We start from the raw sequence: 72,089 nt of genomic DNA, 5'->3' as shown, positions 1-72,089 counted from the left end.
CTGGCTATAAAGAATCGGAGGCCTGCTCCAGATCAAATGGACACCTTGTCCTTTAACAATTACAGCGTACAACAGCAACCCATCATGCATGATGTTAACCTCGACATAGCTTAATTAAACTTAGAATTAAGAAGAGTGGGAGCTAAAAGCTTGCAATGTGGCACAGCGACTAATAGGCCGAATATTTCTTACGCAGCACAGAGTGTTTGTGTTTCCCTCACCTGCAGGATCCATGAAGGCGCGTATACCGAGGATGTTGCTGACGGTGTGTGCAGAAGGCCAGGCTCTGGAAATGCTCATATGTCCCGCTGTCACCGGTACTCCAGGAGGGCTGCCCATTTTAGTGCCAGTGGGTGACATGGTGTTGGGGTAGGAATACGGGTATATGTGGTTGTAGGAGAGCCCGGCCTGTGCAGAGGCCTGCTTGCTGTTCTCGTACTGGTTCGGCTGGGAGAGATTTCCAATCTTGTTGCGTAAAATCCTGCTGATGGAGCTAACCGACGGAACATTGTACTTGTCACAAACCCCATCTGCTAAAAGCCTGTCGCGGATCTCCCAGGCAAAGATCCCGGGGTCACTTTGTTTGTATTCCCTGATATTTTTCACCACGTTCGGCGTCGTGACCCGCGGTTTGCTTCCACCGATGGCACCGGGTAAGATGGAGCCCGTCTCGTTGTACCTCGCCAAAATCTTGCTCACGCAGCCGTGTGAGACTCGGAGCTGCCGGCTTATATCACAGGGTCTGATCCCGAGTTGAGCAAGCTCCACTATTCTCAAGCGTATGGCATTAGGCAGGGGTCTCCCATTGACGAACACACCACCTAACTGGTTCACCTCTCCATAGGTTTGCTCTGCAGGAGAATAGAGAGACATGTGAAATATTAGAACGTTATGCACATATTTACGTGTTTGACACATTAACTAAAACAACATCTCCTCTTTGCGGCGCTTTAAAGCTTTTCTGTACATAAATATCAAGAAACAACTATGTGTTAATTATAACAGACAACTTCATACGTTTCAGCTTCATCAGTTTGACACAGACCATGTAATTAACACCATAACTGAGGTTACAAAGTTATGTCAGTCTACACATGCTTTTTTGGTCGGCAATAGCTTTTTGCAACTTTACACAAGTGCGTAAACTATTTGGCTTGGTTTACAAGCAATCATATACAAAAATGTTAAAAATGGCGAGCATTAGTAATGGACACTCGAGTGCCCTTCAAAGACATACTGTGATAATTGCTAGGGCATTTCCATAAACGTTTTTAAATAGTTAACAGAAAATAAAGGCTTTAAGTAGAGCTGGATATAACCACTGTAAATATTTCAAGACACGTTTTTCTGCAACTTGGACTAAAACAAATGTCATAAAAAATGTGTCCTTATGCAAGCGTGCAGTCTGGATACATGTCTATTAGCTTTCTGTCAGTGAAGCATCCAGATGGCAACGCAGGCTTACCCATTTGCCTATATGTTCCGAGATGCTGGAAAATACAAGTGCCCGTTCAAATGGCCGAAAGCGTCCGAGTTAAAGCAGTGAAGGAAGGGGAAACTGAGGAACCCCAGAAGAGAAAAAAAGAAATCCCCTTAAAATCTCCGAATACAGCGCGCCCCCTTCCTCTTTGTTTTGTTGTTGAGCCGAGTCACTGAAAGGTAGAAGGGCACCAAAGTGGTCTTCATCCGATAAATGCCAATTGGAGTTATCCCGGGGAGTCCAGAGTTTGCTGGAATTAATTTGACGTCCTCCACGTCAATCTTCGCTGCTATACGCCGAGCCTCTGCTTCGGTTTCATTGGTTGCCCTGCGCTGGAAACGCTGTCAGCCAATGCAAACCCCATCCGGTTGGAGTCGTGCAGCCTCCTTCAATATGTTGAGAAGGGGAAGTGTCAGGAAGGGAAACGTTTCATCCAACATGCAGCCTTCTGGTGAGGACTTCTATTTACTTGATGACTGTAACGGGTAGTGAGACCTGCTTCAATAAGTTAGGCGTCCAATGTTTCAAGCACGTTTCGAAAATGTTTTGTTTTGTTTTTTTCATTTTCGGACCATCTTTTGTTTCATATTTGCCTATACTTTATTACACAGCAGAAATAAATGTGAAATAGATATATCACAGCGTGCAGCACATGGACATACATGACTTTTAATTACTTTGTAAATAGCATTAATCAATCATTAAACAAAAGATAATAACCATTCATACCCCTGAGACCTCATGAGGTTAATGTTTCTTAATATTCTAACTCAAGCTGCATTGCTGTATAAACAATATATTCCCATGAAATAAAATCATCACAACTGACTAATTTCAGCAGAAGACTTGACGTCATATTGGTTTATAATTACAATCCTACACCTTTGTCTTGTATTTCATTTTTTGTGACGATTTTAACATTATAGCATACACTTTTTTTTTTAAAGTATTCCCCCCTGGTTTTAAAACCGACCAAAGGCTATGAGCAAGCTATGTTGGACTAACTGGATGTTGTGTGTAGTTATATGACCCCAGACAGAGAAACGTGCGCACCAGCAGCCAAAGTCTTTTATAAGCCAGTGTTTGAGCATCAGACGTGGGAAGGGGCTCATGTAATCGATCCCTCTCTAGATTGCATCGCTCCCAGACTATGGGGATATCAACTGGATGCCGGAGACGAACATTATCACAGCATGTACTCGGAGTTTCCTGTGCAAGGTTAGAAGGTATATTGTTTATAAGCTTGCAAAACGTTACTTGTAAAACTTAACTGTCGACCCAATGGTAACAAGGTGCAGTGCCTTGAGCCACCCCACATCTCCCTCCTCTCTCCTGTCCACTTCACTCATCCCACCCTGGGGGAGCAGGATAGGGTAGGTGAGAGGAGCAGTCGCCTTAGATGAGAACGAGTGACGAAAACGTTATTTTATTATGGACGCTCAGTTTGCCTGGACTCTTGTAGTGTTGTGCATGTTGGATTTGCATACATGCAGCAGGATCGTGAAATACATGAAACACTAGAGGAAAAGTCACCTGTTGCTGCTGAGTATACGTTATAGTTCTCATACCTATTCCTCAACCTCATTCTGTCCATGTCACCTTCTTTCACTCCCTCTGAATATGTTTGTCTGTGTCGTTGATTGGCTGGGTGGACTCCCCTCATCTGGTCAACATAGGAATTGCACAAAATGTGCATGCAAGTGAACTGTTATTTACAGCGTAGGTAAGCCGTTTTCTGACTCATTCAATTGAATATTTAATATGTAGGCCCTTTGCTTTTAAACTGGAATAAACGATTGCATTATAAATACCGCGCTTACCTTATTCATACCCCAATATGCATGATCATAGTTTGTATAATATTTATATTCCAATATCTCCATATTATTGTTTTCCTTGGCAAGTCTGTTTTATTGACTCGATTTATTCTTCATATTGCGCATTTTTCCTCTATTATAACTCCATATATTTTAAATACCAATGTTTTATTTGACATTATTTTTGCCACGTCAGTGCATGACTTTCATGCATTACCCCTTTTTTCTGATTGTGTTAATCGAGTGAATCTGCTATAAACCAATACGTTTTCTTTTACCTTTTGAAAATTAAACATTTGTTTAAAACGTTCAAATGAACTGAAAGAGTAAGATTTGTTTCTGTTTTGTGTATACCTTTCTAAGGCTGTTGGACAAATGGAAGTAGTACTACACATTATCTAATTTGAGATCGAACAAGATGTATTTCTGTTTTCTTTGTTGTTTGTTTTTATCTCAAATGCTCTCTCGTATCATAAAAATGAACTGTGCGACAGTGGATTTTATTTTGAACATTATAGGTTAGGTTTGAGCTCTATGTGCAAGATATTTAACCAGACCAGGTCCGTCGTCTGGATTTATCACTATAATCATACGCTATGTGGCTCATATATTTGTTTAATTGTTTTCTAATTGATAAGCATTGCCAATGAAACTCAGGCCTGAATTTCTTTGCGTGGAGAAATGGAGGCCTTATAAAAACGAATGACCGAAGCTTAACACAGGGTATTTTTCACACCCTTCAGGTGTGCGCCTTTGTGCTGTTTGTGTTTGGGTTCCTCGTCTGTGTGTGTGTGCGTGCGCGCGCATGCGCGTGTTCGTGTGTGTGTTTGAGTGTGACCAAACAAAAACAATCTTCAACGGCTCCCCTCTATTTTCAGTCTAGGTCTTTTAAAGTGTTTTCATAAAATATGTCCTCGGATAAAGAGACTACTGTCGCCTGCGGTACTCAGTATTGTATTTTCATATAGGCCTGTATTTCCCTATCGCTCACTGACTGAGGTCGTCCCGTACTTTATTGATATAGTGTAACCATTTCATTTCATCTGAAGAATTAAAAGACAAACTTAAACTGTAGGCGTAAATGTGGAAGTTACTCAAGGACACTCTCACCAGAGCCTCAAGTAGATTCGTTTTTATAAATATGATAGTAACGTGAATTATTGGACACCTACTAAAGGTCATTCTAAACTTCATTCTTTAAGAAACAGATGCTAAACGACTGAAGCGTTAAAGAGGGGGTCATGGTAGTTTTTGAGGCATTTCATCTATGCACCATATATTTTTCACTGATTGTTGTTGGGGTATAGTTTAAGCCAGTCACAAATGAAGCCATCAATTTATTATCTTTTATTAGTATTTTTTTTAATGTAGAAATACGATAGGCTAATTAATTTCCAACGAATTCACACCGATCTTCAAAGAGTAGAATTTCCTCCTAAATCACTTTTAGATGAGACAAGTGAAGTCATCCGGTAGACACCTGACACCCACAGGTGCACCGACCCCCGTCGGCAAATATTGGTGTTGGTTTTAAGTGTCATCAAAGGATTCACTTCCTCAAGTGTGCTTTGTCTTTAAAGTCTTAAGACACATTTAAAGTTCTATTTTTCATTGTCTTTCACTCTGTGTGTGTGTGTGTGTGTGTGTGTGTGTGTGTGTGTGTGCGTGCTTGCATGCGTGTGTGCTATAATTATTTTAGTAATATTGAAGGATTAATTACACTGATGTGAGCAGGAATTAATACAGCTACTTACATGCATTTATGTGTGTTATTGTATGTCTGTTAGCATGCTTGTTTTGTGCGCAAACCTTATACAACTAGTAAGTATTACATAGTCCTGCCACTGACTTTTTTGGCATGAGAAAAAATAAACAAACAAGCAGTTGTAAGCATGCATTCAATTTCAGTAAGTGCCAACAGTGTTTTGGACTCTATTTGTCTCATCAAAGATAACCTTGTTGAGATAATGTGTCTTTCTAATTCAACAAAAGCAGAAAGAACATATTTCTATCAGACATGGTTTCAATTTTCTCTCCAGGACTAGATGAACCATGGTGTTTTATTGAAAATTTCTTGTGCCTAAGTTTTTGATTTAATGTTTGCGAGCTAAATGTTCTCAGGACTCAGTATGGAAATAATTATGCAGTGTCCAGGTTGGATGCATTTACACAAAAGATCAACATGAGGCAAAAGGTCTAAAACAAAAAAGTATGTCTTTGAAAACCTGTACTTCTTCCATAAGGACCCAAATCTAAACTGAGCTAAACTTTAGCTAAAATCAAACTAAGCTTTTTTAAAATAAAATGTTCTTTGCTTGCTTGAACCAGTACATTGAACCTGAAGTTTCACTTTCAGTCTAAAAATGTAATAAACCCTCATTGCTCTTAATTAGGAAAGAGGGCGAATCAATGCTTATCCTGATAAATGCAAACCAAGCCCAACCTGTAAAGAAACACTGATTCCTTGGTGTAAGCCACCTCCCCACTTCCCCACTACAAAAAAGGTTTGTCCTCTCCTATCTGATTCTGAGGTGGTGATGTGTAGTTTCTTTGTACTCCTGCTGGTGAGTTTCTGCTAAAAGGAGTTATGGAAGGCAGCATATTCAGTTCTTTTATAGCTACTAGACCCACTCCAAGCTGCAGAACACGCCTAATGAGGGCATGCAGCCGTGCCATGTGAGATATGCCAGCTTTTACCAGGCTGGGTAATTGCTTGTGACCTTCACTAAACACGTCTCATGTGTCTTTATGTTCTGAGCCCCATTCTAATTGTTACATTAAAAGAGATGCCTGAGGAATATGCATGTGCCCGGGAAAAACAGATGAATTTGTTTGTTTTGGCTTTGTTGTGGTTTATTAAGAAATTGAGTTTTGGAAATGTTCTCGATGTTTGTGATTACTCCTATTATCCCTTTAAGGGAAAAAAAAATACATAATTTTAAGGTTACATTATGTTTGGTTTTTTTTTTTTTTTTTTTAAGGAAAGAGCTTTTTAACTTTTTTCCGCCTTATGTTAATGCATTCTTCAACTACACACCAATAAGAAACACTGACTTGGCAAAAATGCTGACTCCATTTTGTTTTAGTTTCATTCCACTGGCCATCTGTGAGAATCCATGACAACTGTGTTTTGTGTTTAGGACAAGGTTTAAGTAGAAACATATTAGGAAAATACAAAGGATTTATTTTTCATCTGTTGCTTTAATTCAGAAAACATTTATTTCAAAAAATGTGAACAGACTTCTGTTGGTGTTTTCAGCCAGACCTCTGATCAGATGTCATGAATATGTTGTTAATAAATATGTGGCGTTTCCCTTTTTTTGGAAAACACTCAGGTGCATTCAAATGAACTTGCTCTTTAATACAAACTACCTCTGAGGATCAACAGGGTCCAACAGTGAAGCATCAGTCTTTCCTTCAGCCCACAACAAAAGAATAAAACAAGGACAGGCAATCAAAGTAGGGATGGTTGTAGTTATGTGCCCATAATAATTACTGCTGTTCCCACATATTATTCACATTGCGTATGTAATCAAAACATATTCAAACAATATCTAACATAATGTAATGCTGCTATAGGTTACTTAATTGTTGCACTGCTTTGATTCAGTCATATTTCAGTCAACACTGACACTTATCATAACAGTGCTAATATTTAGTGTAACTGCTATCTTGAGTGTGAAATTGATTAGATGTTCTGCTTATTTAGTACATAACTATTTTTTGTCAAATGGATAATTTCTCCAGCAGCTCTGAAACTTGACTCAAACAGGACTGTTGTCAAGCAACAGTAAATGTAAATGTAAATGTAATAAAAAAAAAAAAATAAAAAAAAAAACACAGGGTAAGATCATTATGTAACATTTCTGCTCCTGAAGTCTAGTACACTGTCACCATAGCTTATGCAACAGAGTAGTATGATACACTACAGCAATCTCATTGATTTAAATAAGACCAATGTGCTTATCATGATGCACTTTAAGATGAAAGTGTGACTTCTAAAGGAAGCAGTAACCATAAAGTCAGGAAGATGATGATCTGCTCTGGAAATGAAAATGAAAAAGATAAGTAATAGCGCACCATTAGTGATAAGTACACACGTTAACATCTTTTATCAGACAGCAGTCACTATGATGAAGAGTTATGGTGTGACCTCTGACTCAGAAAAGGCTTTAATACACCATCACAATATAGATAAGGATCAAGTGATAGTAATGTATTCTAAAATTGGAAGAAAGCATTGTACAGTATATGTACAGTATGAATGTATGAAAGTTTCCCATTGATATGTCACAATGATATTGTTATTGTTGATTCACTTTCACTGTTTTTCAACTGTTTTCCACTTGTATTGATTTTCGTTTTCGTCATATCATGTGCAGTACTGCTTTTGATTTCATGTGCAATGGATTCATAATTTTCATATAATGTTTGACTATCATTTGCAATATTCCTTTTCCGTATTCAGCTTTTTCATGTGCATTACCTGTGCAATGTGAAGAGTTCATTCACGTCACTATTATTTTCTTGTGCCATATCACTTTTCTGTATTATCATGTGGTAGTATCAGTGTGGTCACTACCCGGAGCTTGCATAGAACCTGTGTCTCTGTCTGAACTGTCAATACTACTGTCACTTCCCTAGCTAACTCTGTAACATAAATTATACCTCTATTTATCATTTTTAGGCATGGTTTATTTAAATGTCCCCCTTATCCTCTAAATAATTTACAATACACATTATGTTTTTTGTATTTCCACTGCCATAGCAGTGTCCATAGCAGCAACAGTTCCCAACAACGACCCTGAGGAACCTAGGAGAGCTCAGGAGCTTATCTAGTGACATAATGTGAATACACACAGAGAGAGAGGCAGATATAGGAGCTCAATTACCGCGGCAGTCTAAGACTACCTGTCAGCCTGCCTCCTGGACCCTGTCTGATATGATTTGAAAGGAGAGGGGCCTGATAACTGAAGGCTCTACCTTCTATGGTAGAGTTAGAGACCGTTAGTACCACAAGCAGGCCTGCAAGTGTAATGTTCTTGAAGGGTAATCCGGCATAATTAGCTATTTAAGATAAGACGGTGCTAATTTAACCATGAGTTAACTGTTTGATAGTGAGTGATGCCTCACTCAAGATGTTAAATAGTAAGTAAAGTAAAGTAAGGATTCAGTACTCAGTAACCCTTTAATAAGCCCCACCTCATTCTCTATGAATTATTCATATGTTTATCATAGTTTTATAGAATTTAATGAGAAGTACTGTAGCTCACTAGCTACCCATTAACTAACTTTTAACTAGTAGTTATGTTTTATTCCAAGTTACTATGAAACAGTACATTCTCTGTTAAGCAATCAGAAACCACTCTAAAAAATCTGAGAATTCTCACAAGCCGCATTAATTGCGGAACTCCTTTAAATTAGTGAAGCATTATAACTCATGTGAAGTGTATTTAATCCTAAAGCTTTTCTGGGCATTTGTGCATGCACCTTTTTATAATCACGTGCTTGGTTGTTGTTTTATGGTGAAGCTTTGCTGCGTCTGTTGTCAATTACGAAGAAGAGCCCTAATTACTTTTAGAGCACTTCAGACTCCATCGACTGCTGCTGCTGATTCATGCCTGCCTTACTTGGAACCCAGCCCAGGGAGTCCAGAACACTGGGTCACATGTGGAAATCAACATTAACCATGTGTGTTCATAATTTATTATTGTGCTGTAATGCATATGATGTTTTCTAACTCTCCTTTGCACTTTTTGATTTTTCTCATTGGGTTACCTCAGTTAGCCTTAAGTCTCGCCCTAACCCTTTCATTAAGGGTTGAGGTGCATGGTATCATAACAAGCATTGGTTCCTCAAATGACCCTTGAGCTGTAACTTTAGTTGTGTGTCATAAGTTGCAGTTTCAGTGTAATTCTTTGCCTCTAGGCTTAAGAATGCCAGACACATAATGGAAAAGCCTTGCGAAGGGACATTCAAGGTCTTCTATTGGAGGCAGTGTGATATCGTTTTCCGCCAAACCAAAAATCAAGGCCTTAGATGGGCCTTTTTTATGTCAGGGATAGGGGTACTGTATACTTTCTGACAGTTGCTCCTTTTATGATTAATGGGCTTATAAAAACCGTGTGTCTTCTCCCAAAAGCCAAGCTCAATATCAGTCAATGTTACCAGCATAATAGTGCCGTCCTGACAAAGAATTGTCAAAGATAGATTGAATATTGATGTCACAACACAGAAGCAGTGTCTTTGTTCATGACAGTGTGCATTCTTGAATTGATTTCTTACTTCTGGGACAAAAGCATGCCTGCTAACTATTCTGAAGCTGCTTTTTAACAATGACTTTTATATTTTAAAATGCAATTAAGTGTATTCAGTTTAGAAATGTTAAGATATGTGTTCTTTGATTTAACAATAAGACAGAAAAACCCATGAGCTACAGTACAAGCCATCTGAGCGGCTCTTCATCTGGAACCCAAGAGGTACAGCGACATATCCTTGTACTCTATCAGTGCACTGACCTCACTGAACCACAGCCAGATGCTCATAAATACACTCCCTTATTTCCATCCTTGTGAGGATGCCAGTTGGGCTGGGAAGTGGGTTTGTTTTGGGTGTTCTCAGTATATTCCAGCCAGAGCTGCACTTTCACGTTCCTCACTGGAGAGCTGCGCAGACTTCCTGAAATCCATAATGTATTCCTGCTTGGGGTCGTCTGTCATGGAGGAGATCTGCTGAAAGCTGCCTAACTTTACTCCAGTGTCTGCATAATGGGCACCTGTTTGTCCCAACACCCATAGATTAATCAACTGGACATCTTTGCTCCATGGATAATACCGCTGCACTGTACAAGTCCAGATTCAAAAATGTGAGCGTGAAAATGGACTCTGGTAAATGAGCAGTTAAGCCTGCATGAACCAATGTCGGAAAGTCAGCCCACATGATTACTTTTTAGCCACATCTGCACACATTGCCTGTCAGCTTTTGAAATATGCGTGTGTGTTTTACAGATTGCACATATTTCAGGAATCCAACTTATCTCTCATCAGCTTTCCATATTTAGAAAGAATAACTCAACATTTTAAACGCTAATTATGAAGCATTTATGAATGAACTGTGTTTGAGCACAATCAGGGCTCACAGTGTGAGCTGGGGTTCGGTTCAGCCTACAGCATAGGAATAGGGGACCTTAGCTTGCTCATACTGGTGGTGAAATGTCTGACATGTTTGCGCTGAGTAGGGACAGACAGGCCTGCAACCAAGCCTGGACTTGCTGGCCAAGAAAAAGCCCCTGATAGCTCTCCCATTTTCCTCAGCATGCCCCTTCCTGAATGAATGCCCCACCTTATCTTGCACTCAATCACTTGCTTTACGATAATGCATGTGTGTGAGAGTATGAAACACCTGTATGTAAATCCAATTTTACTTTCTGTTGTTTGATCTGATGCTGCTTTCCGTAAATGTACTGTACAGTATATTGAACATTTACCATAAAAAAGAAGTTTGTAGCATTATTTACACCTGAGATATTAAAGCAGTGGAGGTGAAGGAACAGGAAGGTCAAATGGGGTCAGCACATAACCACACACAGTACACATGGAGGTATTAGCCACTAACTGTACTTCAAATATCAAGGTAAAAATGCTTGTTTGACCCTTAAAAATACATATCAGCATATCCATAAATTAAAGCATATCCATTTAGATTACTTCATATACAGTATGTGGGAAAGACAGTAGTTGATATCTTTGGCCTTGTGATTTTTAAAACATGTTGGCTGGTTTACTTTTCTGATCAAAGACTTATTAAACCATGCAAGTGGGAAGTTCATAGGGAAAATAAATATCTTGTGAAACTGCTTCATCTTATACACATTTTGGGCACGCTTCTATTTCTTTCTTTTTTGAAGATTTTAAGCCTAACAAGATGAAACCACTGGTTTGACCTCAATACCTTGTATTTTCTGAAACCCAAGTTGGGTAGCACTTTAAATGAAGTTCATAATATTTACCATTAAGTTGTTATTATCATGCAAATTAGTAAAATGCTGGTTACTGGTTATTTTTAAGTGTTTATTAGTACAGTGTGCCCCAACACTCTCTTAATTACAGCTTGCTGATAATAAGTTAGCAAGTTGTTGACTTAAGATCTTGATAAGTAAGCAAAAACATATAAGATCATAATTCATGTTCAGCTTCCAAGCAGTGATTAGGAGTGTAATGATGGCAGAGATGAGTGAATTAGCTTTAGATTATGGTCATATAGACTAATGTACTAATAAATGGCTATTAATAACTAGTTAGCAGCTAGTAGGCTCCCAGCATGGTGACGGAGAAGCTTAAATTAGCCTCTCATCTGCTAATATGCTAGTTGGTATTAGGTTGTTACCTATACTTTACTAGATTTAATCTTGAAAATGTTAGATGCATTGCATTATTGTTAATAACGCCATGCTAATAAGCAATTACAAAATAGAGAATAATTTGACCTTAATTTAATGTGTGACCAAAATAATTAAATACACAAAATATCTGCTACTTTATCTTCTGTAGGATGAAGCTTGGGTGGTCCTTGAATGTGATTTCTTCTTAGGTTTTATTTTCTCTCCCGACTTCATGTAGTTTTTTTCTTTCTGTTACCATTTTAGATTTAATGTCATTAAATTACTAATAAATCATTCATGCAAAAAACGTGAGAATTGTTTTGTGGTATTTAATAGTAATCCAAGATATGTTCCTCCCAATTATTAGGATGTTACTTTTTTTTAAATCTCAGGGGAAAAAAGTCTAAAATATCAAAAGATTTGATTTATAAAACAGTGACAGTCTCTTAACCTTAATATGTAAGAACCTTTGAGAAGTGGCTTGGCTTTTTGTTTGATTACAGGATGCAAAAACTCCTCAATGATCAATTAGATTTTCTATTTAATGACTGCTTATTGACTATAGTAATGAGGTACTAGTGATAGGAGAATATACAATTAAAAAAGCACAGGTGAGTATTCTATGAACACCTGCATTTTATATATATTTTTTAGAATAATTAAAATGTTTTACACTGAAATAACTTGAAATAATCATAAAACTAATCATCAGTCATCAGAGAGAACTTTCCCTGCTCTGTGTTTACCAAGTTAGCAGCGTGTTGCTGCATCCGTCATTTCTATGGTTTCAGATAAAAGCAAGATCATGTTTAATGTGAAGTCTTGTTGACATCAGTAATTATAACAGCTGTGTATTTGGTGGGAACCACATGTGATGAAGATATTTGCTGGTGCAGCTTTGAAAATGTAAAATTATTACCATGGTTCCTCAGTGTCATTGTTGATGTAATTGTGTACACTAGTCAGGTTTCACAGTGCATAAACAGTTATTTAGGGGTTTGACAAAAGTTCTGGGTAGGGTTAGTGTTAGGGTAGAAACTATGATCATTTGTCTAAGATAATAAATTAAGTGCTATTTAGTTTAGTTTTGTGTTGACAGATTTTGGTTATTAAAAAAAATGTGTCAGTGGAAAGTCTGAAGGGGTGGCATTACATTGTCAACAACAGTGTTGATAAATCAAAGTAACCCTGCTCTAATTCCTGATATAATTATCTCAAAGGAAAAGCTTTTGTAGAGATTTTAAAGTGAGCCCAGATGCTGCAGACCACAACCTGTTGCCACATCTTCAAAACATCAGTGATGGAACTACAACGGCAACAGGAAAAAAAAAAAAGCATGCTCTAGACCTCTGAGACACAGAAACAATTATAACATCAAAAAGAGAGCGTGCAACATCTTTCAGGATCAGAGGGTTCAGTCTGAAATTGGCAGTGAGCAGAGATGCTGGCTGAGAGCCTCCTTTAGCAGGAGACAAGGCAAGGATTTCCCCATGACACCATCTGCAGGGTTCTCATCCAAGGACAGGAGGAGAAAGACAAAGAGAAAGTTATTTCTTCATTTCTGTTATTGATCACTACAATGAAAACAATTGCTGTAATTGTGGAGATAAAACATTAATTCTTTCCTTCTGTGTATTTTTGTGTTTTTAGTAATCCATGGTCTACTCCTAAAAACTTCAGACAACTTTAGAATCAGTTAATAGTGACACACACACACACACACACACACACACACACACACGCACACACACACACACACACACACACACACACATATAGTTTTCCTGTACTTTTGGTGCTTTCATGATAGCATGGAATAGTGCGGTGGAACATTTTTTGAAGTCCTTCAGCTCGAACAGGTTGAAAATATAATGTAGAATTCATGCGCATGATAATCAACCTATTTAGTTATTATGCATATAATATACACACACCAGCACCAGTATTTATTCATATGTTCCTCATTTTTCTAATTAAGCAAATACAACCCTGTCCAAATAATTACCATGCATGATAATAACAATACATTTTATTTGTAATGCCCTTCACATTTTTGGAAAAAATGTTAAAGTGATCTACAACATGAGAGCAGATGTGAATCACAGAAATAAGTCAACTCCTTTCCCAGAAACAAATCAAAAGTGTCTTACTCACATCTACACAGCAAATATGATTTATTTTGAAAGACCCAAACACATAAGCCACCTTCAGCTCCTGTATCATAATTTTACACCTCCGGATGAAGTGTTAATAGTTGGGGAGCTAAGCCGTGTCTGTTGTATTTCTTCAGCAGGGCTGTGACCTGTCAACATAGACGGAACCCTCTGAAAGTGATACTCACTCCTCAGAGAGCGTTTGACTTAACCAAGCGAGACGTCTTTAGCATTCTAGAGTTAAAATGTTTGAGTTAAAGCTAAAAATGGATTTGTCACTGTCTCCTTGTCTTTACATGACTCATTCTCAGCCATTCTCGGCCCTCTTTCTCTTTTTCCAAACTTGAGCTAAGACAAGTGCCAGCAAGTCGTGGAGGACAGGTTTGATGGGCCACTTTTAATAGTTTTCTTTTTCTCTGCATAGCTCCACATCAGGGAGAGAAAGATGACAAATTCTCAGGAAAGGAAACTTTTGAAAACCTTTTGAAAAATGAAAAGACTTCCTTTTTACACTAATGTACTTTATAAAGTAATTATTGATTACTTCAATTCAAAATATGGAAAATTACTGTCAGAAACTAAGTAAACAATGGAGCAGGTCCAATTGTACAAAGGTGAGCAAAAACAGCAGCTCATTACATTTCAAGGATGGCTGTACTAAGTAAAGCTAAAAATGTAGCGAAACACCTATTCCTTTTTAAGCATGCTCTTAATTCACTGAACTGGACAAACTTTAAGATGTTCCCTCTGCATGTGTATTTACTTCATAGCACTCTGGGTCATATCAAGTTCTCCAAGAGAATGCAGATAACTGCGATAGCATCAACAAGATGGTGCAAAGTGATGACATGTTTGCAGAATCAGCCTGTCTGAGGAGGCGTGGGTCACGGGTGACTGAGAACACGTAGTCAGTCGATCATGTCATCATTGTTCAAGCGTTGTCGAGACGAAGGCATAGTTTCTAGTTATTCTCTGGAGAAAGACAACGTTTTGGGGGTAGAAAAGGAGTCATGGTTTTAGAAGAATTTAAAATTTGTGGGATTGTCAGAAATATTTGACTGTTTGTCATATTTTGATGTATTTGAAGCTGTGCATAAAAGAACTGTTCAAACAGTAAGCAATAAGGAATAGTAGCTTAGGCCTAATTATGCAGTAAAAAGATGTAAAAGATACACTGACTATTTAGCTATCTAACTAGTCTTACAAGGTTAAGAATGACAACATTGAGATTTTTTTTTTTACAGTAAATTCTTGTATGGCTGTTTACTTATAACTGCCATAACCTCTCCCTGGCTCAACCATCTTTTTTATGCAAAAATGTTATTTACTATTTAACCTGTTTTTTTGTTTTTTTGTTTTTTTAGAGATCTTGCCTCAAAGAAATAACCTCGTAAAAACAAAAAGTCTTATTAATCAGTTTGATCTGTTTACAGAAAACAACATTCAACAGCTAGGATACCAAAACTCAGCCATTAAAGTTTAACTGTTTAACTGTTAACTAATTTGTGATTTCTTTGTGGCTAAAGAGTTACAGGTTCATATTTCAGTAAAAAAAAACAGTTTCCACAAATGTGTATGAGCTCATCATCCACTGTAAAGCACCTTGAGTCGTTTGGAGCATTCTGACTCCTTCACACAGCAACCTCAGATGGATGGTGAAGTATTATGAGCGACAGAGAGATACATCGGTGGGGGGCAAAGAGGGGGAATTAGAGCATGAGCAATCTTTATAAGCCGATTGACAGAGCAGAGACCTTTGACTGAACTACCTCCTCTTTTGGGGGGAGTTTATATATAAACACCTTCAACATGCAGGTGTAAATATGGGCCAGAACACGTAAATAACTATTCCCAGTGTGGAGTTTGGACATTTTACAAACAAAGGAAAGTTCACATAAACCTGGACTTGAATGCTTCATACATATAAAAAAAACATTTTTTCTCCCAATAACTTCATGAGGAAGTAAAACCTTGAAGCAATCAGACAATATAACAGCACTACTGACAATAGGCCTGTGTTTTGAAATGATTAAAACTACTGCAGTAATACACGTGATGAAGATCTATTGAGGCTGGTCTTTGTCATATCCTGTCAAGTCTGTTAGTTTGTTGTTATTTTCAGCATTTTAATACAAGCATCGCCTGCATGTCTGTCTTTCTTTGTCCAAACACGCCATCGTCTGGTATGAACTGGATGTTGCTCATGATATCTCCCTCTGTCAAGAATCAATGAAGTGGATAGTGACGCACTGGCACCCATGATTGTGCCTTAATCCTTCATCAATCTTTGAGTTGGATTAATTCCTGGTTCGTTTACTTTGTTGACTGTGTTTTAAATATGCATTCAAAACGTATTGTTTGTGTTGATGTCAGAATTGAGATCATGTTGTTTTACACAATTAAATGTTTACTTTTTTAAAGTGTGTCCTTAACTTAGGAGCCCAATTAATTTAATGATCATGGCTGCATTTTGCCAATGACATCCTGTTAGGAAAGCTCTCCCAATAACAAAGAAGAAGGCTCTTTTTCTGATTATGTCACAATATATTGATTTTTTAAACATCTTTATTTTAACTTTATTATTTTAAAGCTCCTGTGAGGAAGTTTAAAACTGGTCATGAAACCGACTGAAACAAATACTGCTGCATCTTTATGAACCATGAAAACAAACCAGACGATTAGTGACAATGCAGACTTTATCTTCTGTGTATTGTAATTTTTAAAGTCTATAACCACTGCAACAGGGTAGGTGGAAGAGGAGAGGATCTGCAGCACAGATTCACCTAACAATAGGTGAATCATAAATGCACTTGTGCTCTTTGTTTTTGACAAACTGTGACAATTTGCACATTAAGGACAAGAGAAAGAGAGATGAGGCACCACATTGTCCACTGTCCAAAGTCTGGGCTATCCAAAATGGCCTTCTTCTTTTATTTGTCTAACCCCACACCTATGTCATTAAAGCAGTCATTAAAGTGCGATGAATTCCAAAATCTATTGTCTATCTATGTCTGCTTAATGTTTTCCTTAATAAATTCATTAAATGGTGCACATTCTCTTGCACTTAACACTTGCACTGTCGCTCATAATGTTTGGGTGTTGATGAGGACATAATGGCCCAGTCCTCATAGTTCATACAAGTGCGAAAGTATTTTCTTATTGTAACAAGTATGGTTTTAAGAAATGTTGATATATTGCTTGAGTAAGCTGCAATGAAGACTGTTGCTGGCAGGACCGGCGAAAGGCAAAGGCCATAGTGTTCCCCTCAGGGTGCCGTGCCATGATGAGTGATAGCTTAAGCTTAAGAGTGTTCCAATGAATATAATGTTAAATAAAAGCTTTCTTTGTCAACCTCACTGCAAACCTCTGAGACATTTAATGTCACTCAGATGCTCTCTGTCACTCACTCGCGACTATACTCTCTTTAAAGGGGCTACACTGCTCTTATAACAAGGTGGTCTGACGGATGGCGCTGAGTGACACAGGTCACAGCAGGAAGAGTGAAGGAGAGTTGCAATGCCTTCAGGTTCAAGAGACAAAAGCACTCAGTCTTTTGAAAATGTCCACAAGGAAGGGGGAACACAGAAGTACGCCTCTTGGATAACTACAAAGTAACATTTTCTGATGAATTATAACAGTAAAAATATTTCTCTTATTCATTTGTGTTGATGGACAGACAGCAGGCCATATTGATCTGTTCCCACAGCAACGCTTTCTGAGCTAGCAACAGAAAGGGACCAGGAGATCATTAAAGGACCATTTTGTCACGTTATAATGAATAGCAAATAAAACGATAGTTTTAAATACACACATTTCAATATGTTAGTGGACAGACAAGCTCTTGTCTTTGAAGACTTGTGTATTGAATAGAATTTAAATTGAGCTTTTACAAAATGTATTATCATTCTGGGAGGGTATGGGCACCAGCGGATGGGGGTTTTAAATCCTAAAATGTCTGGAGGGGGTTTTGCTTAGAAATCAGATTTGGTTTTTCTGTCTTGCTGTTCTTATTTAGGGCTAAAGTTGAGAGCTACTAAGAAAGTGATACTTACACTAAACAAACACCAGGGTGTATCCTCCAGTAGATGGCAGCAAAGCATCACAGAACAGGATGTTCATAGGCTTGTAAATATCAAATCTTCAATAGGCCCCTTTTTAAAACACATTGTAATTACTATTCTTATTAATTCATTTCCTTTGAATATATATTTGTATTTGATTTACTCAACTTGGCCATAAACTGTGGTCAAATATCGTAAAAATAAAAACAACATAGTATTTTAATGTTACAGCATGGTCCGTGGTGTTGCCAGACGGGGGCAGTCTTTACCCATAAGTCTCAGAATGGAGTAAACACTTTGTATCACCATCGCTTATCAGAATAAAAAAGGTTTAAAATAATGACTCAGAAGAGACAGTTAATTGCCTAAAAGATACATTTTCACAGTCTATCCCTTTGTATATTGGTAATTGTACAATTTTCTGTTTTTTGTTCTTAAATGTTGTACAGATTGTGTTAGAATTACTAAACAAAATTATATTGGTAATGCACTGCAAATGTGTTTCTATCATAGAGAAAATAATATTGAAACAATCCATTTTATACAGTTGTTTGGATTAATTTATAAACAGTCTATATTCAACAATATTTAAGCTGAATTATTTTTCACAATTTGGTGTGAAGCAGTCACAGAGATGGTTCATTCTGCCAAGGTCCCCCTTACAATTAGAATATGATTCTAGTGATGAAAAATTTGACCCCACATAGTCATCACTAATCACTACACCTCCATGAAAACATCTTAGCCAGACAAAAGCATTCAGAGACCACACATTTAGTTGAATGTCTGTACAGGACTGCAGCAAGAAGTTGAAAAGACATCTCTGATTGATGTGACACTGTATGAAAAAAATATTGACAGCTAAGCCCACATTCCTCATCGGGTTCAGCGGTGTCAGCTTCCTTTTTTCTCCATCCTTCATCCGCTCAACCCCGTCCCCTCCACGATGAAAGTCGAACAAATCTGCTGACATTGATCCTGTCTCCTCGGCTGGCCTAATTTCATCTCAGCCGGAGAGACGGCTATCTCCACAGATCTTGACAGACAATTGTATTTACTATTTTCTTTTCACAAGCCAATAAAGTAGGAGCAGTTATTGCATCAGATTATATGAAAAACCGTTTAATGATTCCAATTTATAACTCTAGACTGAATAATGATACAGTTAAGAGCTGACAGGCCATGATAAATGAAGGCTCATATAAAACATATTTAGTGTGAAGAATGGCTGGAGATGAATTGCACAGTGATACAAACTCATGATAAAGAACAGTAAGAGCCACTAGAAGACTTAATAATGTGCTATTCATTTTGAAGTGATTTTGCTGGTTAATAAAAGAGTGCAAATTAAAAATATATTTATTGTAGAAAGACGTCTGGGAATATTACCCCCATGTCTTAGGACCCCCCCAACCTCACCCAATCTAATCACTCCCCATCTCTTTAGATGGAACCTATCAAACCCTCAGATTCGCTCTCCATCACTGCTGACTCTCAGTGTGACTCTCTGTCTGCAGCTTGCTTGATTTAGTGCACGTATATGATTTCTTCCACAGCATATATTACCAGCTTGTTCTCTGAAGGGACTCACGGCATCGCTCATGCTGCTGTTTGGACCAGACTGCTGAAATTAAACCCATAACACTGACAGCTCCACCAAAGCAACATTTCCAGGGGAGTTATTTATCAGTAAGGCTCAGTGTGAAGGAAATAAATGATTCTGCAAATGAATACAGCTGATTTGTTAATGTTGCAGCATAGCTGAAAATGCAGCGGTGAAAACATTCAGTAAATACTCATCATTGAAAGGAGACTATACCAGTGTGTGTTCACTGAAAAACCATGGTCAAGTGGTGAACCCTTTAAAATAATGGTCAAGGACTAGAGTCTATATGGACTCAAGAATGTGTAATATCTGTATATGGCTCTTTTCACTGACAAGACATTGAAATAGCTGGATACAATGTTCCAACACACTTTCTATACATTGAGAGACTACTCTGATGTCACCAGTGCTTTTCAGGAATAGAGTTCAACCTTTTTTTTGTGTGTGTACTTTCTATTGACAATGAAGGTCGTGGTCATTCTGTTTATTTGTAATGTGAAGCACTGTAAATGGGATATATCTGAAAGGTTTAGAGGCAACACAGTCATACAAAGAATTAACTTTTTTTTTTTTTACCTGCAGCCAAGGGGATCAATGGCTGCCTCCACCCTCAAGTGGCTTACATTCAGACCCTCACACACTACCTGTCACCTCTTTGTGGCTCAGGGTGATGCATGCAGAGAGCAGGGCTGACAGCATCACCCACCCATTTGCCCATCCGTTTTTAGACAGAATACAAATTTGAATAATAAAAGTGCAGTGTAAATGAGAAAATGTAAATTAGACTAAAGACAAGCAGACACTAGCCTTCATGTGATGAGCAAGAAATGAAGAGCGAGGTAAATTATCCATGGATCATGTTCATGCTGACACCTGGGACATAGATGAAGTAGAGGCTATTGTTGTTTCCTTGAATGCAGATAGAGAAGGGTTAGTGGGCAGTGAGAGAAAAAACACAGGAATACGTGACCACCCAGCTATACTAGGTGCCAGAGGGAGAGCCTGATCAAACAAGAAATCAGAGAGGTTGAGCAATCTGTCGTGTCTTTGTGAGCACTCCCTTTGACAATGGCACAAAATGACACAAAACACACTCTTGTGAATGAATATTGCATTAAGTACCTTTTTGAAACATTCGTAATAGCTTTGGCTTGTGTGCCATTAATATAAGTTGTAGTCCTTCAATTTTAGGAGAGAGTGAGTTGCGAAATCACCCAGTTTGTTGTTCACCAGTCACAATCTTCATTTCAAATAAGATGGTCAAAGTAACAGTTCATGAAAATGATACATTCAATCGACCAAAGACAGAAGAAAGATGTTAGCAATGTTAGCTTCAAGCCTGGAAGCGTGGCAGATGGTCCCTCTGTTGGTCATCATTTGGGCCACCATTTTCTGCCATTCTACAATTCACTTAGCAGACGCTTTTATCCAAAGCAACGTACATCAGAGAGCAAGTACAATAAAAGTAGAAAAAAAAAACAATGTCAGTAAGTGCAAATGAGAACAGCTTTGAGTCTGATTGGACACACGTGCTGACAGGCAATACACAGAGGCAAAGCACAACATTGACAAACCAGTATAGAGACCATCTTAAAAGTCACCATTATCAAACAAAACCATTGTCATCATCTATCGAGACCATCATCATTAAGGTTGTAGGTATTCTTAAAAGAGCTGGGTCTTAAGCTTTTTCTTAAAAATGCAAAGGGACTATGCAGATTGAAGAAAGAAATTTTGGAGTTTGGAAGTTTGTACCACCATCAAGGGGCAATGGAGGAGAAAAGTCCTTGGACCCTGTTGCGAAGGTTGAATCAGACGCCTTTCATTGGCAGAGCGGAGTGGGTGGCAGGGAGTGTAGTCTTGCATTATAGAGTTTAGGTAAGGAGGAGCCATTATTGTTGTTGTTTTGTTAGCGAGCAGCAGAGAATTTTCTTTCTCAACTTTTATTTAATGGGTTGCCATGAAATGTTAATGAGAAACAAGATGTTGCCCCTCATGAATTAAATTGATTTGAAAGATTTTTCTGTTGCTACAAACAGCAAGTGTAGGTTTCAGGCTCAGCTTCCGAGTTAGCATGCTGCATGTTAAACTTTGATGGTGACCAAGTTATTGTACCTGCATGCGTACCACGATCATGTTAGCATCATTTTCATGTACATGTTAGCATGATGCTATCAGGCTTGATTGATTTAACTTTTATTTGTCAAGGGACTGAGCTAAGTGTTAGCCTGCATGTGTAAAGCCTTGGACTTCTAAACCTGTTTTTAATATAAAGTACACTTTAGTTTTATCCCTGCTTTGGTGTTATGTGCTCAACAGGCTAACTCGACTTTTTGGTTTCTACAGTGTAGTGGAGATTCACTCAGGAGAAAAAAAAGTGAAGTTTGCTGAAACAGTCTTAAAGTACCATCCCTTCTGGGTGTAGACACAAGTTGTTAATGTGGACTATGCCCATTACGTTCCTACTGGACCTACGTTCTAAAACTCTCTCAGTTTACATTGGTTTTCATTGAAAACAAGTGTCCAACCAAATAACCAAATTTCAGTTCAAATTTTCAGTTTCAGAGTTCATTAAAGATTTAGCTAACAGTGACATTAAGAAGACAAAATGTATGAGATAAGTGTATGTATGAGATAAATCATGCATATGATTCAAAAGTATGGGATCTAATTTGCGGTAGAAATAATTTACTCTCCAGTCTACTCAAATGGGGGAAAAGAAGGCGGAAGGAAGTGGGTAATAAGCCCAGCAAAGCAAACCAGGCAGAGGCCAATAAAAATATAGCTTCTTTCACTCAACAGCCCCCTCCTTGAGATGCAGATCATCCGTGATCACCTGATAGTTCCGGACACAGGGAGGATAAAGCTCTTGCCGACCTCTCACAGACAACCTAGCAACACCCTGTGTCCTTATCCCTCCGGACACCCACACACTGCCTCTCTCTTCTTTTCCACCTCCCCCAGGCCTCCCACCCAGTCCCTCAATCCTTGGAGAGGACCCCAGGCCAACGGTGAACAAGGACCTCCTAAATAGGCCCTGTACTGGCCTTTGTCTGGCCCTATTGCAGTGTCCCTTTATTTACACAGTCTTTAACGCTGTATGTTTTCTTGTCTCTTAATTGCATTGGCCTTTGCTGCCCCATGGTCAATCAATACCATCTCTCGAATGACATCAGCAACTCTATACAACAAGCCCTGAAACAGGTGATGGCTGTTTCGTGGGAGAGCCTGTGGGAACCAAGCTTTGCTAATGTAGACCCATGGCTTTTGTCCTTCAATCACTGACCCTGTCTGTGTCTAGAATATTTAGTACATTTATCTCTATACCCCAATCCCTAAATACTTGTACAGAAGAAGGTAGTAGCTTAGTTTATAACTCCATCTAAAAACCTGTGTGCCTGCTTATTATCACAATTTCCAGTCGTTGCGCTGATGTGAGTGAGTATTGAGTGTGTTTTCCTCCACTACAGAGGTGAACTCAGTGCATGATAAGTCTGGCTGATGTGACAATCAGCTCCATCAAAACAATTTTGTCGACCCTTGACTCTGGAGGAGAGCAGAAGAGAGAGGGAGTTGACATGCCTTTACCAATCCTGAGTGTATGTGATGGAGCACATTAATCATGAGAGGTGTAACCCTCTCCTGTGTCCAATTCAGCGATGATTCTCTAGTGCAGCACCATGGAAATGTTTGGACAGAGCTGCACATAATTATCTTTTTGTGTACTTTAATAAGGAGATATCCGAGTGTTCAGATGGCAGCAGCTCACACGCCCCAAAACTACCTTACAGTGATATTATCCCCTTCATTCTGTGTAATTAAAACATAAATAATTAAATGCCACTAACTAACATAACTGGTATGCAAATTTCGACGATTTAGTGAGCTGAAGAACAGAGATTTTTTTTTCACCAAATGGGGGCCATTTAAAGTTGACCTTTTGAAATGTTATTTTGAATGCAATGTGATGGTACTGTTTAATTTGAAGAGGTACTTATCTCAAAGTCAACATCTTACTTCTGTTTTCCTGACGCACACTCAGTAGCCATATATTAGGCAGTAGCCTGGCAACCACAAGAGTGGAGCCGTAGCAAATGGATATGTTTGCAATACGACAGGCCCGCAGTGCTCCTCACCCCTGACCCGCCTGCCATTTTGTTTCTGTCCTGCGAAGGTGTCAGTGCTAAACGTTACCTTGTCTCAGCAGGTGTGCCTGGATGGAGGGCCCTGTCGCACGGAGGGGGTCACCAACCCCACACTGTTTCCCCCATTTATTTGAATAATGGGCCATTAGGACGGCTGGATATCCAATGTTAAAGTAGCTGTATGTGTCTCTTAGATAAAAGACATAATTACCTGAAAGAGGGAGGATGTGTTGGTGCACACTTTTCCTCCAGGGCTCAGAATTGACATACACTTCTGCCATTAGATGGCGACAGAGGGAGGTTTAGGGTGTGAAGGCCTTGGCCATGACTGACACATTATCATAAACATAACTGCTGGGTAAAAAAAAAAAAAAAGCTCTTAATTTGCATCCACATACAGTCGAGCAGTACATTCATAAAAAAATAATTGTTATTCACTTGAAAACCATAACGTATTAGCATATTTTCATGGTGATCACATACTTTATTTAGAAATTTCTAACTTGAAGATGAGTTTCGCCATTAAAAGCTTGGCCTTTTTTTTTTTTTTAGTATGGAAGCACTTTTTCCTATTTTAAGTCAAATGCATTTAAAAGGTGACAGAAAATCAATTCACTTTGTGCAATGAAGGTTTTTCTAAAACTAAACTTAGTGTTTTTTTAAGCTATTTTCAGATTACAACTGCTCTCATTGAATTGCATAGTATCATGGTGAACAGAACCTTTGGCTTACTGAGAGATGGAGATGTCCTTTTCGTCAGCCTTGTGGCTCCTTTTGCCTTTAGTAATTCTGGTTCAAGAGAGACTTGCCACGCAGTCAATGGAAATGTGGATAGGAAATTTGGAGTGGTATTCATCAAAACCAAAAAGATTGCCAATTAAAGATGAGCTCTTTATCATGTATTTGCCCTTGGGGTTTTATTCCTCAATTGCTATCACACTATAAAAGCATCCTTTTAGCAACAAGAATAGGAGCCCATTTTCGTGACCTCCTCTAATGCATTTCTATCCATCTTTAGTGCCTCGAAAAAAGTTTTCACCTCTCCACAAAACATGTTAATTGCCATCTTGGGCCCAGTATAAAGAAAATATCTACACTTTAATTATCCAAATATGTTGGCAACCCATCTGCAGACAGCCATTGAAATTACTAAATTGTATTTTCTCCTTTTCATCTTTCATTTTGGACACATTGTTAATCAAAAGGCTTCAAAAATGTGCAGATGGGTAATCCTTGTGTCTGGAAGGAGGAGCCTGGTTCAAGGTGAGTGTTTCATGCCCCTAAGCCCTTCTATTTCTCTCCATTGTGTTGTTTAGGTTACATATCCTGATGGGATGTTCTCCACACCCAAAAAGGGACTCTCTTTGCACACATGTAGACACGCACACTCCTATCTCTGCAGCAACAAACATGCTTGCAAATGTACTTTTCTCTCAATACAACCATATACACACCTACTCACAGCAAAACTTGGCCTTCAGTGTATAATGACATTAATAAAGCAATTAGTGATTGAAGTAGAAAAAATTCTACTTGCTCAATGCTTTATAGAAACATCAATCATGCTGACATTTTAAACTCAAACTTTTTACTCCTAATAAAAATGACATATTCAACCTCTATGGTTTTTGAGGCACAGTAGCTGAGAATAACTTGATGACGGTTAATATTTGTTTTACACATTTGTTTTAGAGTAACACAGATAACGCACCTAAAAAACATTGGAATTGTTGAGTATGAGTGTAATAATTACTTGTTATCTTATGGAGATGATTAAAACAATCACGCTTTTCAAACCAGCTTTGACAACATTTTTTGATACCCAAATTAAGTGTAAGAATGCAGTTTTCAAGTGACAATTCTTGTGATATTGGGTGAATATGTAGGTTGTTTTGCTTAACTTTGTCATTTCAATGTAAAGACTCAAACATGTGTAGAAATCTGTCTTCTTGTGCTACAAAGTGAAGACCAAAAATTTCATAGGACCCCTGAAATAGATCCCTTAACCAGTCAATTATTCAAATCCTCTGTATGCCTCATGTCGATGCACACTTCTAAAAGGTGTCTACTTTTTTTTAATTGGTTGGACAAAGATCAACTACATGTGAAAATCATCCTCTATATTTATTTTAGTTTTGAAACCAACTTATTGAGAGAAGCTGCTTGTTACACCCCACTATAAGGTGGCCCAATGGGGCTAACAACCGATTAGCCCATTAACACATTTAACACAAAGTCAAAAGAAGGGAGATTAATTGAGAAACTAATATGACAAAAGACAGATCTTTACCGAGAGGCACAGCACAGCGCCTCGTTGGGCTATTAGTGATTTCACCTGGCTGGAAACAACAGAAAGGGAGAAGGGACAAACAGTACAGGGCAACATACAGCCGTATCTTCCTTTTACACAGACTCTTTTTCTATTACTAACCCTAACCCAGGCCCCTGTTTGATTTATATGAGTAATTAACTGAACTAGTTTGTCTAAATTCAGATTTCACATATAAGTAAGGTACATTTTCTTTGTTTTTAGTGGTTTTACATACATAACACACAAAAGCTGGTAATACATACTTAAGCAAAGCAAAACATGGCAATAAGAGACATAGATACCTGTAATAATGTTAGATTAACAGTAATGAAGCACTATGACGATTTACATGTAAATGCCAACTTTCACACGCTCACGCAAACACACACAACAACAAAGTTAACCATACCAGTACAACACAGAAAAAGGAGTACGGTTTTGGGCAATATATTTCCTTGGAGAATTTCTGAGGGGTGCCCAACAGTTCATTTCTCAGTCTCCACATGTAAAATATCCACACACTCCCGTATCCATTCCTCAAACTGTGGGACTGCATCAGATTTCCACAGTTTCAAAATAAATCTTTTGTTATTGCTACACCTTATACCTGTAAGGTATGCAAATGCTGAATGTCTGAGAATGAAAGTGTGTATTAATTGTATAATAACCTATTTTTCAACATGCAGACATTTGTTGATTCAACCCATCAAGGAGCTATGACATTGAAGGCATATATTAAGAGATATACATATTGAAGATTTTGTAATCAAAGCTTTTCCATTGCTGGTCCATAGCTGTTCTGTGCAGAGGAAGTAAAGGCAAGGACGAGCCAGTTCATCCTACCCATTTGCCCTTGACTCTTGCCACCATATATTCTTTCCAAAGATGAAGGATGTTTTGAAACACTAAAGCAATGTAATTATTGCTCTTTGCATTTGTTAAGTTCTCTCTTTATAAATTCACTATGGCTGCAATATATTTCTGCAGATTAATACATGACTGGCTACCTTGACAGACTGTTGCATCCTTCTATGGCACTCTTTAGTCCAAGGTTTTCACTTACCATGTGCTTTGGTTCTCCGTCCATTTTTAAAAAAAACCTCTACAATGAAAAAAAATGCTTCATTATTAAAATGGTCATGACTGTGATTTGACATTTGCTCCCCTACTTTCACCTGGAACATGGTTTTTGTCCATACTGTGACAATTGATTCTATCAGTTTACTCCTTATTAGCACAAATGCTGCTTTCAAATGCCTAGCTGTTGAATAAAAAAGCCTCATATTATCTGATTGCTGCTTTACAATTTACTCATAAATTTTTTTAGCTTTCATTAAACTTTTAAACTGTTTATGTGCCTGCTCTCACTACCATGGCCATAACATAAACTTGCCCATCTAAATGGTCCCTGACTCATTTTCACATACGGTTAAGTGAAATATTTGATTGGATCAATTCTTCATTATAGTATGAATCTCATACACTTTCAAGCCTGTCCTTGACTGGAATCCTCATTTTCTTCCAACTTGCCATTGCTGCTCAAACGCTCACAGAATGTGTCAGGTTAGTACAGTATAGTCTCGGCAGCAGGGTTTACAAACGGCTACATGGCTCTCCAAGGCCAAGCACTGGCCTTCCAGGGGATGCTCAACAATGGAGAAGAGCTAAAGTTATTCATGTCAAGTAATGCCCTTCAGTGCAACCCATAAATCTGATATTTTGATGGAAAATACCAGACATTTCACAAGTGCTCCATAAAGACCCCCCCACTCCCCCACCCCCTCAACACTTGCAAACTAAAAGTCCCCTCATCTCGCCTCATCTCCAGCAGGCAGGAGAACATAACGGGGCAACAATGTCACAACCGATCACCCTATACTCCACAGCTCCTCAAATATACAATGTACTGTTGTCAGGTAAGAAATGGTAATATTCAGTGGTTTGCAGAATTGGGCACTTTGTTGGAAAGCAGCTCACCCCTTTTGCTTTGCTTCACATCTCTTCAAGAGCTAAAAACAGCCTTTCAGTCGCCTTAACACCGAGGGCTCGCTGATCTGGCGCTAAACCTTTTTAAGTGCGCGTTATTTGTGAGGAAAAATGTCTAAGCTTTTCAAATTGATAGGAGCGGCTATCATCATGTATGAGTCTCAGGCACACAAGTGAGCCCTCAGGTTTAATCAAACTTTTTTTCCAAAGTCTATTTTCCCTGAAAATCAACTCGGTCTCCCTGGCATTTGTGTGTCGAGAAGCTCTCCATCTTTTCGTTCTCCTCGAGTGGTCGATACATTAAAACTTGAACTGATTGATTTCAGAATGTCGTGCCATCAGTGTCCTTACGCAGCCGCTAACTACATCTGAAGTATCTTAGTCATCAAGCTTTAGGCCAGGGATTGATAATAGCTTGACCGGCAGGGCCTATCTTACCCATCCTTTTTCAGGAGGTCTTGTATTTAGCACCCGGAGCACTTGTGGTAAATCTCAAACAGCACGAGGGTATTCACAGAGCGGCTGAGTGCAGCGCTTTTTCTCATTCGTCTGAGCCTCATGAATACATTCCAACTCTTACTAACTACTTCTGCTTAATGCGGAATTTCAAACAAGCTATGAGGCCAATTTATTTATTTGTATTCTTTACTTCTTAGCGATACTCTTGAACACAGTGATGGCAAGGAGGATAATCTCTGTCTTTCATCAGCAAAGTGGCCCCGCACAAAACCCATCAGTAATGCATTCGCTATTGATTGATTGTCGCTCCTGCACTACCAGGCAACACCGTTATTATCATGCATGGATTCCAGGCTGCCCACAATAAAATCATTGTCTTGATTTAAGTTATCCAGCCCCCAAGGTGTCAGAATAGCACAACTAGTGGTTGCCTCATCTTGCTTTCTTCCTTAACAATTGCTGGCTTTCCCTCTCATCATCTGAACACCAAACAGATATATACTTTTATACCGACCTTTGATACTAGAGAGGATGCTTTCTCTGCATAAAAAACATGTCCTCTCTGTGCAACAGGTGTGAAGAGATGTGCTGAGGAGACTCTCTGTATCACTCTATAAAGTGAAACGAAACCGTGAGTCATGTTGCAGTTTTTTTTTTTTTACTGTTTAGCCAACTGTGCTTATGGTGGAAGAAAACAGCAGACGGGAAATGAGTAACAAGCATTTTTATACCTCTTCACCCTCAAACACATTTTCTTCCATAAACCTTTTTGCTTTTATTTTGAGTCACAGTTACAAACAATGGATGCTCCTTTGTTTATACTTTAAACACTCCCCCCCAGCAAACAGAGTAAAAAAACTGATTGACCTACTAATTAAAAAAAAAAAATGTCATTAAATACCTCTTTGTAAAAAAAAAAAAAAAAAGTATTAAAAACAGGTATTCGTATTCTTAACTGTGCGTAACATTCTTCATTTTTCGCTCTGTGGCCTCCGCTCACACAGTTGCAGCTGTTTTCCCTGTCGCAAAATAAGGATATGTGTCAAAAAATATTATGAGTACAGAGTCCGCCTCGTTGGAGCAGCCCAGGTCCCGAGTTATTGTGAAACACTGAGACCTTGGTTATCAATCATTGTATCAGGGTATCTAATGTAAACATACGCGTGGCGAGGATAACATGCCACATCTGCTCTATGGAGAGCGATGCTTCTTGGTTACCAAGCGATTTATTAGAGAGCCCCGCGTGAAGAATACTCGGTGATCAGCCGGGAGCTCTTCTACAAGCAGACATTATCTCTTTAACATTATGTGGCAACTTTATTATTCACCTGCATGTGTGCAGCAAATAGTTTGGTGTTCCATAATCACCCCAAAGAGAGAAAACTAGTTGCCCTGGTTAAATGCAGCGTGCGCAGGGAGTCGTGTTTGCGCTCGACACCAATTTATTGCCGATGAACATATGGCCAATATTTTGTCTCACGTCATAGCACGGGGAAAACAAACACCCAGCAATGTTAGCGAGTCAGCAAGAGCAGAGCCACTTGGCCAGCTATGCAAACGCTGTTGGACAATATGAGACGAGGAGCACTTGCTCTCTGGGTATATAAACCACATCAGGCTTATCTCTGCACGCTCTCCTGACTCCCATTTGGGGATATTTCATTAACTTCGCGCGCTGTCTTAACGCTGGCAACTCATTGGGCCCCCCTCCAGTCTAGGTAAGCGCCCCATACATTGCCTTCTGTTTAACAGCCTAATACACGTTTTTTAAACGCTTATGTTTTTTTTATTTTACGCGTATTACCGCTTTATCTTAGCCCTTTACTGTACAGTGACCCGAATAGTTGTTTTGACTCAGTTTAAAATGGGTTGCTTCTTTAAACTGGAGGCCTGTTGGTTTTAAAACTTCAATAGGCCTGGCTGGTGATCACAACACACTCACGTGAGTTGTCTCTGGTTCGTTGAACGTTATATTTGTGACCATACACTGTAAGAGTGGCCTGGGTTGTCTTATCCTTATGCCTTCTTAATTTCAAAATATGTAAAATCAGATTTCTGTACTTGTCTTCATCTTAACAAATGTTGTACAACATCACAATGAAATATAACATGGATGAGACACACTGTATATTTTGTTAAAGTGCGTCCGTTAGCCTTATGTTTTAAAGAAGAACAAATGTCTGAAAATGGTGAAATAGACATGGGTGAAATTAATGTGCCTTTGCTTGCAAAGAAATAAACACAGAGACTTACAATTCATCATAATACAACATCTGTCTGATGTTACTGCATGAATTCCACATGATGGCCTGTTATAGGCTAAGTTGTCTAATTGGGTGCACACTATAAGTACCCCCTGTTGTTTCTGAAATGTGCCGGTAGAGACCGCTAGAGCTCTACAGATGTCAACAGCTGTTAATGTTATTACTGCACTCACATACAGGCTGCCTAACAAGGAGGACAACTTGTCTGTACTTGTGCCATCCAGAGCGGGATAGATCCTCCAGAGAGGATGATTCATTTATTCATTATATTATTAAATTATTTATGTTTCGAAATGTTCTACCATTCCAAAATGATAGTTTTCCTCTTTCGGATTCATCTGAAGAAGCCACCCCCCCCCCCCCCCTGCCAAAGTCAGTGAGATTCTGAAATAGGAAGTGATTAAAAAATAATAAACCCGTTTTTAGCAGTTCGTCTTACATTGGAAAAAAAGATTAAGGAAAATGGCACAGCGTGGCATGAAATTCAGCGTTACAAATAAACTGGTGGTTTAACAAATGAAGGCATCTCCTCGGGGCATGGGCGCACTGCTATAATCTTGCCGTGACATGTTTAATCATTAGAGGAAAGGAGACGTATAAAGACTTTTGCCCCGGAGGGAAAGGTGGCTGGATTTCTGTTCAAAAAAGAAAGAAAGAAAAAAACGGGCTTCAAAATGATTTCTTGCCTGAAGCCAAGTCTCCCCAGGCCATGGCTTAGCCCCCATAATAAATAAACCGGACCCGCTTTACCTGCATATTATATATAGGCTTTTAATCATAGAGGGAGGAAATCGGTCTTGTCACTCTGTACATTTATCACGGGCACCCTGAGGCAGGCGGGGTTACCTTTATCAAAGACTAACTCCCAGCCTGAGGCTTCCAAACAGGCTGAAATTCAGCGATTAAAGGAGGGAATGATCAACATTATTATGGATTCTCCTGCGGCATTCTTATTTGTGCATTCAATCGAAAGATTTATTTAATCAAGAATATAAAAAGCCCTTTCTTCAGTTATTTGGGAACAATCGTGGGCATGCATTTTTAGGAGGGAATTATAATTAATCAGACAGGGCCCGTTTTTTGGGGTTCATCCGAAAAATTAATTGTTTTTGGATGAGTCCATTCTGCTGTACGTTTGATTGCAAAGCTGGGATCAGAAAAATGTAACGAGCTTTAATAATGAGCCAGTCAGCTCGGTTGCTTATAATATTAAAATGGGAGCATTGGCGAAACTGGTGATAGCATAATTATAGCAGAAATGATCACATAAAAAGATTAGTTTTTTGTAGTTTTACGCACAGCAGTCAAATGAGAAATACTTTTACAATGTATCGTTGTAATGTCAGAGCTGAAGATTTAATGTCAGCTGAACTCAAATTAGCGGGTGATGGGAAACAGCAGCCCTGCACCCTGCTTTGTCCTTTCAGTCCTGGTGCATCTGCAGCTCAGAGGCCCTTTTCACTGGATCTTCTCTCTGGTTTAACACCCCCATCACATACACACTTTTAAGACACACAGTCTTAAATGAAGACTGGACATGTGTACCAGTGAAAAGGGGAAAGCACACTGTCCCATTTGATTTGCAACTAACTATTCTTGAAGTTGTTATTTTTCTACGAGAAACTTTTACAACTTCTGGAAAAAAAAAGTTTAAAAAAAATTATAACGAGCTGGAATTAACATAATAATAATTATGATAACAATAATGTAAAATTTAAAACAGTGTAGAATTTCTGGACATACTTCTATCAATAGATTTTTTTTTTTATGCTTGTAATTCACAGCTTGATGATTCCACAGCTGATTCACAGGACTGTAAACATTTCCCGATGTTGGTCCCGTTAACTCGTCCCGCTCTGCAACAACAGTCTGCATTCTGGCCTCTGTCAGAACGAAAAGGCACGCGGCCTGTTTGAACTACCTGTGAAAGTAAACAGGTAAACACAGAGCGATAGGCTCTCCAAGTGGAGGACGTCCACTTAGCCTGTGCACATTTACCTCTTCTTGCCGAAACCTTCAGCTCAATTGATCAAATAGTACATCCCCAGTCACTGGCCACAGTCTGCAGCCCAGTGCGCTCCCCAGCACCGTCACCAAACCTACTGTGACTTCCCCCTTGTCACCGTGCCACACACAGCAAAAGCAGAATGGCACGGGTGATAAGCCTGCGTGCTCTAACACACCCTGGTTTGGCTTCTCACATTTCATAAGTAACAGTGAAATAATGTCCCACATGGGCCAAGAGAATTTCCTGGTGAGATGCGCACAGAGGCTGCAGCCGGGGTCATTCCTGCGCGATGCGTAAAGCTCTGTAGGTGTCTTCTGCGGGTTGGATGTCCCTTCACATGTTGGATATAGCAGTGCAGCATTACTTGGTGGATCAGGTCAGTAACCTCTCTCTCTCTGCCTTATAGAGGATCAGGCGCAGCTCCAGTTTGTCCACATAGCCCGCTCAGCTCAATGGAGCCTTTGTGGGATGTTGAGACTTGTGATTAATTCTGCCAGTCTGGTGAAATATTTACCTCTGGCCTCCCTGTCAGGTGCATTTACATGGAAGCGAAAGATTAGAAACTTCAACCAAAATCATCTTCAAATATTAATTTCTCCCGATAAGTACCAAGCTTGGCGTCATTTCTTATATTTATGATATCATAGTTTTTTTTAAAGTCTAATTATTAAAAAAAGAGCAACAATTCTCTTTTCAATGTGCTAAAATGTATTAATTCTATTAATTCAATTTTAGTTCAATAATCTGTGGAACTAAAATAATCTTAAATACACAATAGTGTCAGCTCTAAAAAAAACAGTCAGACTGTGTATTTGTGTGTATTTGCGTGTGCGCGCGCGTGTGTTCTGAGATGAAGGACTTTTCTTAATATTGTGGAAGGATCCAGGAATTGAATGAAGAGATAGTCCATTGAAAGCGGTTGAATGCCATGACAACTAGGAACAACCTCAGATTTATTCCAAACAGTTAGAAAGCATTGTGCGCGGGGCGTCAATCATCTATTATTTCGCCCCTGAAATAAATGCAAAAACTGCGGCCGGACAAAAGCTTCCAACAGGAGCCGGACATTTGTCTACATTTCCTCCATTGTCTGCAGCTTAGCAATCGGTTTGTATTTGTGTTTGCCCGGGTCCGACCACCCAGGATGCGCAGAGGACTTGCTAAAAACGTGAAACATTGTCAACCACATCACATACTGGAGAGCAGGCAGAGGGAGGAAAAGGAAAGGGAAAGTCTTGAGGGAAAGGAAAATAAAGTAAGCAACAATGATAGTCGGATTTCCACTGAAAAAGCAAGAGGGACCACTTTAAAGGGGGGCAGAAAACAAATATTAGGATGCGCTGCCACGATGAATAGAGAGGAGATTTATTTTGGGAAAACTCAGAAATAAAAAAAAATGTATAGATAGTATTGATTGTTGTATAAATGGATGATTAATTCGACAAAATATGTATACATAAAAACGAATTCATTCAGGCCTATGATTTGTCTACCACTTTATGTTTTTATTTCTTATGTATCAACCTAAAAGCATTAATTTACACAACTTATTCCAAATATTATTTTCAATATTGATATTGCTTTTATTATGACTACTATTTTTTTTTTTTCTAGCAACCATATTTCATTACTGGTTATGTGTTAATGTTGCTTTTGTTGGTTTTACGGGTCCTTATGATCAGCGGTACATTTGGATTGGCCTACTGTCTTAAATACTTGCTTAACGCTTTCAGACAAACAGTTCTGCTTCAGTTTCAACATTCCCTCTTGTCCTTAAGCCCTGGCAAAAATATTGACACAAAAGGTTTACATAAATTATCTCCGAATATTTGAACAATAGCCGCTCTTCCTTTCGGTTCCCATGCAAATAAAGAACAGCCTACGTATCGTTCCCCTAAATGTACTGTTTTATTGAAGAAGAAAAAAAGAAGTCGATTTTAATAGTTACAAAAAAAATTTACACGCTTCAGTTGGAACAAATGTGATAAAACTGGCTTTAAAGTATTGTGAGTATAAAGCTACTTGGAGGTTCTTTGTATGTAAATAGGGTGTAAAAAAGGCCCTCCCCGTCTTTGTAATTAATTGACACGTTATACCACTCATCATGCTCTGAAGCACCAATGGTAGAGGCTCGGATCTCCCCAAAACCCACAATTTCACATCTGCAAACACTGTCTTCATCCACTTGACTCCTAAGACCCGCCCACACGTGGCCAACCTTTCGCGTGTTTTAATGCTTTTTCACTGCAGGTTCATGTGTTGAGACCAACCTTATATGGACTGATCGGACAAGGTAATGGCTTATTTCCCTCTAGCACCCAGCAGTAGCACAGTATCCATGAGCCACATATAGCACTTCAGCCACTTTGGCATTCTTCCTGGACTTACAGACACTGAATCCACAGCTACTTGCTTAGGCAATGGTTATCCACAGAGGCTGCTTTGACTGTACTTCAGCGTAGAGCGACTCTTACTCTTCTCGTTTTTCCTGAAACATCGCCTCTGCTTCTTTTTGTTTGGTTTTTGTTTCAGAACAGCGGATTGTGCGAGAAGCTGGTGCAGCAACTTTTCCCTGCATATTTCCCCCCCTCCACCAGAATATGTCGTTGACCAACACAAAGACGGGCTTTTCTGTAAAGGACATTTTGGACCTTCCTGACACAAATGACGAAGAAGGATCTATCACCGGAGCGGAGGAAGATACGGAGGGATCGGAGACCACATCCACGACAAAGACCACTGGAGTTTTGGTGCAAAGTCCTCTAGAAAACGTTCAAAATCTGCCTTTAAAGAACCCCTTTTATGACAGTAGTGACAATCCTTACACACGATGGCTTGCTACTACGGACAGTATTCAATATTCATGTAAGTAGAGTCTAAGATTCCTTCTTGATCTCGATGATGATGACTTTTGTGATATTTTAAAGGTCTGCGGTTACATTAAGACATAATTGATGGCACGCAGCCTCATTTTCCACCCTAACGGTGCCCTTGGGTGGCATGCAGCATTCATCTTTATGCAACGTGCACTGCTTCGCCACAGGCGTTTTATAGCTCAATAAATGCATGCAGTGTTTAGGCTACTCGGACTTTGCGTTGTAAGATTTTGATCGATGAAGCACCGTGGATAAACACGGAGGCTGAAAGTTATTCAGAGTATAACACGGTGCCAAATCTAAGAGTGCATTCTGTGAGGGATTTACAGGCAGACAATGCACCTTTTAATGCTTCACTGACTCGCTCTGCCTGTGCATATTAAGCTGAAGAATCATTTTGTGGTGCTTTTCACTTTCAAATCAAAGAAAACAGCTGAAATTAACCAACAGGTCCTCGTATGTTATTATTCAGCCACTTGACACTTAAAATCTTGTATATTTCATGTCTAATCATGTTGTGAGAAGTGCTCAGTCATTAACAGGTTATTTTTCTTATTGAGCACTAAAGCGTCCAAAGTTGGGTCGATAAGTGTGTTGCTTGATGTTTTGATGAATGTCTCTGAGAACTTTACAACATAACATTTTGACAGTGTTTCTCCCGTTTCTTGCCGCAGTGCACGGCCTCTCCGCCAGCTCGCAGGACTCGGCCAAGTCCCCGGAGCCGTCCGCAGACGACGAATCGCCGGACAACGATAAGGAAACTTCCAGCAGCGGCGGCAGCGACTCCGGCAAAAAGCGAAAAAGGAGGGTGTTGTTTTCCAAGGCGCAGACCTACGAGCTGGAGCGCCGCTTCAGACAGCAGAGGTATCTTTCCGCGCCGGAGAGGGAGCACCTGGCCAGCCTGATCCGCCTCACCCCGACCCAGGTGAAGATCTGGTTCCAGAACCACCGGTATAAGATGAAGAGAGCCCGGGCCGAGAAAGGTATGGAAGTGACCCATCTCCCTTCTCCCAGGCGGGTGGCCGTGCCCGTCTTAGTCAGGGATGGAAAGCCTTGTCACACTCTTAAAGCTCAGGACTTGGCGGCCACTTTTCAGGCCGGGATCCCCTTCTCGGCTTATAGTGCCCAGTCACTCCAACACATGCAGTATAACGCGCAGTACAGCGCCGCGGCCACGGCACAGTTCCCCACAGCACATCACTTGGTGCAAACGCAACAGTGGACTTGGTGAGAGAAATGATAGAGACTTGGCTTGGAGGCACGATAGGGAGTTTCACCACAGAGCAAAGAAAAAGATAAAACACAAAAAACATGAAAAGACTTTTCATTTTTGCAGCTTGACTCATATATATACTACCATTTTTATTCGGGGCTCATGTGTGCGCCGTGTTTACATGTTTTCGTTAAGAGAACTGGGTCCGAACCTCTCCCTTATAGATTTTATTCAGAATGTCAATGCTCTTCTTGTGATTTTTTTTTGTAAAGTATGTTGTGTGTTGGTTGTAGAGATGTTTTCCTCTTTTTATTTTCTTTTGTCCCCTCGTGTTATTATCAGCACGTACGAACCACTTTATAATTATAGAAATTTTAATTTCTTGCTTCTTTTATGGACCGAAAAAATATTTATGGCCATGAATAAACACTGGCAACTTTTCAGAAATTTTTCCTTTTGTTTTTATTTCCTGTAAATATTTTGTGGGAAACGTTGACTTGGACAGAGAGACAGAGAGATTTCGGGAGCGTGAAACCGGGAGTCGTCCAATTCATCAAATATTTAAAAAACACTTTTTAAAAACAAGGGAGTAATTTTAAGAGAAATAACAAAACAAAAAAAACACACACAAATTTGAAGCCTGCGTCCAGGGCTAAATAATAATGTTATTTCAGAAATTAGTTTGTGAAGTTATACATCCTTTATTTAACCCAAGGTTTTATTTTTTGTTAGTGTCCTATTCGATTGACCATCTCTGAGAGAAACAACAACAGCGCTTCACATTTTAAAGGAGGGGGACAAACCATACATAGTATTGTGGTCCAAAATGGGAATAAATCTCCAGCGCACTTCACCCCTTTTCCTTTTAAGCAAATTTAATCCGGTGAATATTTTTCTGAATCCAAACACCTTTCTCATAAAGAGCCGAAAGTCACTTGTAAAATGGGACTAAAATCCACTCACTTAATATAAGAGGGCTTCTCCACATAAGAAGCTTTTGAATGAAAGCTCTCCTTTTTGTTACCATCCTCCACCACTCCCAGCCTTGGGTGTAAAGTGGTAGACTGCGAAAGGGAAAAATCGTTTAACGCAATAACTGTTTTGTTATCTTGTTAAGCGCTAAACTGCAAATAGAGCAGGAATAATCAATGAGTCGCCAGCGTTCTTTGTTTAACCAACGTTGGACTAAATTGCGGACGGCTCAAAGGGGCTTTAACCTCGTAATAAAGTTATTTTTTACATGTTCATATAACGTGGCCGCAATGATATCCCACATTATACAGGCTACTCTGCCCCATTAGTCTCCGTGTTATTTACGATGGGACCAAAACAAGCACAAATGGCTCTCCAGTGATCCGCTGCGCACTGCGGATTATCAGCCTCTAGTCAATATCTTGGGTAAATATGATAACCTAGTCGAAAATCCATGCATTCTGGTGTCCCAGGACAAAAATCTCACAACAGATGTTAGAGTCGCCCCTATCATCACTGAACAAACAGCTAAATTGGGCAGATTTGCTAATTATTTACAGAATTGAGTCTCAAGGGGCTTCTGCTTTTGTGGCCAACACAGACTCAATTTGTCCCTGACAGAAAGGTTTTGTGTTGCGCCACCGGTTGAGCTTGTAGGTCAAATAAATCAGCAAGTTGGTCATAATTGTTGTTTTTCACAAGCCTTTGTCGATTAAAAGAAATACGCAGCTTCCTAAACAGTGGGTTAATAATCGCCTGTGCCACAATTAAAAGGGGAAATTAGGAGAAATTCAATTTAGATTTATTTACATTTATCGGAAGGACTGGTCGACTCTGGCAGAATGTTAGAGGACTCAGGCAAACACCTCGGCTCCATAAAAAAAAACATATTCAAATCACTTAAAAAACAATACCAATATTTAAAACATCGTGTGAAGAAGAAAAATTTGGATTTGCGTTTGTCTGTTAATTCCTTTTGTAATGAGGAACTTTTGTGACTCTATCATTGCATAATACAGTACATGACACAACACAGAGACAAAAGGCCAGGCCTGCTTTCTGCTGTGTGTTAGAGGCGTGCATGTTAACGAGCAGCAGGATGCAGAGAGTGCAGATAGAGACTGACAGAGTTGCTTGGTGCTGTTCAGAGTCAGGGAGATGCATCCTTAGGCTTTTTTTGTCCTGCCTGTCACTTGGTGCCATTGTGATCTTTGCTGCACACGTTGTCTCCCATATGGGCAGCTGGGCTCGGACAAGGAGAAAAGGATCTTTCACAAACCCCAAATTGTATCAAGCTTTCAAATAAAGCATTGTTGTCTCTCAAAGAAAAACGAATTAAAAATTCGTGCTATATCTATTCTGGTCAAAAAAAGAAGCTCCATTCACAGATAACAGGGAGTCCTTCTTCCTTGATAGAGCTATGCCAACAACAGCCTTCTCATTTCTCTTTCCCTACATCCCCCATTCTGCAGGGTGAAAGACTGATTCTAGTCTGTCCGGAAAAGTCGCTCCTCACAGCGCAAAAACTATTTTTAAATACAAGACAGTGTTCGTCCTTGTTTGCTTTGAATCCCGCTGGTATGCGTGGGCCGATTTCTAGAATTGACACATGGAAACCTATTTGACACAATTTCCCACCCGTTAGGGCCCGTTTTATTGTTTTTGTTTTGTTTTGTTTTCTGTTTGCATCAAAAAGTGAGGCACTGTGTACATCATCACACGGTCACTATTTCCTGGATGTTGCGCCATGCAGTACTTCAATTATACATTTAATTACTAATTAATGTAAGAGTAAAACATTTCTGGCATTATTTGCATGATATTGTAATTGTGAATCTATTGGGACGCAGATCTTTCTTAGTTAGAACATATCCTTGTAGATATTGCCAGATGTGTGTTTGACTATTGCGCATCTATACCTCATTCACTACAAATTAGATTTTCAAAATTGCTCCTGTATTTATTTATATACGTATGTATTTACATTTTTTAAGTGTTCAAGGTACCTCAAATCTTAATTTTAAACCCTGACTCAAAATTGTTGCCTTAAATACATGTGTATGTCATTCCAAATTGTATATTTCTGTACCAAGCCAGGGAAGCACAAATACTTTGGTTTGACACAAAATAATAATAAAAAAACAAGCCGTGTTACAGTCTTCATAACAAACAGTACGGTGAACCAAAACATTGCGTTGCATCCTTGTTTTGTCATTAACGCACCAAAAATGTCACCACTTCACCACCAGCTCAGCAACAGGGTCAGATTTATCGGAAATTGCTTTTGGCTTCTTGGAGGGATAAAGCAGGCGACATTAAAACAAGCATCTCGGCGTGCAGCATAGTTCAACCTGCGTGGATAACACTATTATATACCCTGGAATACAATACTTGAGGAAATGTGCACTTGGGACACCATGGATCTTCGTCATCCTGCCCATTTGAACCTCGACATGAATCATTTTCTATCACGCACATCGCCAAATAAACGAGGATTTCAAAGCTATAATAATAAGAGGTGCGTTTCATTTAAAGGAAGCTATCTGGGTTTTATTGCCTTAAAGGAGATCCAGATTAGATTCGCCACAGTGCAGATATTAAACAGAGCGGGATGAATGAAGGGAGGGAGAGAGAGAGAGAAAGAGGGAGAGTAAGAAATGTTGCACCAAACGGCCACAAGATGGAAGCAGAGATCTGCAGTTGGCGTCATGCAGCTTTTACCTGCAAATGTCTCACAGCCCAACTTCATCTGATTCCTGCAGCACACATTACTCCAGCCAAATGATATTCAACGGCTGTTTTCTGTTTTATGAAGAGAGATCACAGCAAACTCTTTAAGTGCATGATTGCAGTTTATGACATTGTTAAGGATTTTGAGGGCATAATCATATCGCCTTTCAAAACAAACTACACTTAACAGTTCATATGCAATTACAGTTTCCATTTAAGAAAAAGTAAGAGAGTGAAAGACATAGTTACTTGGAGCATCCACGGTGTGGCGCAATAGGATAGGGGAAAATGTGGTGTCGATTAATTCACTTCAGTGAAAGTGAACAATAGATCTGAAGTGCGGTTTCCAGTGGAAGACTCAGCTCAGCCTGAGTCCTCCACAACAAAGGAGACTTTAAGTCAAATGTCCTCAGCAATATGAAAAACTGAATCCTTATCTGTGAAATGTTTTTACGAGCACTGATCAAAGGAGACGGGGGTCTTCAATTAATTGTCTCACCTCCTAACCACAAAAAAGACCCTCCCAAAAGAAATAGAATGTCTTTTGGGTCTAATAAAACAACGAACTACATTTGCCGATTTAATGTCTATCACATAATTCAGTTGTGTAGATTTACTGTCCAGGCTGCAATGTGTCCCAGAACCATCATCTCCTCATGCGGAGAAGAAAGTGTGCAAAGCACTGCAAAATGGGTCATATGACAAAATAAAAGGCTTCCATCTTTATGCACCTGCTCAGTTCAGCATCAGTGAGCCTGCACCTGTAGGGGGCCTCATTGGGTTAGAAAGCTGCAGCAGCAGGGGGGTAGTGGGATGCTGAACATGAAGGAAGGAGAGCCAGAAAGAGGGGGATAGATATTTAATCTTCCACAGTTCTGATCACTTTAAAGAAGATGGTGCGTAGAAACAAAACAAAACAAAAAAGACTTGATGGCCTACAGAGCAGACAGCCAAATTCAGACGGAGATACTAGATAATAGACACCATTATTGCACCAAATAATAGACAAATATAAGATTAAAACCTGATAAAACAAATGTCTCAAAAATAAATTACAATCCACTTTCTTATGTCCATTAACACCATCAGTCTGCAAAATTATTATTTTAGGTACAAAGAGGAGTATTTACAGTGAGTGGTTCTGTGTGAACCTGGAAGATCCCACCCAGCAAAACCCACAAGTTTACTCAGAAGGACAGACACCATTGTTCAGCTACAATCTGCATGGGAAGAGGCTGCAGCTGAAAGACACTCTGGTATGTGTGTGTGTGCTTGTGTGTCAGGACCTGCAGCTTTAGACTTATGAGCATAAAGATACAAAGAAAGAAAACCGTAACATTGCTGCACATCGCTGAACTTTTGTCTGGGTGTGTTCCCTTTATACATGAAAAAAAAAAACATTATTCAATTTGCATGCACAATCTGAAAAGCAAATAACAGTTAAAGGCATTTGTATTCTAAACAATAATATTAGCTTCAAGTGTTTTTCATGAAAATTAAGGAGTTAAATAAGAAACACATTGCATTGTATATGTATTTTTTCAGTTGGTAGATATAACTCATTTGATAAATTTGATATAATAAATGTACATTGATGAAGCCCTTCATTTAATTCATTCTTGTGTCTGCTGGAATCCTCTCAAAGAAGGTTGTTCACTGAACTGTTTACATTTAAATACGCATGAATATATATTGGTAAGTAAGAAAACCACACATTATCTTAACAATAAATACTATACACTCTCAAGTAACTTTAACATATTTTTCTCATGCTATACTATATAACCCATATTTTTTTCCATCATAACATTTGTATCATTTGCATGTTTATAGTAAATAATCATCCTGGATTTGTTTCTCTCCTGCTGCCAACGATAAGGTCCTAAAACTCTTCTCTTTTGGCTCCTTTCACCTACCACCTGTGTTCAATGTTTTCATTCACATGCATACACACATACACAGCACAGAGAAAATGAGTGCTTGGCAGCATGTTAGGTCATTTTTGCGTAAACTTCATTTATCAAGAGTGTAGGTGGACCACAGCAGAGTTTCTGCTCCTTTCTTGGACTGCAGCTGAAACCGAGGTCAGACTCAGGCTGGATTGAACAATTTACTCTCTAAAAAATACATTGGAACATTTTTTGGAAACCAAATTGTAAAAGTAATGTTTAGGAATCAGTGAACACAACCTCCATAGTGTTTCAAATTAAATTAAACAGCTGTGTTCAGCTAACACAGCTGACTTGCCCCCCTGGACAAGTCTAAACATGCAGCACTGTTTGACTAGGAGACGCTGATGATGCAGTTTTTAAAACACGGTATTAGCAGTGTCTGCAGAAGTCCAGCAGCAAGTTTAGAGTCACCTTTATGAAAAAAGAAGTGAGCGTCAAGGTTCTTGACTTTGTTGACTGGGAAGATTAAAAAAAATAGTAGAGTCTGCAGAACACACACAGATCAGAGGTCACTCACACACGATCTGATCTGGTGGACAGAGAATATTTTTTTCCCTCCAAGATACATTTCACCTCCTGCTTCTACATTCCCTGGACTGTCAATATGTGAAATTATGAATGAAATAAAGAACTAATTAAATCGCACCTGTTTTTTTTCCTTTAAAATGAACTTAAACTGTATCTAGTAGTCATTATTAGAATACATGTATTTCTCTGACAGTTCAGAGACATGAACGTGACCTTCAAAATAAGAGGTTGTTTTGAGAGTATAACTGTTTATTTCAGCTTTCTCCTGCTATCAGTTGTGTGCATGTTTTGGTACTTAACTGAAAAGTATAGAAGGATACCCATTCCTCCATCACTTTCAGAGCTGGTAAAATGTACAAGGGAGAAGTTGGACACTCTTAAAGACTCAAAGCACACCAACTGAGATTCTTTAATCTTTCTTTTCTAAGTCATCCTGTTTAAATTTTATAGACGTTTTTCCTTGCTACATTAAATTGTTGTTAATCTGAGTTCTTAACAATACATATCAGACAATACGATTGAAAAAATATTAATTTATAAATTAAATATCAATCCTTAATAGTCCTTATGCTGCACTGTACAACATCTAGAAAAGTGAAAGGCTGATTACACACTGGAAAAAATCTAAATGGAGACATAATACAAATTAAATGGATTGGAAGTTGCAGCATCCATGTCATGGTTCTATTTCTCACACACACTTGTAGAGATTTGAAAAACACACTGCCACATATTGACAAAAGTAGCACTGCTAGTTTAACAAAGAACTGATTCTTGAACAAGGTGACTTTTAAGTGGATGCAAAACTTGTAAAAGTTGCTGTCCCTGGGATGTGTCTATGGCTCTGTTAGCAACTGAAAAATTGTTTGATAACAGTAACCCATGTGCTAATTGTGCACGGGATCCTTTTAAAATGTTTGGGGGGGACACAGTTATGCGGCATGCGTTGTTCAATTGTGCACTTAACATAAATTGAAGTAGAAGGAACTAATTGATATTAATAAACAAACTAGTGTTTTCGAATAAATTTGTTTAAAAGATCAGAGATATTCAAGGTATTCTGTTTAGTTATTTTTTTCAGTAAATTGAATCCTCTTTTTAATCAATCAAAAAAATTCAGGCTTACCAAAGAAGAGGACCCAAGTATAGGAGTCAAAAGTGAGGCAAAACTTATTGCTGGGTTTCAAATTGAAAATCAGGATGATATAGGTCTTGTTCATTCACATTTGTGAAAATGTTCTGTATATTGCAGGTAAATTTGTACCATCATTGCATGATGAATGAATATGTAGAGCCAGCTCAGTCAGTCTTTAAAAAAGAAAAAAAAAATTGTGCTACTATTTTATGATATTCAAAGTGCCATATGGTCTTATTTCCTTTTGTCTTCTCTTTCTCGATGTTCCATCTTAGGCCTTGAGTTGTCTTGTATAAAACCCACAGTCCGCTGCAGTCAGATGGGCTGGATGGGGGACAGCGCCTACAATCAGGTTCCCAGAGTTGAGTGTTTATGCCTTTCACTTAATGGATTGTCTCACCTTCTTCAGAGGATGAACATGAGGTGCTTGAGATGCCAGCACTGCAAATGGATCCTGGGGCTTTGAGCCTGATAACAAGCGGCCGTCATCTGTTTCAGACATGCTTCAATCAGCACGCGTGATGATCAAAGAGCAGCAGTGTGGCAGCAACATGTTTTACCAATTCAAGCTGCCTAATTAGCTTCCTGTTTAAAGAGGATGTCAAATATGTGTAGCGAGTCGTGCCTATCATGTGTTTGTGCACTTGTATCCTGTGCTGAATTTATAATGTCTTTTAGAGCTAACTTTACTGAATGGAAAATAAATAAAGAAAAGTTTCTCCATTGTGTTTCTTTTGTGGTTTGCTGAATAGGAGCAGTATCACAAAATCATTGAGCGATGCACTTTGTCGCATTTAGTCTCTATGCCACTGCTGATATGGAAGATTGAAGCAATAACCTTCAATTTATTTACCTTCTAAAATCACAGATGCAACTCTGTGACCCTGTTTTCACCCACACAGTTCCCATCAGCAAACTGTTCCTTGTCAGTATTTGACACTGCATGATAAGGGATAATAATGCCATGGACTCAAATGAAACTACATCCACATATGACACTAATGGGCATTATCAGAGCACCTGACCAACACAAAGCTGAGACGGGAATTAACACAGGGTGTATTTGCCATCTGAGCAGAGTGGGAGTACAATACACACTGAACAATAATGTTAAAAGATATATCGGGGAGGTATGTGTAGGCTTTCACATGTCTTTGTTTATTCTCTTTATCATTTCTTTTCTGTTTCTTTGTAAAAAATCTAATCACTATTGCCCTTTCACTTATACCCATAATCAAACAATTATTGTTGAAACTTTACATTTCTAGCATGCTCCACCTGCTCAGCCTCCAGGCCCCTCAGATGCCCACGTCAGCTCTACGATCCATAGTCCCAGTTTGACCTCAGGCATGTTGCATTGTTGTCTAATTGTATTAAGTTTTTCTTAATATATTTTTTAACAGAAGGGTATCTCACTACAATTTGACACAATGTTTATTCCAACACTGAACTTCCTGGTTTGTATATATCCAATGTCACATGATTCAATTGTGTGTATTTTGTCTTTTGTATATTCAAATTGTATTTATTTTCATTTGACATGACATGAAAGTATTCTTAAACCATGTGTACATGATTTGGCAATTGATTTATTTTCTAAATAATGTTTCTGAAATTACTGAGACTTATTCAATAAACTGAATGTCACCATACATCTTAAAAAGTGTATACATATTTGAAAAAATAATTCACTTGGGATGAAAGTTGCATTTAACATGTTGTGTTTTTTTGGAGTGTTGAACATTTTACATCATTTAGTTAAAACGAATAGAAGAAATTCATCACTGATGGATATTATACACATTACAGAGACCCATTATGAGTGTGTTATGATTGTATGACTGTTTGATTGTGTTTGTGTACATATAATAAGTGAGAGGGAAAATGTATTTATTGAAGGCTGTATGAGTAGCATGAGTACGGTACATTAACACATTTTCTGTGTTTGATTGTATGAATAGTCTTGCTTTAGAAGGTAATACACCTCATTAAACCTCGTGTACGTTTATCTGACAATGTATGATGTCAATATTTGGCAGTAAAAGCTAAAATATACACTATGACATGATACATTTCTGTTTAAACCAATCAGTTGTGTTATGCTAGGTTAAAGTCAATTACTGCATTCTAATCTAACTGACATAATCTTCTATACAATATGAACGTGACCAATGAACCCTCACATGCATCACATACAACAGGAAATGTATCACCTGCATGTCTTCATGAATACTATTAAGCATTTTAAGGGACTGCCGTTTTCCCACAAGCCATGTTTGAACTCTACCCATTACTGTAAATGATGACTTTTAGTAGTAGCTTTGATTTTTCTAACTTGCAGCAAACGGCTAACAGTATGTGTGTTCAGTGTGTAGGCTACCTCTGATATTTTGTTAAAAAAACAAACAAAAACAACCTCATATCAGAAGAAACAAAATGTTTTGTATTAAAAAAATAATGCACATCTTAATTGACAATGAATTATACATACACAAGCTTTAGACAAGATTATACCAAAACAGTGTATATTGTGTAGGTGGGTTAGCCTATACTGTTGCTCAATCGATAGAATCAGTCACCTCTTAACTGGAATATTGGGGGTTTGATCTCCAGCTCCTGCAGCCACATGTCAGATGTGCCCTTGGGCAAGACACTTATCCTCATGTTGCTCCGGCTGCTTCTTTAGCGGCGTATGAATGTGATTAGTTACGTTTCATGTTTACTTTACATAGCAATCTCTGCCATCGGTGTGTGAATGGTTAAGTGTGACATATGATGTAAAAGCACTTTGAGTAGTCAGAAGACCAGAAAAAATCAAATCCATTTATCGTTTACCACTGGAAAATAATAAAATGATCAATCTCTACGGCTAAGATCCAGCAGCTAAGAACAGCGTTGATATGCAGGACAGTTAGGAGGCACAAGATGCAATCTTTCAATTCTAGGGTTGTGACAGAGATCGCTGCTGAGGAAATGTAGCGTGTTCAATCTGCTATTACCGTATTCAAATCCTGCATGATAAATATGGCTTCTTAGTTATGTATTTACCAACAATTATAAGAAAAGTGTAAAATTACATAAAGTTGGGGAGTTTAAGAAAGCTGAATTTAATGGAGAAAATTAACTCAAAGTGTGAGAGAAAACAGAAACACTGAATCGTATGACCTGGTGCCTTCTGTGAAGTTATTTAGACTTTAATATCTCAAGTTTACCAACAATGTTGCACCTGTTAATTAACCTTTATTTGCCCTACACTGTGAAAAATAGAACCTTACAAATATTGTTTACGTTAAAGGAGATATTCACCTTTTTTCAAGTTTGTTTGAAACGTATCATTAGGTGCTCAAATGAACACAGCAATAGCTTTTGCTTGGTGTTTTCATTTCTTCCTTGAGATTAGACTGCTAAGATATATTTTCCTACTTAAGTGATGCTGGACAAATACCTCCAGTTGTTGAATTAGTGTGAAAAAAAACATTGTTTTAAAGTTAGTCTGCTTACTTAAAAGACCTCAGTAGCAAGCCAGTGAGGACTCTCAACATGTGAAGCTTTCAATAAACAGAGGAGATGCAGAGTACATAATTCAAATGTTTTTTTAATGTGCATACAAAACATGAAAATAAGAATATTGATTGCAATCTAAAAGATTTTAAGTTACACATACTTAACAAGTAACTGAAAGTGTGAGACAGTACAGTAAATGAGCTGCCACAGTCACTTATGGTATAATTCAGTATTTTCATAAATGATACAAAAATAAAGGGTTTTTGTTTTGCCACCAAAGACAGTCAGTCTTTGTTACACTGTCAGGGCTCTTTGATTATCATTACTTCTCAGTGCTGACATTGAACTACAAATTGTATGTATACATTTCCCTTTAAACATTAAAACAAGTCAAAATAGGAAGAGCCCATGGAGTTAACGATAGATTGAAAATGGTCATGACAGTGTGATAATGAGACAGTGTGCGCAGATCCTGGACCTTGGAAACATCAGCAGTCAAATGAAATTCTGCCCTTGTTCATTTTAGAAACCTCACACATGCTTTACTGATGTTACATGTGTGTCCTATATAAAACAATCTATTACACATTTTAAAGGCAACAAGTTTAAGATATAGTTCTTTTATCGATTGAAACTTTATAATGGAACATGAATGTGATTTAACAGTACAAGATTATAACCCTCCATACTGTCATATTCTCTAAATGTATGAAAACATTACATTATTGTTTGTTCTGTAAAGTGTAAAGTAAAGTGTCATGGGTATTTAAGAGGAACAGAAAATCATCTCTCTCATATCTAGTGTCAGAGTATATCAGAGTAACTGAACCTTCTTTATTGTAAGTCTTGGCCTTTCAAACATCAAAGAATGTGCCCATTTGGTGTACTTGAATATTGCCGTACTGTATAAAATCTCATGAACTTTAAAGGGAGAGGTGAACACAGACAGGTGGCTGAAGGAGGATTTGTGTGTTTTCCTTTTGACTGAGCAGCAGTCGTCTGAATGCAAGAATCTTTTTCCTGGCTCCTGCACACTTGGCTGGAGGAAGGAGAGAGGAGAGGAACAGTCTGCAGCGTTTTAGCTTACAATTTCATGATGGTTTCAGAGAAGAGGCCAGCCAAGCATTTCAAGTGGCGGAGCAGTGAGAGGGCAGCATTGTGGAGGAGAGCAGGTAGTGTAATGATCAGGTAGACAAGATGACATCAAGCGTCCTCAGGGATGGCCGCGCACACTGAGCTGACATCCTTCCACAGAGGAAGAACCACTGAAACAAGACGGAACAAAAACCAACAAACAAGAGAGCCATTAGCCCCAGGAAGACTTGTTATTACTATACGCTGCCTGCAGAAAGGCAGGCACTTAGTGCAACACATAGGAACACTGTGTGAACTATATAAGATGTGTCACTCTGTGTGGAACTTCAGAGTTGGTTTTTACATTCCTCAACATTATTTTTATAAGAGTAAATGGATTTTGTGACATTTCCTTTGACGATAAAAGTGGTAAACATTTACACTTCAAACTCATCGACTTTCACTCCTGATCAAAAGGAGACCAGTGTAATTATGGGACATGTAGGATATGTAAAAGTGCTAAATAACGTGATTATTAAAAATTAAATAGCTTTTAATGTAAATGCATCTTGATAAATATGATGGATATGAAACATTTATCATGACGACATGTTTTCACCTTTCGGACTTAGACAAAAAGAATCATTATGAAATTATTATGAAAGAATTTGAAAAACTAATTTGAGCTTGCATTCAATGAAAAATAATATTGCAGTATATAATAATATTACCACTGCATGGTTCTTCCTTTATATTACTATATTTTAAGATTTAACATTGGCCTGTAAAAAAAACAAACACGTTAGCATTGTACAGCTGAAGATATATTTTCTACAAAATAATTATGAAGCAGGCAAGATGTTTAGTTAACTCGACATGAAGTATACATTCTCTGTAATAAACTCATGAATAAGTGCTTCACTTTCTTCTTCATACTTCTTGCTCTTTTTTTTAGTTCAAAATCTCTTTCTTAAACGAGCCACATTTTATCTTTTGTCATAAGTGAGGTGGAATATGTGGCAGTGCTGTCGTTTACACACAAACTGCTGAGCTATCCTCGTTGCACATGTGTCATGTGGTCAAAGGATGTTGTATTGACACACATTGTTTTAAAAAAGAGGTGAAGGCTTATAATGGTGTGCGTTGATACCACTTTATAAACTCAGCTTGAGATGCTATATGTGTTATACAACATCAGTTACAGTGGAGGTTACGAGAGAGGGAAATACACACATTTCTAATTCTTTAAAGTAACTTCTTTTAAAACAATAGATTTCTTTACACTGAAGACAAATAATCTAACATTATAGTAGTACACTCCTTCGTTTTTATGTATTTTATTCCATCATAATTTACTGTGATGATACTAAATCTATTGGCTAAAAATTTTAAACAGTTTTGTAGGACAGGAATATGAAGATGAACTAAATGGACATATTGGAACTGAGTCAGGGCCTTGTACAAAGGTGTCTTTAAGCTATTTATCATGCTGTGCTTTTTACAGCCTCTGAAGAAATCTTTACACATTTAAAAGTGTATTGGCATACATGTTGTTACTGTTAATATTTGTATGTATGGTAGGAACATTTCAGACACTGCTTAGCTATGGCTCTATGAATCCTGAACCTGTCACTTTCCTAATTTCTCCGAACTTGATCTTTTGGGTGAGAGTACATAGTTTTAGTTATGATATGTCTCCATAAAATACCTGTTACGTTAAATGACTGAAGCAGTCCTCTCTCTATTAAAGAATTAATTTGGTTGCTTCTGTTCTGTTTTGCAAAAAAAAAACAACAACAAAAAAAACGCAAATTCAACAAGGGAAAACTGAAAGTGGCCTAAAAAACACATTATCCCGCTCTTGTGCTCGAAAAAGTCTTATTTCAGTCAACAGCTAAAGAAGGCTGACATCATTTTAATTTTCCAAATAAAACGAAAAAAGGTAAAAGGTACGATTTTTGTTTTTAATCAAAATGAGCAGAAGGAACAGTTGAAGATGGAAGTTAATGGTCAATGATATAAGAAATACATCAGGAATACTTTCAAAATAATGTAATGCTGATTTCATTGCATATAGTTACTACAAGTTAATCATTTAACAAATTATTCAAAACTTATTAAACATACACCCGTTGAAAGAGGAAGCACAGATTTTAAAGACATGAGGGCTATCAAAAATAGCTCCAGCTAAAAAAGCATTGAAAGAAATTCCATGCACAAAAAAGATATTAAACTAAAACACTTTAATGTATATATTTCTTATTTCTGATGCCATTTTATTTCTATATAGATAATGTTTTACTCACAAAAGGCTTGATTTTACTGGTTCTTCACTTCAGCGGGTTCCATTTCTGGAAAGAAAACAGGATATAATTTCAATCTTTTTACCCAAAAAAATGGGCTCTGACTTTAAAATTTAAATTGATGCATGTTGAATGTGCTTTTGTCCGTCAGGATCAATACATTCAGAATTTAAAGCACTTTTGTGATGTGTTTATGTGGTTTCATCTAAATAATTGTAGGCTATCAGGTGGCCTTCTAGGTAAAAGCGTCCAAAAGAGGGGATAAACAGACTGGTAAAACTATCACATTTATATGCAGCTTCTGTTCACATTTCCATTGTTGAGTTGGGAAGCCATTTAAAAAGTGTCTGTCTCCACACACAGCACTCAAAGTGCTTAAAAACTTTTGATTGGAAGATGCATCTCTTATCAGTCAATGTGAAAACAAGTTGAAAAAATGATTTCCTGCTGAAATGGACATGAGGAAATGCTTGATACAGATTGTAGCCATTTGCATGCATTTCAGGAGTAAAAGCACATTTGATTAACATTAGTTTTTCTTTTACCTCATCTGATGATGTGAAATGTCTGTAGCTACAAGGGTATCCAAATAAACTTTTTTGCAGGATCAAAAATTTAGTTTTTTTTTTTTTTTTGCCAGATAATGGTATTAAACTAAAGAAACGACACTATGTATGCAAATCCCGGAGTAAAAATCAAACCCTGGTTTTACAAAACCAAATTGATGCACAATTTTCTTGATGTGAGGGCAATTTAGCAAAAAAAAAAAAAAAAGGATAAAATAATGGCAATACAAATATTTAAACCCAAATGTATAATTCTAGGACAGTTGTCACTTTATAACTATGTTTTTTTTAGGTGTAGTATTAAACAGATCCTTTCAGGACATGTCACAAAAGCAGATTCCACACATCACAACAACTGGCTGCAAAGGGTAGTTCGACACACAGAAAGCCTGACAGACATTTTGTCCTCTGAGTTTTTGGGTGACAAAGCCGGGTGAGCCGTAGTTGAGTCACAACCATACTCTCCAACAGCTTTGTTTACCTGCCCTTCCTGCTGCCACAATTAATGGAGCAGAGAAGTGCACCAACCAGGTACCCTCAGAACCTTGGTAATCTCTATTGATCTGCTGCTGTGTTTTTTTTAATTGTTGTTACAAAAGAGAGCGGCCATGCTAAAATGTTGCCACTTAAAACAATGCAGAGGACAACGGCACTCACACAACCACAAGTGCTCAAAAATTTTAGGAGGATAAGTCTGTTCTGACGAAAAAGGCTAAACTCATCCCCCTGAAACAAATCAATGCAAGGGGACCAAGTGTTGAATGATATTTTGATAAATGTATCTGTACATGCATTTACCTGGAACATTTTTATAATATCATTTACAAATAACCATATTATTGTTTAGGAAAAAAATAGCGCTTAACATACTTAACAACATGTCGTTGAGTTACAGTTTAAACACACTAAATATAAAATTATTATTTGTAATGGCTGTGCAAAAATCATAGTTGGGTTAGAAAATAATACAAATGGTCTAATCATTAAAAAAAACTGAAACCAACCAAACTCTCATCTTTTAAAATGGTGAGAATGGTAAAAGGAGGTAATATCTGATGAACATCCTCAATCAATGTCTCCAAAACACAAGTTTAACATAGGTTTAACATAAAGGAATCTTAATATAATATCATACTAGTTGTCAAGTTATTTTTGGTGATATCTTCTCTATCAAAAAGAGCAAACAGCCGCTTTAATGGTGTAACATCAACAGTTTTGTTCCAGGATGTTTGAGTGCCAGGCTGTGACTTTTGTCTGTTGCTGTCTCATGGCCTTGGCTCAGTGCTTTAAAAGCTCAGAGAACATTATTGCTTCTTTCAGGTAACATGGGCACAACTTGAACAGAGTTTATTAAAAGGATCTTAACTGCATTCTGGTAAGAGGCAGCTTGTTTAAACTACTTTCCAGTGACAACAATCTACTTGTTTTCTGAAGTCAACAAGGCGTCATAGGCTCCCTTAGAAGAAAAAAAAACAATTTCCAATGCCTAATTCTTCCATCCCTAACTGTAACTTCATTAAGTAAATAATCTGCTGCACGTCATGACAGCGACACGTAAAAAAAATCAACTGTATTTGAATCATATAACATTCTGCAGTTCTCTATTTTCGACAGCCGTCTGATTATGGTCAGCGTCCCATCAGAGCTGTGATCTGTTTTTTGCGCCCTATTAGCATCATTTCGTCCATCGAGCGACATTAATTGTGAATGAATACAAACTCCTGCTGAAGAATAAGGTCTTCAAGAGGCCTGTCACATACTTTCTCCACTTGGGAGGACCTTTAACCTACTTAGCTGAGGAACCGCACCGTTTCAAGTAGTGCAGCTGAAAGATATGCACCTGCCCGCTTTTTACTCTCTCACTGCTCAGCGATTTAAGAGGAGAGAAAGTATTTGATCTAAATGGTACTACACTGACTGCAGGTGTGGAATTTTCTACACAAATTCTTCACGAGTTCAGCCTCTGGTTTGGTAACAATAAAGATACGCTTTTAAAACATTGTTTGTGGTGTTGCATTCACGATGGTATCACAACAGTAAACAACGTGATAGAATAGTGTCTTCTCTAAGATAAGTAAATTGTTTCTCTTAGGTGTGTAATAACGCTTGAAAAACATCACATTTTGTTTTATTTATCATAAGCATACAACGTCGATCTTTTCAATCGTTTTATGGTTTGGCAAAACAGTATGAAGACGATGTTTCTACATAATGGCAAACACTTTTGATGTGGAAAAGAGGACTTCACTTTAATTTTTCTTTGGTGGGATTTGACATGGTGTTTCTTCAGAGTCTAGAGGTAAAAATCCTCAGAAGGTAATTTTGTGCGCAATCCTGTTTTTCTTTTCTTTCTTCGAAGTACACCTCATGAAATGTGTACAATGTTCTCATCATATCTTCCCAAAGGGCATCATTTTATTTGAAAATACGTGTACTGATATCTGAAAAAGGTCTGATAAGAACACAGAGCACAAAACAAAGAAAACGCATGGATAAAGGCCGTGCGTAAATTACGCATGACAAATTCAACATTGATTTTGGTCGACTTGTGTACTGGTGTCTGTAATTTTTACTTTAATGAGGCGCTTTTTGTTTGGACCTATCCAAAAACACAAAAAACAACACTTATAGAAAACTGAGCACGAAACTAGACAATTCTCTCTCTCTTTTTTTTGGTAATGTTGTTTTCTTCGCATTACAGAGAGAAAGTTAAAAGTTAAGTTAGGATTTTAAGGGCTGCAAGACTAAAATAAATCCGCCATATTGTCTGCACTCCATGTATTGCTTGTGTTTGGTTAAGGTTGCAGGTCAGGACCCTGGCCCTTCAACTATCTCTTCACATCTCTCAGAGTATTGAACCAGAAAGGGCGAGATGAAGAAAAGCAATTCAGCTACCAAGCGCTTTGGTCCATCTGCTGCTCTGCGCTGAGCTAAGCTGAAAAACGTGATAATATCGTGGAAAAAGGTCGCCTGTAAGACATAACTACATAAACGGTTGGATATTGGGTTTTGGTTTATACATGATGAACACCATCCTATCATGTAATTTACAATTTGGATGAAATACTCCTTTAAACAGCCGATAATATTTATCTCAGAGGACGATTTTATTCCAAAAGGTCTTATAATCTACACAATACAGGTGGCATGCCTGGTGAACTGCTCTCTATAGTGTAGCAGGGCTCCTTTTTATCTTTTATAAACTCCTTTTTAATCTTTTATTCCAGTCGAAATAAGCGAGAAAGTTCCAACAAAGGAGAAAAACAAAGTGCAAAATGTAAGTCTGTATTTAAAGGTAAAATTAATAATTACAGCGTAAAGTAACAAACGTCCTTGTCAGTAAATCTAGGAATACAATATACTTTTCTTTGTCATACATTGTCTAATGTGCAATGTATTCTTCATGGGGCTTCAGGGGTCAGCGTAGGCTCAGCACAATGAATATAGTGTTTGCGATTTATTAGTATGAATTACATTTACGGCTTTATCATTTGAACAAGCATACACGTAAGGATACGTATAAGCTTGTTTAAAGAATTATGAACACACAAAAACCAGAAACTTGACTTTGACGATTTAAAATCCTGTTTTTCTATAAGTGGGATTCAATGACAAACCTTAGCAGGGCCTTCCTGGTCTCTCCATGGCGCGCCAGTGCTCCCGCTGCCTATAGGTCCCATCTTCTTTCCTGCGAGGTAAAAGTTAACTTTGGATGATTCAACTATATTAATGCAGACTTTGAGCTCCCCTAAGCGTTGTATGCCTCTAACTAGCTCCAGATTTTATGGGATCCTAATGTGGAGGGTCTGTGGACCAGGGTCTTGCTCTCTGACTCAGTAATCCACAAGGTTGAGAGGTTTGCTTCATTTACATAATGTTAGAGGTCTGAGCCGAGGCCTACTTTTCTCTTCGCCCCGAAAAGACAACAAGCTGGTGCTGCCAAGAAAGTGTAAAAGGCGAACAGAAATCTGGACCTTTGATATGTGCACATAGGAAATATTATATGGCTTCCAAGAAGGGTAGAATTTTTGAGTGTATTTTTTCTATAGGCATTTAACATCATTTAGTTTACAACGGGTATACGGGGTTGTATACCTCTTCAAAAATATTTTAAGATTTAAGTTTTTTCTTCTCTACTTTGGGTTCTATTTGACAATTCAAGTCTTTTTTCTGTCTGATGAACAACACACAAGTCTGACCTCTTCATCTCTAATCTGCTTCGAAGTCCACACATCCGAGGAAGGAAGCAGAAGAAAATGTGGAGTAAAATATGCATAAGAACAATGATTTACAATCAGACTATCAACTTAACCGGAGATGAGCGTTCTTGATATGTCGCCATAATTGATGGCTGACCATGTCACATCTTCAACTGCTCAATTAAAGGTACACAGCTACTTGCTGTTATGCCATGTTAAATTTCATTAGTGGTTTCATGCAGACGAGTGATTCCTTCTTCCAATAAAGGAAGACGGTAACGCTTTTCATTTGTGGAAAATAACCTCAACGCAGCACACCTGCTCCTGTTTTTCTGCTGTAAGGTGCTGGACGTGATGGAAAACATTAGAATTCATAAAGATGAAAACATAATGACTATTTCTCTCTCTAACTGGGTAGTTACAAGGTACATCTTCAGTTAGGCGTCATGGATCCATAAGGGACACATGATAGGCTATTATGGGAGCCTATATTAACTGGTTTTCATTATTGCAATTTGTAGCAGCTCTTTTCCCTTTGACCCCCTGTTTTGTCTCTCGTGGTCTGATTCTTCCCCTGGCGCCAGTCAGTTTGCTCAGAGATTACAATGTCAGGTCAAGACAGCAAAGTCATTGCTTCTTCTAAAGCATTGTGACCAGACTCGAGTATTCGAGGCTTTTGATATTGTCTCCAAATTGCGTTAAGTTTGAAAAATCTTCCCTTTTAAACAACTGCGTTCAATTTTCGTAAATCACAATATAAATCTACAAACAGGTGGAATTTGTCCCAGAAAAGCACATCAGAATTTTTGTTTTTCATTTAAAAAAATAGCCACAAACCCCATATATTGCATCCTCCGTCATGTCTCATAATGAATATAAGGTATACTCACAAGTTGGGTCCATACAGCCGCTCCCTGTCAGTATTTTGTCGTTTTGAGCTGATTTGGGCTTGTCCCTCTGTGCTGGGGTAAAATGATGCTTAAGAAGCATAAATGAGCTGGTCATACAACTTCATTGTGCCTCTTTGATGATACTCGGTGGCCCTTATGTCTTTTCAAAGTGCTCTCAAAGTTTCTAGAAAGAGTGGAATTCCCTACTGACGCAAAATAGTCATATGTGGTCAGATCAGCTGATGTGTGAAAAATATTGTGTTATAGTCACCTGTTTATAGTTGTCATAAAGGAAAGAATCTATAGGTGTATTTTATTCATTTATGTAACATTGTGTAGAGCATAGTGTATTTTCATGAATTATTTCCCTTAAATGTCAATGACTATTGTTTGCTGATTTAGGGGTTTCGCTCCGCCCCCTGTGTTTGTCGTAAACCTGGCTCCTGGCTCCAATAAACCCGGGCTAAGAGCGCCCTGGGCTCGCCTCCTTCTCCAAGGCGATCAATAGGATCTCAGGCGCACTACAAGCACTCTCTTACGTAGACATCCACCAAGGAGAGAGCCGATACAACAACACGGTTGATCTGCTCAAACACAAAAATCTACCTGCTTTCTGAATCATGTCGTTGAGCCCAAAGCACACTACGCCTTTTTCAGTGACAGATATTTTGAGTCCAATCGAGGAGACCTACAAGAAGTTTAGTGGCATGGACGGCGCAGGGAACCTAACCTCTCCACTGGGAGCCTACCGACAGCCTCAGGTGTCTCAGACCGGAATGCAACAACACTCTATGGGCCACAACGCCACCGTGGCCACTACTTACCACATGCCGCACTCGGTCTCCCAGTTCTCCCACAGCGCAATGGGGGGATACTGCAATGGAAGCATTGGCAACATGGGAGACCTCCCGTCGTACCAAGAAAGCATGCGGAATAGTGCAGCAGCAACAGGGTGGTACAGCACCAACCCGGACCCAAGATACTCCACAAGTAAGTTGTTTTCTGCATTTTAGTTCTTTTTTTCTCAGTTTGTTTTAGAGCAAATACAGAGAAAATAATTTAACTCAAGAAAGCACAGAGCACGATAAAATGTGAAACGGATCTAAATATATATGTATATTTTAGATTAGTGATAATAAATTAACATTTGCCTATTTTAGAATGATTTGTTTAAGAAAAAATATGTTTGCCGGTAAAACTGAAAAGGAGATCATTCTTTCAAGTCTGGCTTTATTTTTATTTTTTTCACAATCTTTTACAGTGGAAAATATTTCAAAGGAATGTCTTAAATAAGGATTATTATTGATATTATTATTGTCATTATTAGTATTAATCAATATCATTGTTATTTTATGTTTTATTAAAACACTATTACTTAACCAACTCTATAACAGATTAATATTTAATTAAGTTCTACATCAGGCGAAACAGTGTTCTCCTCTTCTCTTTATTGAACGCACGTATATGTATGTATATTTTTAAGTTTCTAGATTCATGGGACCTTCCACAGGTATGAACATGACCGGCATGGGGGGTCTCACAGGAATGGCGGACGCCACCAAATCCATGCCAGCTCTCCACGCGGCGCCCAGGAGGAAACGGCGCGTGCTGTTTTCACAGGCTCAGGTCTACGAACTGGAGAGGAGATTTAAGCAGCAGAAGTACCTGTCCGCGCCTGAGAGGGAACACCTTGCCAGCATGATTCACCTGACACCGACCCAGGTGAAGATTTGGTTTCAGAACCACCGATACAAAATGAAGCGCCAGGCCAAGGACAAGGCGACGCAGCAGTTGCAGCAACAGGACGGTAACCTGTGCCAACAGCAGGCGCAGTCCCCGAGGCGCGTAGCCGTGCCAGTTCTGGTGAAGGACGGTAAACCGTGCCAGAACGGCTCGAACACGCCGACGCCGAACCAGCAACAGGTACAACAGAGCCAACAACAAGGCCAACAACAGAACGGAGCCGGAGTCGTGCTCGCATCCCCGACGAGCAGTCTCAGCCAGCATCAGAGCCAGCAGCAGGTGAACGCTCTGGAGCTGGAGGAGATGTCACCAAGCCCCCCCTCACTGCACAACCAGCTCAACATGGGCCAGATAGACACATCTGCTGTAGATTACACCAGTAACATGGTCAGCTCAAACCTCCTGTACGGAAGAACGTGGTAGGACTCCATAAAGTACTCTTACTTTTCTATATGATCCTGCAGATGAGCCCAGGCAACAGAAAAACAGACAGACAAACAAACAAACACACACACACACACACACACACACATTATATATATATATATATATATATATATATATATATATATATATATATATATATTCACATGACACACACAAAAGCTGAGACTATGGCCTCTTTGGTGTTTGAGGCACGAGGCGCACAAACCGAGGCGCACCAGCTGATCAGGGCACATTTTCTTGACATCTCTGACAGGGGAGTCTATTTTTGAACATTACAGAAATGGCTGTCCTTGAAAGCAATTATGTCGTTTCTGGACCTTTTGTAATCCATGTTTTGGACCTTCCTCATGATGTTTTAAACGTAGTCTATGTTGTTGAAACAAAAAGGAATGCTGCTTCACTTGAGTGCGGACTGGGGGGAGATGGGATCAGGTTTGGAGTACACTGAGCCACCACTCCGTATTTGCGGTGATAACCTGGTATTTTATCATATTAATATTGTAAACTAATGTATTCATTTAGACTTATTAAATAAAGTAGGGACTTGTATATTTGGCTAACATACAAGAATGCGTTTAAATGTATAATAATCGTTATTGCGTCCACTTTTATGTTTTCTTTATTCTTTTGTAAGTTAAAAAAGGAACAATGCGTGATGGCTGCTGTATATATTTCAAAACCAAGTGAACGTTAACAATAAATAACTTGAAGTGTGAGAGCTATTCCTGAGGAAGTAATTTTTTTAAAGGGCATCTGTTTTTGGAGTGCATTTTCATTATGTTGTGATTGAGACCAAATTGATCTGGAAAGCAAGGTCGATGAGGGAGCCAGCATTGTTCAGGTGACATTTTGGAGGGCTGCCTTTCATGAGCGATGTGTGCGAGTCTCAGAGACAGGAAAGCCCTCTTTAAAAACGACAAACACTTTCCAGCAGGTTCGATACTGACATGATTCCGCACATTTACTCTACATATAGAGAATTTTGTGTCTGTTAAACAATATACTTTAACATATTGATCTCAACCTAATTCAAGCCTACAGCTTTGTTTCGCATCAATGTAAGTGAGCGAGTTTTCTCAAAATGCACAACGACTCCGAATTACTGTAAGAACGAGACGGTTATTATATCAAAATATCCGTATTGACATTCCTGTTTTTAATATTATGCTTCAGGAAAATTACGATTATTATTATTATTATTATTATTATTATTATTATTATTATTATTATTTTAAGGCCTCGCTTCATTTAAGAATGCCATTCATGAGAAAGGTTAAATCAAAAGACAGTACAAATAATAATAATAATAAATAATATGTTTATTAATGTCACTCTTTTAATTCCAAAATGTTTTTTTGGGAATCTTCTCAATTCAGAGTTCAGCGCTTTCTAAAATAGAAGCGGAAAATAAACAGTGAGGGAGTCCTAATCGTTTAGGAGTAGCGAATTATTTGTGATATTTAAATGAAAGCATGATTTTATTTTTTAGGGTAACTTTCATTACGTCCTAATCAAACTGTCAGTTAGGTCAAACATAAATAAAAACTGCCTATTGTTATGCTTTCTGAAGAATCCTTTAATGCACATTTTAAACAAAATATACAAAATAAATTATGAAAATAGATGGGTTTTTTTGTTTTCAAAGACTTCAAATCTAACACAAGTAGACATATGTTCAAATATATATTTAGTTTCAATTTTACTCATCAGTAACATGAGAACTAATTCTGAAGTTACAGGAAGAACATGTTCCAAGCTTCACAGTGTGCAGACACTCACTTGGATCAATCTGCGTTTGCAAATGAAATATTTGTGCAAACAAACTCCAAAGTGTTTAAGGTCATCACTTAGCATCAGTGTCGGATCCCCTTTGCTTCTGTCCTTCAAAACCTTTTTTACACAAGCATCAGCCGATAAAAGGATCTAACATTTCATTTCCTGTGGTCATTTAAACACGTTTGGAAATTACTTCTCAATCCCTCTGTTGATGACAACCTGTGATGATGATGATGATGGCTATCAGTCTGTCTCAATGGAGACCTTGGAGAGCCCCCATTTCCAACCCCTTCACATACCTGGCAGCTGTATGTATATGTGCTATCATCTCCACACTCGAAGGAAGCATCAGAGCCAATATGCACCTGACATTTTGAATGGAGAGAGACAACTCCATCAGAATGGAGTTTGATAAGAGCATTAAAAAGAGAAATGCATTCCAGAATATACACTTTGATGCTGCAAGATTTTTCTGATAGATTTGGTCTCTAAATTGAGGGCATGAATGAGCTGTCAACAATGATTTCGATGGTGTACCACATGAAATGAAAGTGGAGGTGAAGCCATTCTTTTCTCTTTTCAATAGCCATAGTTATGGTGCACTAATAGGCTTTGCTTGGTAATCACTGGCTATTGTGCCTGTTGCTTCCCTTGCTTTATTGGGGAGGGTACCTCTCTTTGTAAGGAAATATGAGACAGGCTGGGCACTGTAATTGGTGTTGGCATCATCATTTCTGTCTGGAAAGTTTTGGGTGCTGCAGCCTCTACTGTGTGTTGTTCCTGCAGTTCCAGAAGGTTAGCTATAACTATACCTACACACATGTACATGCAATTATATAAATAGATGCATTTTCTGTGCATATGCATGCACACACAGGTCATATTCACAATCACGAAGCAGACAAAGCAACTGAATAGTTATATATTTGATAAAATTGCCTCTATTACACAAAGCTGATATTTCCATCAGAGCAGAAAGAGTCTATAACTACTTCAATGTCATATACTGTCAGCATAGAGCATGAAGCGGAGGGAATGCAATGCTGTAATGTGTATGCGATATATATATGTATATATATACATATATATATACACATATATATAATTTTTTTTTTTACTATTATTCACAGGTAATTGCTAGTTGCACTGCATGATGTGAATGTAGAAGGAAGCCTTGCTGCATTCTCTGCACCCCCCCTCTCACACACACACACACACACACACACACACACACACACACACACACACACACACACACACAAAACTCCCTTCTTCCCCATTATTCTACTTAATATGTCAGAAGGTCTGATCGTAGAGAAACCTTTTCAAGTCCTATTGATGTAGTCCTCAATTGACCATGGCGACCTAGCAACCTGGTGAGTGCTAATTGGCAAGGGCTTAACATTATTGGCTGCATGGTTTACATGAATACATACACCATAAATGTAACCCTCATCTTATGCAGCATACTGTCATTCAAGTTTTACCAGTAAAGTGTGAGGGGAAATATTTGAGTTTATTTGAGTTTTTTGTTGGACTGAACTCAGGCAATTATGATAATACGGTAACAGAAAATGAACAAGTTAATAAAGTAATTGTTGCCCAACATCGCTTCGAAGGAATTATGTTAAGTATAATACATATGTAAATAATTAACTTCAAGGCATTCACGTGTTCATATATCATATTACAGATACACAATTAAACATATTAGTTGAGAAGTATTTAGAGTTTACTCTAAGAAGTTCCTTCACTTTTCTCTCCCTTCTTGCCCAGAAATAGTCCTCAAATCTTGTCCATTTGAAATTATAAGGAGAGGCAAGGTCCGCTTTTCATGGCCCTGTGTGGATGAATGCAATGAATTGGCAAGTTCTGAGAGACACAGAGTGAGAATTTAATTAGTGTATAACTCTCGTACACAACGAGAGACAGTCTTTCTCTTTTCTGTGACACACCTGTAGAAGCAGGATCTGCTTGGTTCCCACAGATCGAGTCACAGCAAGCTTGCAAGTCCCCCCCCCTCCCAAAAAATAGCTAAAAAGTTCCCTACTTCCTTTTACTTTCAAATAGGAAAAAAAAATGCTGAAATTTTTAATCTTCCCAGATGAGAGGGATAAACATTTTAAGAAGGTCGTAGGACTCTGAAAGTAATTTTCACTTTAATAGAGTTCCATTATATTAAATACATGAATCAATTTTTTTTGCCTTTGGTTTCATGACAACATGAACTGAAATGCCCAGACAAGTTCATGTAACCTCACACACAATTGTTGTCTATGACTTGCACTGGCTAATTCTATTGCTTACTATGAATACTATTTAAGCAATAAGAGGCATTGCAGGGCAAAGCAACCTTTTCAAGACTATTCACAGATGTCGGGGGGGGGGGGGGGGGGGGGGTGTTCCGAGGATGAAGGTTGGAGGACCAGGTGAGGAGTGTGTGTGTGTGTGTGTGTGTGTGGGGGGGGGGGGGGGGGGGGGGGGGGGGGGGGGGCAGCATCCCTTATTAGAAAACCATGTCACATTCTCTCCTGAGCTGGATGGACTTGCTGCGCTGCTAGTCTAATCCCTCCTCCAAGTCCCACTATGCATGTTATTCAATTCACTCATAAGTAGTTAGAGAAACTGTTTTCAGTCGCCACTAATAACTACTGACCTCCAGTGACACAGGCCAACAATAGGTTTGTCAGGCCCGAAACACACAACCAAAGAAGCTGATTAGGAACTCAAGAGGTTTGAAGCAAGAATCAATGGTCGCTCTGTCCTGCCATGGTGCTTCCAGCATGGCACGGATGATTGTGGAACCTCCATTACTTATGCCTCATTAAGTCTCACAAACTCTTCTTTAAGAAAATGAGTTCAGCCAATTCCTAAATCTATTACGCCTCTGGAGACTCTATTGAGATGTCCCCATGTGTAGTGCCACAGTCAGAAGAGGTGTACTCTGTAATAAGACATTTGGACATGTGTGATGTACCGTTATATATCATCAACTCATTATACTCAGTCTATTTGTGTAACTCATGCTCCCTGCATTTTACGCCATAACACATTTGTACATCTTTCTCTTAAAAATGTTTTCTAATTTTCTCTTTCCCTTTAGCTAAAAGGCATCAACACAACTATCATCACAGTATTTAAAGGTACGTTTAGATGATAGGTTTAATTTAGACTTTTCGAACAGCGAGGATGAACAGCTGTCATAAAGGAAGAATTTAGATGAAAATTATGTACACAAACAGCATCTACATTTTTTTTAGAGGACACTGACTTATAAGATTACAATATCAACATAAACACCAATTCAGCAACAAATTTACTGTAAATATGTTATGCATCATTCAGATATGAGTAGAGGTTTGGTTTGACACGCATATAGAGTGAAACTATATAATCTTAGACAGCTGCACTCACAACTGTATTTCAAAAAATGGCACTGTGACTACACAGAGACTTAAATTAGACCAGACTGTAAACATCAGTGACATACATTTTTCATTACATTAAGATTTTATGTGAGGGATTTGTAAGCAATTCAAAATACTCCTGTCTGTATGTCTGTTAAATCTGCAGGGCTTCACGATATAATTACACTCCATCCTTGGAATTGGTTTCAATCTGCGGAAAATCAAACAAGCGTAAGAGACATTTAATCGTAACCTCGAAATCTTTTCAGTTAAAGAAAAAAAAGAGTAAGAAATTGAGTTTTTGTGCTCAGAAATATGAACAGACAAATTTATAGGACAAAGGAGTTCATCTCTGTCCTTCATAAGACTCCTCTTTACTTTGAGCCGGTTTTCTTCTAGCTCACTGTTGCCACAGTAATGGCCAGCTGCCAGTCTGCGGATTACTGGTTAATAGGGTCAGGGCTGAAGAGTGGTTCAATGAAGGTAGGCAATGGATAAGATCAGTGTATGTTGGCTTGAGCGGAGTTACTTATGTGTCTGTGTGCCCTTAAGTGTGTGTTTTTTTTATTGTTGCACATTATTTTTTCAGAACAGAAAGAAATTAAATATATATGTATATTTAGATACTCAAAGTGTGTTATTGTCATTGGAGATGAAGGTCTCCATGATGCATTCATGGAAAATAAAGACACATGGTAAGTAACAATAGCACACTGGAAAAAATCATGGATAACATTTTAAATATGCTTGTTGAAAATCTCAGAAATGCTTTCACGACAATTTAATGGGGAGCAACGATCCAACAGCAAACAACCAAACACACACACAAATGCACATGAATGGCAAAAGACAACAGCAACATCCACCACTCAATAGCTACGTCTGTCAAATTAGGCCAGGAGGACATAATCGTTTCTTCAAATATAACATTCTGTAATCTGCCCCCTCCAAAACACGCAGGAGTCTCAATGTAGCAGTCCCAGAGGGCCATGGGGGCCAAAGAGGACCACCCACTTTCTTTTCAATTATCATCTTGCAGCAACCTGTCTCCTCTCCAGCATTCAGTGGGAGACACTGACTGCTCTCCAGAGGGAATTACAATTACACTGCTGTTTGTCCCTCCAATAAACTTCTAGACTGTAGCTGACAAGCTCCACTCTGTAGAGCGTGTAACCCCGAGGGCAAACAGGATTACGGCCCCAAATCCTATGTTCCTTTACTCTCTTTGCTCGTCTCCTCTTGAGCTGCGGTGGTCATTGGGTCTCAGGGTGGAGGCAGCTGACGGAGAGGAATGGACACAGCTGATTTTTTTACCCAGATTCTGCAATTACACCAATTAAAGTGCAGGTGACATTATAATTGTCTGATTATTAAATATACCATTTAATGTATATGTATATGTGTGTGTGTGTGTGTGTGTGTGTGTGTGTGTGTGTGTGTGTGTGTATATATACACACACACACACACGTATATATATATACTGTATATACACACATACACACACACACCTATACACACATGTATACATACATGTATATGTATATACATGTTTCCTAATGTTTCACTATATATACAGTATGTATATATACAGTATCCTATCAATCATAGGATTGGCGTTATAGATTGAATACAAACATGTAGATGATAATATAGGTAAAAGTATATTCATTTGGGGGTGCTGGTGGCGCAGTGGCAGTGTGCGCGTCCCCATGTATCGAGGCCATGATCCTCAAGCGGGCGGCCTGTGGCTCCCTCTCCACCTCTGTCCACTTTCCTCCCTCTGTAATAAAGGCAAAAATGCCAAAAATAAATCTATAAATAAGTATTTTCATTGAGTGTGACATCTTTTTTTTTTTAATTCTCCATAATGATTGTAGTTAGATAGTCCATCTAGAAAACTGATACATCAACATACCACATTTAGACAATGCTTGATCTAACAGGATAGAAAGTCTGTAATCACTGATTCCTACATTCTAAAATTCTAGATGTACTTTCAGATTGTGCATTTGTGTCTAAGTTTTAGGCTCTACTGTTTTACTCTGCTTGATAATATGTAGTATGTTTTATATATCAGTTAAAGAATAAAGACATGTTGGGTCATATATCTATAACTACATTGTGCTGTATGTTGAAAAACATGGGGAGTCCATTATTCCTGCAGGCTAACAAGGTCTATTATTTACTTGTAACTTGTATCTTCTGTGTATTATCTGTCTTTTAAAACCTCATCAGTGCAAATAACAATCAGACTGACAATTTGTCTCAGGGACACCAATTAGGGCACAATCCACATGGGACAAAGAACCTGTTTCAGCTGGGAGTCGCACTGGCCAGTGGATCTGGAGTGTTTATTTGCCCCGCTGCAGCCAGCTGGTCATACGAAGGCACAGAAAGGGTACATTGACTTCAGCCGGCAGGGGGTAGTCCCACAGCAAAGGGGAAATGAGACTCTTTTTCAACTCCACTCTCCACAATGCAGAGCACCCAATCAAAGGGCCCCAAAGCCTTTTGTGGGGTTGGTGAGTAGAGAAGGGAAGGAGGGTGGGATGCTGAGAGAGAGGGGGGAGAGTTTGGGCTGCCTCCCCCTCCTCTTGCCGCTGTCTTGTCTGTGCGGCCAGCCACACTTCACAGCTAATTAGTGGTCAGATCCACTGGCCCCTAATCAGCAGGACATGTTAAAACTGCTCTAATCAGGCCTAATCCTGGCTTTGTGTCACACATACACACCCTTTCCCTGTCTACTTTTACAGTCTGCTGTATTGATTAAGGAATTATTTGGGGATTTGGTGGTCAATACATTGCATCTGCAATGTGTGTAACCTGAAAAAGATGTTGAAACATTGTAAATAAAACTTTGAGGAAAAGCTTCTATGGGTAGCATACTGTTACTCTCTTACCTCCCAGCGAAAAAATCTAATTGTCATTGATACAGAAATGACACTATTTCATCATCCTGTCATATTCAATGAAGGAAAACAGGGAAAATGTGTTAAGAAATGAAATAACTAAAAATAGATCATACTGGTTAAAGATGGATAAACGAATTTACATGAAAAACTGAGTTTGTGCCATATTCCATTATTGTACTAGTGCACCTCCACAGTCATAAGTTCACATCTTAAATTACATAGGTTTAAGGACCCTATCTGCTATCATGACAACACTCCTTAAGTTAACGTCTTAAAAAAATATTTTAGAAGTTGTCTATAAATGCTTGTTTTTCAAATCTACATTACCAACCTTTCTTCTTTTTCATGAAGTGTTACCAATTCCATGTGTTAATACAATTGTTTTATCATATCATTATTTATTGAGCTGTCAGTCATGACACAATAACATACAATGTGCTAACGGTTTTATTGGGCTGCCACAATTGTTGCATAAGAAGTGTTGTTAATCAGCACTTATTTCAGTGCTTTATTCATTAACTGGCCTATAGTGTTAATTAGGATCTAATGCATCAACACTTGAAGGTGTGTGTGAATAATAAGACACTTTTCCTTATGCAGATTACTCTCTGATCTTTCATGAGTAATGAGCCTGTTGCCAGGGGTGATGGGATGTAAGTACAAGCTAAAGCGTGGCATAAATTGAAACATCTTTCAGAAAGCATATTGTTTAATTTTCTATTCAATATGCTGTTTGTAGAGTCTTTTCTCCTCATCATGATTTCATCACCGCCAACCTCATTGCTGTCCACCAGCTCTGACATGATGGCCATCCTGTTTGCCTGATTCAATTCAGACACTACTTAGAAACTTTAGGAGGAAAAATTAGGTCATCAACAACGATGGAATGGATGGATTTCAATCCAAATGCTGATCCGTGGAGAATGGATTAGGTAATTATACCATACTTTTCATTGATATAAGGCCATAAATTAAAATCTCCAACAACTTCTCAAGTTACAGCTCATCTAATCAGTGGGACAATCATGGAGAGGCTTTGCTGTTTACTGATTGCTCTAATCAAAAATGGCTTCTTCAAACACAGCTAATTGGTCAGTTTACTCACTGAACGGGGAGGCAAATGTAGAAGGGCTACAGTCGTGATTTGAAGGACCCAAATATCTCCCATTTGCATTGAGTGCCACCAGAATACACTTGACTCCCACAAGTTATCAGCAAACCAGACAATTATTCATCAGCCACAAATTGGAACATCAAAGTCAAATCAGAGAATTACTGTCAGGGAGACCCCAAAGCAAGGGCTGAGAGAGGAAAGGTGGCCTTTGATTGACCGTGTTGCCCTTCGCTAAATCACCCAGCCCTATACTGTCAAGCTCGTTTCTAAGGGCTTCAAACTTTTAACAAGTGTAACCACACAACAATTCAAATCAAAAATAAGAACAAGACATCAAGCACTTTCTTTTCTCTTGTGCAATAAAACAATGATTAAACTACATAAGGTTTAAAATGATTTCTTAGCTTATGGAATTGGTTCCATGGTTTATAAAAAAATTCAGGCAGGTACAATATGAGTTCAATTTGACTTATTTTTCATCATGTTTGTTGTTGTGCCAATCGTATTTTGCATTTCTTCTGAAGTCCACAGTTGGGATTAGAGAAGAATAGCAAAACATACACCCTATTAAGTATATGGATTTCATAATAATATTAAAAGTTAAATGACCTTTTAAAAAAGTAGTCTTCACATGAACTTGGTCGTGTGTCACATGTACTCCAGTCAGCATGCGCTTCTCTACTCTGGGCCAGAGAGAGTTTTCACTGCAAAAATGAGAAAGTACGGTAGAGCACCAATGAAAAGGGAATTTACAGAAGCAAGCTCACCCTTCTCACCTTTTAACCATAATTAGCCAAGACACATGACCAACATCCACATGAGAATGTGTAATAAATGAGGAAATGTGTCATTGTAACTCAGTTAATCTGTAATCTGGTTAATCTATTCATTCATTTAGTATTGCATCTCTGGAAAGTTGTTCACGTTAAAAAGTGTTTGTTAATAAACGTAGTGAAAAATGTTTGACATTTTTTAAAAATGAACAATAATTGCACTTAAACCAAGCTATTATCTGCATTTCAAAGTGAAAATAACGCTGTAGGATTAGTCTATCACTGTAGCTAGATAAATGAGCAATGATGTCAGCATCTACAGTATGTTGATCAGTTTAGAACTTGAGATAGCTATGCCGTCAAACACAGAAAAAAATGATCCTTTGTTTTAAGGTGTTATGATTTTTTGTTATCCAGATGTTATTTCCAACCAGACATTATCTATGCAGAAGGTTGTTTGATGCATCAGGAAACTTTGTTCACATGCTGCCCACAGAGCAAAGTTTTAAGCTCCAGTACACAGATAGGGTTTGGAATGATCAACATTTAAAAGCCAGATATTACCTGATTGACAAACAAGAGTTATTGTTGAACCTCTACATTTGTTTTGTGTAATTTCTAAACGGAGTTGTTAAAATGACAAAAACCCAACATTCAACATTTGACCAAACTGCGGAACAGTCAAAAAGTGCAAATATAAACACATTACATATTGCACAGACAGAATCCTTTACAGATAATGAATATGATGTACGCAAAGAAATGTGATGTCTAATGCAAAGTGACAAAAACACAGACAGAATTCATATAATCGCCAAGTGATTAACTGTAGTTAGATAGTCCATCTAGAAGTGAAGTAACTGAACTGTATTCTATAATTCATTTTTTTAGGGAAAAAACATTTTAATTACCATTCATACACATTTACACACCACCAAAAGCAGCAGGAGCAACTTGGGGTTAAGTGCCTTACCTAAGGACACATCGGACGTGTGGCTGCAGGATCTTGGGATCGAACCACCAACCTTCAGGTTAAGAGACGACTGACTCTACCACTAAGCCCATGTATTCAATATTCTTACTGAACAACCTGCTAAATTTAAATCTGTTGCGTCTGTTCTGTTAGTCTATGGATGAATTCAAGGGACAAGCTGTCATCAGCAAAGTCTTTTTAACTCCATACAGAGAATCTGTCATGAAACAACCTCGTTTTATGGTTCACCCTCCACAAAGCCTAAACCTCCTTTTATCAGACTTTGTTTTAGAGTCAAATTCAAGGTTGACATAATTGTAGTTAGTAATACTTGGAATGCAGCACATAAAAGCATTAAATGTTGATGTATTTAGTTGTAAGGCATTAAAAAAATTGTTTTTGCCATGACTTAGATGTTGAGTAGACACACTTGTCTGGGGTACATGTGTGGCGTTATGAACATGTGAATGTTACTGAAGGAAGCCTCATATAATTCATTTATTGACAGACTGTGTCAGCATAGCTACAAAACCTCAGATTCGCAAGCTGCCTTATTGCTGATTTCTGTTCAGGCTATTTTCTAGGAGATGCAGCATGATATTTTTTATGAAGACTGAAAATCCACATTGTCCTTCTTAACACAATGCATATGACCACTGAAGACTAATGACCGATTGTTTGATGGATTGGAGGATTTTTTCATATCAAACATTTGAATTGAGGTTGAATAAACGCAAACTCATAGTGATGAGTGAATTGATGTAGATCCTCTCTACACTCAATTCATTAAAACAAACATATATGAAGGCCAAAAATACAAAAGAAGCTTTGGTTTAAAAGCGACCTCAAATGCAATTGTCAGCAGTTTCAAGTTTGTGTCTTTAGTGTCTACTTACAGAGCTGTATATGGTTTGTCTGTTTTTGATCTTGCATACTTTCTTCTGAATAATGAACAAACAGATCAACACATGTTTGGCCTTGGAAATGTATTTTATTTTTTACAAGGGGTATTCTCCCAAAATAGCACTGAGCAAACACATATCAAAGCAGGGGGCTTATGAATAGGCCTACAGATTGGCCTTCCTCCACAGAGTATGAAGCTTCTGAAAAGAGAGCTTACTGAATGGCATACGTTGCTGTGTACGTGCCAATGTTTGCATACAAAGAACTGCAATTATTTCTCTTGATGCGTGGCAGACAAAACAAAGTTTGCCTGAGTCTGCATAGAGGTTGGCACAATAGTGGTTTCAAAATCAAGCCCTCAACATGGAGATCTAAACATCAACTGTGGATATTTGGATCTGATTATCCAGTGTGAATGGAAAATGTTCCTATGATAGATATGAACAGTTTTAACTGCCTATTTTTCTTGTAAATTTGTTAAAATTATTGTCATTGTTGGTGCTAGAACTGATATTGATATAAACCTGATAATCAGCCAACCTTTTGATAATTTGTTGTTTAATATTGCCTTAAATTATAAACCCTTGTCCAGTATATATGTATATCTGAATACAGCTTTTTATTTGAAATGTTCTCTCTTTTTGGGAAAATCTATGTTTTACTCGAAATAAAAAGCTATGGTCTTAACCATTGTCCTGACAACTGTTCCCTCTTAAAGGTAGGGTTGGTAATTTTCTCCAGATACACTTTTTAAGATTTTGTTTGAAATTGTCTTTAGGTCCTGACAGTAATCAATAATTCATGTGCTCTGAAAAAGGAACGGAAAAAAAATCTGTAATCTGTAGCTGTTGTAAATACAAAAACTTTGACCGATTTCGGCAATCGGAACACATTTTCTAAACCAATCAAGCCTCTCTACCCCATGCATGCTGGAGCCCACACTGAAAGCATGAGCTGAAATCTGTTTCTGCACCGATGGTGCTGGTGCATGTAAGTGAGGGGCGTGGCTTTTGAGGGAGCACAGAGGGGAGGAGGTGGGTGAAGACGGAGAACAGAGAGGATGCTACTTTCAAAAACATGCTGGTTTTCAAAAATTACCTGCCCTGCCCTTTAAATCACTGAACTGAAACACTTTCAGTTGAATGATGCCACACTGATATCTCACTCGTGGCAAGAATTAGGATCTGTTACAAACCTGCTCTGCAGTCCAACTGATTTACCAGAGGAAATACACTAACCTTTACCCTTGGAACGGCATGTGTGTGCATTCTGTGACAAATATTGATACCACTCATGTTTTAATGTCGAGGGAAACAAATTCATAATGCTAATTGTCAAAATACCTCTTGCAGCTCAAGCACTGCAAGACTTGAGGGCACTTGTTTGCCTCTTCTGCTCTGATGATTCAATAACTCCAAATAAGTTTGC

At 38.4% G+C, this 72,089-nt stretch overlaps 3 protein-coding genes and 1 long non-coding RNA gene across 10 annotated transcripts in view; 2 read left to right on the top strand and 2 right to left on the bottom strand.

Annotated features, from left to right (window-relative positions):
- The window catches only part of pax1a (paired box 1a), a 4,096-nt gene extending 2,565 nt beyond the window's left edge, over positions 1–1,531 (bottom strand). Inside the window, exons 1-2 of the mRNA XM_079370094.1 lie at positions 1,466–1,531; positions 222–851 (exon numbers count right to left, since the gene is read on the bottom strand). Of these exons, the coding sequence (XP_079226220.1) occupies positions 222–851; positions 1,466–1,469 (634 nt within the window). The 5' untranslated portion in view covers positions 1,470–1,531. The remainder of the gene's footprint in view (positions 1–221; positions 852–1,465) is intronic.
- Positions 1,532–30,050: 28,519 nt separating this feature from the next.
- On the top strand, positions 30,051–45,544 carry nkx2.2a (NK2 homeobox 2a). Of its 6 annotated transcripts, XM_079370228.1 has the most exons (4): positions 32,895–33,046; positions 35,208–35,535; positions 36,197–36,529; positions 44,352–45,544. In XM_079370228.1, the coding sequence occupies exons 1-4, from the start codon at positions 32,996–32,998 to the stop codon at positions 44,540–44,542; spliced, it is 903 nt and encodes a 300-aa protein (XP_079226354.1). In that variant the 5' UTR covers positions 32,895–32,995; the 3' UTR covers positions 44,543–45,544. The 6 variants fall into 6 exon arrangements, with proteins under 6 accessions (XP_079226357.1, XP_079226354.1, XP_079226352.1 ...); XM_079370231.1 differs by lacking the exons at positions 32,895–33,046; positions 44,352–45,544 and adding an exon at positions 30,051–30,116 and having other exon boundaries at positions 35,203–35,535; positions 36,197–41,406; XM_079370226.1 differs by lacking the exon at positions 44,352–45,544 and having other exon boundaries at positions 32,899–33,046; positions 36,197–41,406.
- Positions 45,545–47,703: 2,159 nt separating this feature from the next.
- Positions 47,704–56,754, bottom strand: LOC306841005. Its single transcript, XR_013781421.1, has 4 exons — positions 56,613–56,754; positions 55,141–55,211; positions 50,961–51,005; positions 47,704–48,845 (listed from the first exon to the last, which is right to left on the bottom strand). It is a non-coding gene; the product is annotated as an uncharacterized lncRNA (long non-coding RNA).
- A 360-nt stretch (positions 56,755–57,114) lies between these two features.
- Positions 57,115–58,878, top strand: nkx2.4a (NK2 homeobox 4a). Of its 2 annotated transcripts, none has more exons than XM_079370609.1 (2): positions 57,115–57,602; positions 58,123–58,878. In XM_079370609.1, the coding sequence occupies exons 1-2, from the start codon at positions 57,233–57,235 to the stop codon at positions 58,776–58,778; spliced, it is 1,026 nt and encodes a 341-aa protein (XP_079226735.1). In that variant the 5' UTR covers positions 57,115–57,232; the 3' UTR covers positions 58,779–58,878. The 2 variants fall into 2 exon arrangements, with proteins under 2 accessions (XP_079226735.1, XP_079226734.1); XM_079370608.1 differs by having other exon boundaries at positions 58,096–58,878.
- Positions 58,879–72,089: the final 13,211 nt, after the last annotated feature.

This window comes from Symphodus melops (genome assembly GCF_947650265.1).
Source record: "Symphodus melops genome assembly, chromosome: 19".
In the NCBI taxonomy this organism is placed as follows: Eukaryota; Metazoa; Chordata; class Actinopteri; order Labriformes; family Labridae; genus Symphodus; species Symphodus melops.
Note: the sequence above shows the minus strand (reverse complement) of the source record. Positions and strands in the feature narration are given on the sequence as shown.

Excerpts from the sequence above, each read along its gene's own strand:
- nkx2.2a (XM_079370226.1), top strand. The coding sequence starts at position 32,996 with ATGTCCCTTCACATGTTGGATATAGCAGTGCAGCATTACTTGGTGGAT. Across the intron at positions 33,047-35,207 it reads AGCATTACTTGGTGGATCAG|CGGATTGTGCGAGAAGCTGG; the intron begins GTCAGTAACCTC and ends GTTTCAGAACAG. Across the intron at positions 35,536-36,196 it reads GGACAGTATTCAATATTCAT|TGTTTCTCCCGTTTCTTGCC; the intron begins GTAAGTAGAGTC and ends ACATTTTGACAG.
- nkx2.4a (XM_079370608.1), top strand. The coding sequence starts at position 57,233 with ATGTCGTTGAGCCCAAAGCACACTACGCCTTTTTCAGTGACAGATATT. Across the intron at positions 57,603-58,095 it reads GGACCCAAGATACTCCACAA|TTTCTAGATTCATGGGACCT; the intron begins GTAAGTTGTTTT and ends TATATTTTTAAG.